Source organism: Columba livia, chromosome 27, assembly GCF_036013475.1.
Source record: "Columba livia isolate bColLiv1 breed racing homer chromosome 27, bColLiv1.pat.W.v2, whole genome shotgun sequence".
Taxonomy (NCBI): Eukaryota; Metazoa; Chordata; class Aves; order Columbiformes; family Columbidae; genus Columba; species Columba livia.
In genome coordinates this window covers 2,542,237-2,611,059 of record NC_088628.1, presented here as the reverse complement: position 1 = coordinate 2,611,059, position 68,823 = coordinate 2,542,237, and the positions used below count along the sequence as shown (strand labels likewise).

The 68,823-nt window shown below is 49.7% G+C and overlaps 3 protein-coding genes and 1 long non-coding RNA gene across 20 annotated transcripts; 3 read left to right on the top strand and 1 right to left on the bottom strand.

Moving 5' to 3' along the window:
* Window positions 1-1,759: 1,759 nt before the first annotated feature.
* LOC135576482 (uncharacterized) lies at window positions 1,760-5,905 on the top strand. The gene is made up of 2 exons (XR_010468253.1): window positions 1,760-2,124; window positions 4,490-5,905. It is a non-coding gene; the product is annotated as an uncharacterized LOC135576482 (long non-coding RNA).
* A 16,860-nt stretch (window positions 5,906-22,765) lies between these two features.
* TINCR (TINCR ubiquitin domain containing) lies at window positions 22,766-37,859 on the bottom strand. 14 transcript variants are annotated; one of them, XM_065042292.1, is made up of 6 exons: window positions 37,004-37,853; window positions 35,408-35,678; window positions 31,006-31,112; window positions 30,704-30,887; window positions 28,981-29,113; window positions 22,766-28,368 (listed from the first exon to the last, which is right to left on the bottom strand). In XM_065042292.1, the coding sequence occupies exons 1-2, from the start codon at window positions 37,408-37,410 to the stop codon at window positions 35,630-35,632; spliced, it is 456 nt and encodes a 151-aa protein (XP_064898364.1). In that variant the 5' UTR covers window positions 37,411-37,853; the 3' UTR covers window positions 22,766-28,368; window positions 28,981-29,113; window positions 30,704-30,887; window positions 31,006-31,112; window positions 35,408-35,629. The 14 variants fall into 14 exon arrangements, 11 of the variants coding, with proteins under 11 accessions (XP_064898364.1, XP_064898363.1, XP_064898367.1 ...); XR_010468250.1 differs by lacking the exons at window positions 35,408-35,678; window positions 37,004-37,853 and adding an exon at window positions 36,807-36,997 and having other exon boundaries at window positions 22,766-23,258; window positions 26,814-28,368; window positions 28,981-30,887; XR_010468251.1 differs by lacking the exons at window positions 35,408-35,678; window positions 37,004-37,853 and adding an exon at window positions 36,807-36,997 and having other exon boundaries at window positions 28,981-29,108.
* An 8,466-nt stretch (window positions 37,860-46,325) lies between these two features.
* TPM4 (tropomyosin 4) lies at window positions 46,326-55,510 on the top strand. 4 transcript variants are annotated; one of them, XM_065042286.1, is made up of 9 exons: window positions 46,326-46,647; window positions 48,914-49,039; window positions 52,264-52,397; window positions 52,681-52,798; window positions 53,135-53,205; window positions 53,446-53,521; window positions 53,874-53,936; window positions 54,015-54,084; window positions 54,608-54,811. In XM_065042286.1, exons 1-9 carry the CDS (start codon window positions 46,534-46,536, stop codon window positions 54,688-54,690), a joined length of 855 nt encoding a protein of 284 aa, XP_064898358.1. In that variant the 5' UTR covers window positions 46,326-46,533; the 3' UTR covers window positions 54,691-54,811. The 4 variants fall into 4 exon arrangements, with proteins under 4 accessions (XP_064898358.1, XP_064898357.1, XP_064898359.1 ...); XM_065042285.1 differs by lacking the exon at window positions 54,608-54,811 and adding an exon at window positions 55,189-55,510 and having other exon boundaries at window positions 46,328-46,647; XM_065042287.1 differs by lacking the exons at window positions 46,326-46,647; window positions 48,914-49,039; window positions 54,608-54,811 and adding exons at window positions 50,072-50,291; window positions 55,189-55,510.
* A 223-nt stretch (window positions 55,511-55,733) lies between these two features.
* RAB8A (RAB8A, member RAS oncogene family) lies at window positions 55,734-62,128 on the top strand. The gene is made up of 8 exons (XM_065042289.1): window positions 55,734-55,975; window positions 56,254-56,314; window positions 56,547-56,607; window positions 57,343-57,420; window positions 57,604-57,693; window positions 58,800-58,865; window positions 59,092-59,142; window positions 60,688-62,128. The coding sequence occupies exons 1-8, from the start codon at window positions 55,852-55,854 to the stop codon at window positions 60,778-60,780; spliced, it is 624 nt and encodes a 207-aa protein (XP_064898361.1). The 5' UTR covers window positions 55,734-55,851; the 3' UTR covers window positions 60,781-62,128.
* The last annotated feature ends 6,695 nt before the right edge of the window (window positions 62,129-68,823 follow it).

The window sequence follows — 68,823 nt, the reverse complement described above, 5'->3', positions numbered from 1 at the left end:
TGGGAGCATCAGCGGTGTGGGCAGTTTTTATTGTAACTTAAGCAGGAAATTGAAATATCAGCATCGGAGTGTGAAATACGCCATTGCGGAGAACTGTTCTTCATAAAGCAAGAGGAGGAATGTAAAGAAGATTACACACTATTAGTCCCACTAGAATTTTTGCTCTTAATCTGCCTTAAATTGAAAAACTGTTTGGAAGGGTTAGCAGGTTTCTCGTGCCATAAAACAGAGGGGATGTTGTGGGGATGTGACACCCAGCGGGGATCTCAAGGGTGTTGGGACCGCAGGGATATGGGCACAGAGCCCCGGGGGTCTCCTGCTCCCCTTCGCCATCACAGCCGAGCGATGTGACCGTCTGTGCCGTGTCACTGGGGCGAGAAGGCAAATCGTGAGCCCCATCGGGATGTTTGGCTCAATTTGAGGTGCTTGAATGCACATTTCAGTTGGATTCCTGATAATTTGGAGGGAAGGGGCTGTCCACCCACGAGAACAAAAGGATGACATTGGGTAAACACCGAGGGAGAGCAAATTCTGGGAAACGCATCCCTGGCTTTGGTGGATTGTATTGTTTCAGTTGCGCATAATCATCTCACCCGATAATGTTGAAAGATTTCATTTGGGCTTTTGATTGTATTAAAATATTAAACATGGAATATGAAATTATAATAAAACGTTAGCATCAATATTTTAATACAATCCAAAGGTTGAAACAAAACATTAAAACTGCAGAGGAAACGTAGGGTGGGGAAGGCAGCGTATAGACAAGGGGATTTCTGCACGAGCCGTGTCTGTCTTTGCATTGCAATTACCTTGACGTGCATCCGACACCCGTCTCTGAGCCGCGTGCCGCTCGCTGCCCTCCTAATCCGAGACGCTCCCCCTTTCTCCAGGCTCTGGAAGAGACTCAGGCAAGAAGAAAATGTGTCCTCACTATTTTTGTAAATGAACGAGTCTTGATATTTAAGTTCACACCAAAGAGACAGGCCCTGCGCTCCGGGCAGCGCGGAGAATGTCACTGAGCTTGGAACTCGCGGAAGATGGGATTTCCTTGCAGGGAGAGAGTTTATGTCTACAGTATGTCAAGAGGAAAGGGAAAGAGAAAGAAACGAATCTGAGGGGTAACTTTCATAGCGTGCGTTGAGAGAAGAGACAAACTTTGAAAGCTGGCAGTCTCTTATTGCTGGACAACTCCTGTTACCTTTCTGCTTGGGTGAATTCAGAACAAATGCAGGGATAATGTTATGTACCAGGCCTGGCCTTATTAGAGACGTTCATTCTCTTGCTTTTAAGCTGCCCTGTTGTTTTGAAGGGGGCTGGTACATGGTGCATGTGTGATACCTGCTCTGCCTCAGGTGCACTCAGCACACCCGGGATTTGGGGGTCGCACGTGAACAGGCCAGTGAGAAATCAGAGCTGCTTGCAGACCCTGTTTGTCACCCCAGGGAGTTTGATTTCAGTGGGAACTGGGGCTGTGGGAGAAGCCAGGGCTCAAATTAGGGGTTCGTTTTCTTCTAGGTGTGTCTTGTTTTTACCATCAGTAACTGGTTTTGTTGGGCTGTAAAGAAATATCCACTGAAGTTCAAAATTATTTGAACCAATAAGCCTTGAACCTTCTCGTTTAGGTGTTCGGTGCTAACAGCATTAAATCTCATATTACTGGGTTGGAGATTAATGGGTTGGAGAAGCCTAAAGACATTTCTCTTGGATGTTGCCCTTGGAGAATATGTGCTCATGGATTTTCTGATCTTCACACGCTCAGGTTTCCTGGTGCGGGGCAGTTCCTGGGGCTTTGTCCAAATCCTCCAGTCAAACCCTGGGAGTTTGGGCTCTGGTTTGCTCAGATGGGAGCTCCAGCGTGGAAATGGAGCCTCGGAGCGGCAGCGTGCTCGGCGCTGGAGTTCGATGCTGTATTTAACCCCTGCTGAGGAGAAGCCTTTGAACAGGGAACCTCTTTTGACCTTTGGTTGTGCCTCTAACGCTTTATTCTCCAGCCAGTGATGAATAAAAGTCCTGGAAAGTCCTCAAAGCCTCGAAGCAAGCAGCTTTCAACCAGCTCTCCCAGTGGGCTTGCAGTAAAGTGCTCAGGAGGGACACCTGAAATTCTGCCTGGAAAACCAACAGCAGGTAACACGGCGTCACCCCCACCCCGTGTGGCCGCTCTGCTCCGTCTGCACTGGTGCGGTGCCCCTGCTTCCCAGTCAGACCAGTGCAACTGGCCGCTGCGTTGTCCCTCCCTCCTCTTCCTCACCTCCATTGTTAGGGCCGTGATTCAGCACCGGCCTTACAGACACGTTTCAGCTCGCCCCTGTGCGCTTTGGCAGAGGCTCAGCGTGTGCCTCAGGATTTTCCCCGGTCGCAGTGGATTAAGGAGGGCTGGGGCAGGGCTCTGGTACCCCTGAGCTCATCCGCTGCGCTCTGAAAAATCCCATTTTCACTTTATCAGCAGCTGCAGGGCTGTCGTGGGCAGCGGAGAGGAAGGGAGGAGTCATGTTAGTTCTTGCTATTGGGAATCAAAAAGGCACAAGAGATGCAGAAAGCAGTGCTGATTAGGAGAGGAAGCCCAGGCCATGGCTTGGAATTGCTGGCCTCAATTTTATGCTCTTTCCTGGGCCATCTGCTGTGTCCCAGTGCTGGCCATAAGGCAGACCCCTTGGAGCTCTTCAACACACCACTTACCCTTGTTAGATCCTTAGGGACGGGGTGGCAGTTTGGAACACACAACCTTTGTGGCTTTCTGGGTTACTTTGGGGGTTGTGCCGTACCACGCAGGGCTGAGTCCACACCTAAATCACAAAATCCCGGAATGTCAGGGGTTGAAGGGCCCTGGAAAGCTCATGCAGTGCAATCCCCCCATGGAGCAGGAACACCCAGATGAGGTTACACAGGAAGGTGTCCAGGCGGGTTGGAATGTCTGCACAGAAGGAGACTCCACAACCCCCTGGGCAGCCTGGGCCAGGCTCTGCCACCCTCACCCCAAACAAGTTTCTTCTCATATTCAAGTGGAACCTTTTGTGTTCCAGTTTGCACCCATTGCCCCATGTCCTGTCACTGGTTGTCACCAGAAGAGCCTGGCTCCATCCTCCTGACACTCCCCCTTTCCATATTGATCCCCAGGAATGAGTCCCCCCTCAGTGTCCTCTTGTCCAGCTCCAGAGCCCCAGCTCCCTCAGCCTTTCCTCACACGGGAGATGCTCCACTCCCTTCAGCATCTTGGTGGCTGCGCTGGACTCTCTCCAGCAGTTCCCTGTCCTGCTGGAACTGAGGGGCCACAACTGGACACAATATTCCAGGTGTGGTCTCCCCAGGGCAGAGCAGAGGGGCAGGAGAACCTCTCTGACCTACTGACCACCCCCTTCTAACCCACCCCAGGTACCATTGGCTTCCTGGCCACAAGGGCACAGTGCATATTGCGTATTCGTGCAGCTGTCAGTGGTCCCAGTCTGTCCCTCTGTCCTGGTGCCCCAGGAACTCGGGGGAGCAGATCGGTTACAGATCACTGGGATCTCCAGCCCGCTTGTGCCACAGCGCTGGAGATCTGCCAACTTATAATTAGCCGTCATGAATAATTCATTGCAGATGCTGCGTCCATCAGATCTGACAGCCGTAATCGTTTTGCCAGCAAAATATGGGGTTTGTCTTATTTGTGAAAATGATTCAGGCAGCATTTTTTTAAATAGAAGAGGGAGGGGTACTTGTGTCTGTGCCTGTATATAAATATATATATTACAAATATATAAAACATATATATCTCCAGGCAGACACACGTATATGCTTTGCATCCTTGTTCTATAATAAAAACTGTGTTTGTATAGCATGGATCAGACCTATCAGTGATGTCACTGATTAAGCCAATTGGATTGCAGCAGGAATCAAGACATATTTATATCTGCTCTCTTTTACAGTCTAAAAATATCCTGTAATTCTGAATGGGATGTGTTTTTAGGCAGCTGCATTTAGAAACACCTCCAGAGCCACGTTTGGTGGTTGGTTTTGGAGATGAGAGTCTCAGGGTCCTGGCAGGAGCCCTCGATCTCCTGTCTCTTTAAGGCTCCGTCACACTCTCCTTCTCTGTGCTTTCATTCTTAAATACGGGATGTGTCCAGGCTTTATTAATTTATAACAATAGCTGATGGTGCTGGGGAATGAATGGGGCTATGAAATATCTGACATGGCAATTAGGGCTGCTAGCGCAGCGAGGCCTCGTTTTTGCTGGAAGGGAAGTTGCTGTGAACCAAGGCTAATTAATTGCTTTTGAAAAAAAAAAGAAAAAAAAGAAAAGAAAACACACACAGATGATCTGGGCCAACGTTCCCTTCCTGTCGTGGTGTAAATCTGGAGCAGATCCGCTCATTTTTGCATGGTTACGCGTTGCGTGTGCGGAGCCCTAGATAGCACGCTAAGGGTGATAGTGCAGGCAGAGGTGTGTGGTGCAGACCAGCCGTTTCCTCCAAAATCAGCCACTGCTTATTGCTGCACACTCTAATTCCAGAGGCACACGAAGCACCAGAATCAGAGAGATGATCTATGGTGGAAGGAGAGAGATGTCGATCCGCTCCCACGTGCTGCGACCTGGGTGGTTTTCAGTGTTCAGAAAGGGTCCTCAGATGTGCTGGCCCAGAGCAGGGTGGACACCGACTACATCCCGACTCACCCTCGCTTGCCGGCAGCTTGAAAACAAGGGTGACTCCAGTAATAAAATGCTGTGCAGTGACAACCAGCAGCGGGAGAGACGCCGGCAGGAGGTCACCTGTGTTCCCAGCTCCTTTCCCCAGCTCTGCTCAGTGATCCCAGGCAGAGTGTGACACCACCTGCTAACACAGCGCTCAAGATGACTGATCCGAGTAGAAGTGACAGCTCCTGGCAACACATCACAAGCCTGAAAATTCAAACCAGGCTCTCCAAAATGTTGAGCTGAGAGTCAGCGAGGTGGATTCTGGCTGCTGCCCCCTGTGACGGGCTCCTGAGGTACGTGTGGGACACGGAGAGGGGACATGAGTGATGGGACAGGTGGCTGGGAGTGTTGTGTCTGCACAAGGGCTTCCGATGGCCCCATTAGAAAGAACACGGAGCACTGGGACCCTGGTTGTTTTTTCTTTCTCAGCCAGCACTTAAATGCCAACACAATAAGAAACACAATGCATTATTTAAAAGCCACTGTGCTTGACCCTACAAGGAGCTTTTCAATCGCCTGAATGTCAAGGAGAAAGATGTTGCTGTTTCACTGGTGGCCAGTGGGTTAAACTCCTCCTCGTTGACAATGTGACCGGGGTGAGATGGTGCTGAGGTGAACGTGTGTGTGGGTGCACGAGGGGCTGCGTGTGAACCCCGTGGAGTCACCCCATGGAGCAACCCCTGGAGCTGTCGCTCTGGGCTGGGAAAGCCAAGGGAAAGGAAGGAAAACCAGTTTAAGAGCAGTAGCTCTTAGAAGAAGCCGTTCAGACCTATCAAGCTGCTCCTCAGCTGTATTTCACCTGCTGCCCCCGCAGCCTTTTCTTGGGGCAAAGCAGGTTTGGCCACGGGCTTTTTATTGCTTGTTTATCAAGCTGCAGACCCTTCTTGTGCACTAACTTCTGTTAGCAAATTGTTTCCAACCTCCTGTCCCGTTCTCTGCCTTCAGAAGAGACTTTTTCCTTCGCACAAACTTGCAGTGAAACCCCTTGCAAGGCTGCAAAGTCATTAGCTGCGAGTCACTGTTGGAATGAGGTTGTGAGCAGTAGCAGAAGTCAGAAACTGGGATCTCTCTGTAAGCAAAAATCCTCAATCACTGTATAACAATCAGTGGTGTATCTCTATATCTAGCAAATGTTGTTTTGGAGATGAGAAAAGGTCACCAGTCGCAGTGTGGCATTTCACCCTCTGACCTCATTAGAGGTTTTTCCTGAGTAAATCACTAGTTTTATTTGTTTAACAATGAGACTGACTGTTTTTTCCCCTGTCTGCACGAAATATGAGCCAAAGCATCCTTTGCAGGATGAGATGTACCGTGTTAAGAGGAGAGATACTTAGTGCTTTAGATGCTTTTCACATCCAAAGCACCTGAAAGGTGATTCAGAGTAAAAGTGAGAATTAAGCCCATGGGTGTGTTGATGTGAGAACATGTTTTACTGGGCAAGGCCATGAACTCAGGTGCTGGGTGCATCACGGGCTCTCTGTCCTGGGTAACCGGCGTGGAATCATTCAATATTCAATTGCTAAATAACTGGAGCCATCTTGGTCGCAAGCTGTGGTTTTTATTATTCTTTCCTCCATGGTTATTTTGCTGTATTCCTGAGTGAAGTCCCCCAGTAATCAGCAGCACATGATGGGGAGGGAACTGGGGGTTGTTTCCACTCATGGGCGGTTTGGAAATGCCTCGTAGGCAGCTTGATATTTTTTGGCACCTGCAAAGATTTGTGCTTCCCTCCTTTATTTATATTGTGGAAAGACCAAAAGGTCACAGCTATAGTTCTGTCTTTGTAAATGCCACAAATACCGTATGTCATCTCTCCTCCAGTGCTGATGATGCTGTTATCTCCGCTGCCGCTCCAGGCAAGGCTACCAGGTTATACGGGATGAAAAGTTGCCTAAATCGAGCTGGAATGAACTCAAACTCAGGGTGCAGTAGACAAATAGTGAATTTCCCAACATTTTGGACTCATATCTAGGCACATAACTCACAAAAACTGAAACTTAGAGCAAGGCTTGGTCTCCTCACAAGAGCCTTTTAAAACTTCTTCTCAGAATCCAATATGGATTATAAATCATTAGAACAGATGAGGAGGGATCCAGAATGGATGAGGCACGGGTAAAGTAGATTAGTTAGAATATAGAGCAGATCTAAAAGCATGAACAGCCAGAGAGATTATTAGTTCAAGAAGATGAGATTAGATAGAGCAGCTCTTCTGCTCCCCTGGCTTTCCTGTTCAATCTCCCGGCCAAAACCAGCTTGTGCAACAATGCCAAACCCCGCAATGTGCTTCTCCAGGCTTCAAAATCAGGCAGCAGTTGGATTTGTCCACAACTCTGCCCCCATCCCAGCCCACCTGTCTGTATGGAGATGAGGAAAGGCAAGGGAGGAAGGCAAGGACGCGCCAGCGGTTACAAAGGTCCCTGGAGCTGGGCTGCAATGGGCACTTGCTCACAGAGCTCATCAACCTTCGCTTTCTGGAGCTCGAAGAGAGCGGAAGAGCCAGACGGGCAAAATCAACCAGTGCCTGGTGTTATTTATATCTCTGGTCCACGCTGGTTGCTGGAGTTGACCCTTTGTGTATCTTGCTTATTGTTGCTGCAGGTTTTGAATGTTTGTTTTACCACAAGCCCTAATTCCAGCGGATGGAAATGCAGTTAAAGCTTCTTAAAGCAATTAACTCATTTGCTTTGGTCCACACTGCTGGGTATTATTGTTATCTGGAAAACGTCCTCCATTTGTTTGTATTAAAAGCGAGAGATTTGCAAAGAGGAGGTTGCAATGAGATGGTTCAGTCCTAATGTGCCATAAACTGCTCATCTAACAGGGGCGAGCACAGCACTCGCAGACTCCACATGCAGCCCGTGTAATCACCTTGTTAACACCTTTCCAGCCATAACTTCCCCAACTCCTGCCCGCTCCGGAATATTCATGTGCTCACGCATCATTTTAATGCACTTACCAACACATTCATAAGCTATTAATTCAACATTTATTAGTAATTATGCTTTGGGTTCGCCGGTGTTTAAGAACCCCTGTGCACGGTGCGAGTTTCCTGCCCTCCCTCCTTCCCCACGTTACCAAGGCAAATGTGCAGAGCCATGGCAGATCGGATCCTCGCTGCCAACGGCGCAGGGATTTCCAGATGAGAATTAATGGACTCTCCTTGGCTGGCGTAGGAGAAAATGTTCTATGTGCGGTTGTTTATAATTTCTCTTGCACTCACTGTACTTGCTTATTGCTTCCATCTGTTGGCATCCAGCTACCGGCTCTGGTCTTATCGCGGGGATGTAAACCCATGGCGGGGATGTAAACCCATGGCGGGGATGTAAACCCATGGCGGGGATGTAAACCCATCGCGGGGATGTAAACCCATCGCGGGGATGTAAACCCATCGCGGGGATGTAAACCCATGGCGGGGATGTAAACCCATGGCGGGGATGTAAACCCATGGCGGGGATGTAAACCCATGGCGGGGATGTAAACCCATGGCAGGGATGTAAACCCATGGCGGGGATGTAAACCCATCGCGGGGATGTAAACCCATCGCAGGGATGTAAACCCATGGCGGGGATGTAAACCCATGGCAGGGATGTAAACCCATCGCAGGGATGTAAACCCATGGCGGGGATGTAAACCCATGGCGGGGATGTAAACCCATGGCAGGGATGTAAACCCATGGCGGGGATGTAAACCCATCGCAGGGATGTAAACCCATCGCGGGGATGTAAACCCATGGCGGGGATGTAAACCCATCGCAGGGATGTAAACCCATGGCAGGGATGTAAACCCATGGCAGGGATGTAAACCCATGGCGGGGATGTAAACCCATCGCGGGGATGTAAACCCATGGCAGGGATGTAAACCCATGGCAGGGATGTAAACCCATCGCGGGGATGTAAACCCATGGCGGGGATGTAAACCCATGGCGGGGATGTAAACCCATGGCAGGGATGTAAACCCATGGCAGGGATGTAAACCCATCGCAGGGATGTAAACCCATCGCGGGGATGTAAACCCATGGCGGGGATGTAAACCCATGGCGGGGATGTAAACCCATGGCAGGGATGTAAACCCATGGCGGGGATGTAAACCCATGGCGGGGATGTAAACCCATGGCAGGGATGTAAACCCATGGCAGGGATGTAAACCCATCGCAGGGATGTAAACCCATGGCGGGGATGTAAACCCATGGCAGGGATGTAAACCCATGGCAGGGATGTAAACCCATCGTGGGGATGTAAACCCATGGCGGGGATGTAAACCCATGGCAGGGATGTAAACCCATCGTGGGGATGTAAACCCATGGCGGGGATGTAAACCCATGGCGGGGATGTAAACCCATGGCAGGGATGTAAACCCATGGCAGGGATGTAAACCCATCGCAGGGATGTAAACCCATGGCGGGGATGTAAACCCATGGCAGGGATGTAAACCCATCGCGGGGATGTAAACCCATGGCGGGGATGTAAACCCATCGCGGGGATGTAAACCCATGGCGGGGATGTAAACCCATGGCAGGGAGCTGCTTTGGTGAGAGGCACTACAAGAGGGGTGCTTAGAGACAGGGATACTTTGGAGTCACTTGGGGGTTTTTTGCTTCATTTTCTATTTGTTTACTTTGGGGTTTTTTTGCTCTGTACTTTTTGTTGGCTTTTTTCCCTGCTTTTTGGGTTGTTTGTTGGTTTTTTTGGTTCGGTTTGGTTGTGCTTCATGGGTTTATGTATTTTTCTTTTGCTGGTTTGGGATGGAGGGTGCAGCAGGGTGAGCGCATCCTTTCGGGTTCTGTCGGTGCATATTGAGCCTCCTGTTCCCTTTAGAACAGAAATCTTTGCGATTGCAACCCACCCCTTTTACTTAATTCTCAAAGGTTTCATTCAGGAAGAAATATGTTCGATGGCCTGAAATATTAAGTGCATAAATTGTTACTCCTTAAGTCTTGTGAAGTCGTTCGCTCCAGACTGTCATATCTCAGGTTGGTGCCTCCGGAGATCATTAGGTTTGTTGTATGTGCTTCTTGGGGAACCGATCGCCCCAGACAACGTCCAGCTTAAAGAATATTTAAACCCTTCCTTGGGTGTAAATTGTTCTGTTTCTTCTTCTGTGCTGCCATATTAGAGAGCACAGCATCAACTGGGCGATCCAGAATCGTCATTCAAAGTAAAGCTGCTCTCATCCCCGTTCTCCAGGCTGGATGCACCAGCTCATTAATGGAAGGAGTGTAGACTGATTTAGAGGGGCCATGGGACCCACTGGTGGGTCGGAGCCCCCACAAACGAACCTCTATCCAGAGCGCTGGCTCTCAGCTGCGACAAGGGACCCACTGAATAATCCCGTGCAGGTGGCCTCAGCTCTGCCGCTTGTATGTGGCAATTTGAGTGAATTGGCAGGACCGGGAGATGCTGCACTAGGTCGTGTGCTGTTTTATAAATTTTAATCCTCGCTTTGAATTTTCCAGCAGAATGGGTTTGCACTACCTCTGGGCTGGAAGGAAACTTCTTTTTGTTACCCTGGAAACGTGAAGACGACAGATCCATCATTCATCGGTGAGAGGATGAGAGAGAAGCAGGTGCCAAAAAACTGTCGGGGGTGGGAAGACCAAGGGAGTAAAGGGGCCTTTTGAAGGAGCCAGTTTCCCCTGCTGCATCCAGGCTGGGGCAGGGAGTGCTCAGCATTTCCCAGCACTTTGCTGGGTCTCCCGTAGCAGCAGAAGACTCACTGGAGCGATTTTGCTCAACTTTGACAACAAAGCAACGGTGATGGATTAATGTTAATATCTCCTTGTTCCTTTCCCAGCTCTGGCAGCCTGGAGTCAGCTCGCACTTTACATACTTAATCTTTTAGCTCATTTAAACCTGGGATGTTGTGTATGTGGAAGACATCCAAGGTGATGAGGAAGATGAGGATGAGGAGATGGCCAAGCTCCAGTGGCAAAGCTCCATCCACACTGCAAAGTTTAAACTTAGGGCAGGGATCTCTGCCCTCAACTCTTGAGTTGGTTGGTGTCACCGTGTGTCCTGGAGGGCACAGGGCAAGGAAATCCCCTGTGCCACAGAGTCCCCTTTGTTCCCTTGTGAACTTAGAGCTCTGGAGAAGATAAACCACTCTTTAGTGTCTTCGTGAGCTCTGAGCTTCAATTAAAGGGAAAAGAATGCAGATTTCTGCCCTTACCGCTGAATGTGCAGGAGTTGGACTCAGGAATTTCTGCGGGAAATTGGAGCCAAGAGCAGGTGAGCGAGGATACTGCAATGCAACACCCGGCTGCTTAAAGTCAGGATCTGCAGTTCCTGCCCCGCTAAGTTCCCTGTGTTCCCCTCCTGTTTCCATGCCTTGATGATATAAGGCCCCCTCCTGCACTTTGTCTCCCTGCTGCCCTCCAAAGCACCAGCTCAGATTAATCTTCTCTCTCCTTGCTGAGTTGTGAAATGCTTAAAGGCAAAGGCTCCGTTTTCCTGCTCTTATAAAGTCCCCCGTGCTCTCGTGGCACCGTGCAAATAAATACATGGTAATAAGCAGTAGGCACACTGCTCCCAGGGCCACAGAGAGCCCAGGATTTACCCCAGCGCTTGCAGCAATGCCGGGAAGGTGTGTTCCCCTTGCCCGGCGTCCTCCTCCATCTGCTCCCTCACTCCCTCCCTCTGCTCCCCCAGTTTTGCCTTCATGCCTCCAAGTTTCCTCTTGTCACACCCCCATGTCCCCTCCTTCCATTGCCACCCTGTACCTCCTGCGACTCTGGGGAAGGAATTATTCCCCTTGAAGCAAGAAGAGAACCAGCGTGAACCAGGTAAAAGTTGTTGGCTTTGTCAATATTCGAGGAGCTGTATCTGCTGAGGCTGCCGTGCGGCAGAGAGCTGAGCTGGCTGGATTTTAACCTGCCACTGCCATCACGGGGCTGCTGTTGGTAGCGGCGACGCCGGGCGCTCTCGGGAGGATGCTGCTCTGGGTTATGGTTATTACCCTCTTCCCCAGGGAAGTTTGCAGCCCCTTTTCCCTCCCCGGGCCTATGGCTGGAACGGTGTCAGTGTAGCTGCCAGGCAGAGTAGCGGCAGCGAGAGACAAGTGTAGCAAACGCCATCTGACAGTGTTTTGGGTGCATTTCAGGTGAAAACACAAAAAAAACCCAGGCGTGTTTGATCCTGGCTGTACCTGCCTTCCATATTCATGTTCGTGCGCCTCCATGTCATTATGGAATTAAAGCATCATTAAGCACACAGCGCAAGCCTTTGATAACACTCTCCCCCATGCTCCTCCTCGCCTTTTGTTTTGCATTTTCTACCCCATCCTCTTTTTTCAGATCTAGTCTCTTTCCACCTTCTTTCTTCTCCCCAGTCATTTCAGGGATGCTCAGGAGTAATAACTCGCCGAGAAATACAGTTGAAAGGGCTGTATTCTGACTGTCCTGTACACCAATGTGTGTATCGGTTTTAGGGTGACAAATGGGCACATGTGCAGCCCCACAGCAGCTCTGCCAGTTTGGGAAGCGCAGGACGTGTTGCTGCTGGGTTGGTGCAACGAGCTGATGCCCAGTGTTAAGCTACAATACAAATCCAGGAGTTTTTCTACTGCTATCAAAGAAGCTGCTTCAGATTTACACCAGGATAGCAGCGATCAGCATCTGCTGTTCAACATCCACTTGGCAACCTCGTTCCTGAGAGCCGCAGAATTTCAAGCCACCGCTGTAGAATGCGAGTGGTATTTTTAATAAGGGTGCTGAGACCAATCTACTCCTGTATGGCAAACGTGACAGCAATTTAGATTGAAAGCCTCTGTTTTCCAGACAGACACTCAGCCAGTTAGTGCAAACAAAAAGGCACTTGTAACTCCAGTCCTTTAATCTTACTCTTTGCTTCATGATAGATAAGGCGTCTTGACATCAAATTGCACTAATATGGTCCTCTGAAGATTAGCGCTGTGGACAGTGCTCGTCGTCTGGCTTTCCCTGATATGTGTTTGGAGCGTAGCAAGGTCTGGTGGGCAAAGCGGGGATGCTGGGCTGGAAAATGGGCCGTTCTCTCTGTGCTCTCTCTGCTTCTGACTCCTCAGCTGCCACTGGCTGACCTTGCCTCTTGGTTTTTGCAGTTGTAAAACGGGCATAATAGATAATAATTGCTGGGGGGGGGGTGCTCGTTGGGGTATGGCTAATGATTATTGGCTTGAAAATTACAGAGGGGAGAGGGGAAGAAACAGAAGGAAGATTTTTGCAATGAGTGCGGGATGCAGGAGCTGCTCCTCTAGAGATCTCCGAGCTTTTTCCTACAGATGGTCTCATTCCTCTCATTTGAACAAAGGGGCAAAATAACCGTGAGGTCAAGCGGTTTGCCCAAGGTCGTATGGGAAGTCTGGGAATGAACCCAAGTGCTGCAGGTGCTGCTGGCGTGTTGGAACCGGGGGTCGTGCCGCCTGTTCGGGTCCGGGCTGTGAGTGCTGTCAGTGCACAGACATTTGCATGGTGAGTTGGGGGTCACTTAGCAAAGCCAGAGCAGCGTTTGATGGGGAAGCGGCGGCTGCACAGCAGCTCATCCTGCACGTCTGGTGCAAAGCCAGGGAACGTAGAGCATGGGTTAAATTCTGCTCCCAGTTGCCTTCCATGGAAACCCAGAGCAACCTCTGGGAGAGGGGTGCAGACAGAAGAACCAGCGCCGGAGGATTTGGGAGGCGTGGGAGCAACATCAACCCAGCCGGCTGACTGTAGGAGACTGGGTAAAATGGACAGGGGAGCAGAAGAAAGAAGGAAGATGCCTCAAGCCAATTACACCAAGAAAAACTCTGCGTGAGGTGAAGGAACTTCCCAGCAGAGCCGAAGCAGAAGTCGAGGAGCAGATTAAAGGCCAGGAATAGCAACAGCCCTGCACGAGCGGCCGCCGAGGGAAGGGCCCAGCGGGTGATGCCGAGCGCCGGAGGAAGGTGGTGGGTTAAACACGCTGGCCCGGCAGAGGGTGTTAGATCCTGAGAGTTCCCTGCTGGGCACCCTGCGGAGAGGCCTCGCTCAGCCGACCCTCCGTGGATGCGAACAGCGGTGGATGGACACTGAGGGCTCAGCGCACTCACAGGTACCACCGCTCACCTGACAGCAAAGGCTGCCAGATAAAACACCTCTGAAGTGAGGGATCTGTCTGCACGCTGCCAACACAGCGAGCTCAGAGGTGTCTTTTGTGACTGACTTTGTCCTGAGAGTTTGCGGTGATTAATTCTTCGCCTGGGCAGTGCAGGCACGCCATGGGCTGGGGCAGTTGCGTTAATAGCTAAATCCCCACGGCACTGGCATCAATAGCTTTGTGTGTGAGTGAGGATGCTCTGGAGTTGAGCCCCGCTTGCTCCCTGGAGCAGGATGAGCCCCATTCCTGCCCGCAGGGACCCATCTGTGGGCACACAGCTACTGCCAGGCCTGTGCTAGCAAGAGCTTCTTGTTGTTTCAAAGGCTTTGAAATGCATGTTTCATTCTTCCTTGTTCTGACATGACAAAGGGCTGTTTTAATAGCTGTGTATTAAATCTATTCAGGGGGAGAAAATGAAGGACTGGTTTAGCCTGCGGTTCAGGGAGTTGGTCTGTTATCAATCGCCTGTTTCCACCAGCGTTCAGCAGGAGACGGTGTCAGCCTCGCCAGGGTCAGTGTTCCCCAGCTTGATTCCCTGTATGTCCATGTTCAGCCTCAAAGAGGGATATAGAACAATGCAAAGGCCTAATTCTTCTCTCCTGTCCCTCCCCTCCTGCTGAAAGCCCAGAGATCCCCGACTTAAGGCTCTTCTCTTTCAAGTATTTCCATGCCAATACAAAGAGCTGGTGGTTGTGGGTTCGAGTCCCAGCTGCGGTGACTCGTACACACTCCCACCAGGTGCTTGTGTTGCTCAAGCATGAGCAACCTGGATGGGAAATGCAGCAGCTCCAGGAGTAGGGGGCAGCACCTTCCTGCCTGGAAGAAGGAGGGTTCATTCCCAAATGGGACAGATCCTACCAAAACCGTAGGATGCCATGCAAGCAGAACCAAAATTGAGCAAGGTGGCAAGAGGTGATAAGGTCATTCTTCATCACAAAACTAGCTCCCACAAAGCAAAAAAAAAGCAAAACCAAGTAGGATGCATAAATATCTAAAATAGGAAAATTAATATATGAAAAATAAAATAATAAAATAAATAGAGGGAAATAAAAGGAATCTTGCACAAGGGAAGGTTTTAGACAGCAGGAAAAGGTTATTCCAGCACTGTTCTACACCAGCCCTGAAGAGAAGAGGTTGGACACAACACTGCACCAGCCACGCGCTGTGAACTGGTGGTGTTGTGGCACTTTTTGGCTGCAGCAAGGGGCTGCCCACAGGGGGACGTCGGAGAGGTCGGCGTCACCGGGACCGAGAGAGAGCGACTCAATGCGTGAAACTCAACAGCTCTGTGCCGGGGTCCGGCCGCCGCGCAGGGCGGTGGAGGGAGCGAGCCTCGTCAAATTGAGCCTGGGAAGCTTTCCAAAGCCTTGTCTTCGCGAGGCAACGGCGTGCGGGTTTGCATAAATATCTCTCAAATTCATCAAACGGCTCAAATGAAATACACCGAGGAAGGAACTACTTGTGCATTTCAATCCGCGCACGGTCGCTCCCCTGCCTTTGAAATCCAGCGATGCCGCCCCTCCATCAGCCCAGGAGCAAGGTACATTCCAGATGGTTCCCCCATCCTAAAAAACTGCACTGCACAGCCGATTAAATTCTGCTTGTTGTAATTAAGCCCGACACAATTAGCTGTCAAGCAGGGCACTCATCTGTTTTATGTTGCAATCTCTTCAACAGGCGAGGCTGCTAGACAAGATTGTCACTTTTCGAGAAGATTTTCATTAGTTACCCTGGGCTCTGTGTCAGACTATGAAATATAAAAATGTGCTCTGTAGCCAAGTCAGGGAAATTCTCATTTAATGTTCCACACAGTATTATGAAAGTAATGTACTCTGAAAATGAATGCATTTTGGAACATTTCGGAAGAAATGTAATTTGTCTGCTAAGTAATAACTGCATGTTCATGAATTTACTGATTTTTTTTTTTTCAATATGCCTTTCGTAAAGTTGGGAAGACTTTTTCTGACCTAAAATAAGAGGAAGAGAAACTGTTGATTTTCATGTTACTCCTTCCTCCCTCCTCCTCTCCCTCCCTCTTTCATTCTTTCCCATCACTTCCATGCACCCTCAGCACAAGAACCAGGCGCTGCCCCGTACAAGTGGAAGTTTGGCAGAGAAGAAACACACAACTCAAGCTGGAAAAGCCAGAAATAATTGCGGTTGGTGAGGAACAAGGGAGCTCCACCTTTCTGCGCCTTAAAGAACAGTGAGGAAGAAATCCCCCCATTGTGATGAACCGTGGGAAAAATGGCTTCAACCGGGCGGGAATCTGGACAATGAAAGACTGGTTTTATGGCAACAGGTTGGGAGAAAAAGAGGGGAAATAGGTGAGGGATTCCAGGGAGAATTAGGACTGTAGTCACAGCCGGAATGGGTGAACCAGCGGGCTTCTGCGTTTCCCTCGGGGGTGATTTTGGCAGCTGAGGGTGACACGAGCCAGCGGAGCCCAGACCGCGGTGTCACCGCGTCCCTCCAAGCCGCAGTCAGAAGCTGTTCTCTTCTGATCTCTTAATACCGCCACACTTGTGTATTTACAGCCCTGTGTGGCCTTGAACAGGGACAAGAGTGGCACATGTTACTGTCTGTACAGATTGGGGTTGTCACTTTATATGTTGAGATGAAATACAGTTTTCAGCTCATAAGAAGTTCCGTGCGGAAGCTTGAGCCCTGCTGTGACCGGCATTACCCGCCTTTGTTTGCTGCCTGTTACTGGCCATTAACTCCCCGGGCACACTCTCTTCTTCAGAATTCAAGTGGCTTTAATCAGACTTCGTTTACCCTCCTTGGGAAGGAATATAGTTCATTCAAATTAACGCCACTTTACGTCCAGAGAGAAGCACCCCCACGTGAGTTCAGTGTGCGTTTTAGAGATTGATCTTTCATGGCGCATCTCTTCCTCACTCCGACTTCCTTTGCAGTGGGGTCTTTTCTTGAAAAACGCTCTTTATTTTCCCAGGAGCGCTTCTGGAAGTTGTCTTGTTCCTGCCATGGGTGTCTGTTGAGTGGAGCCTGATCCATCAGCATCCAGTGCAGGAAAAACTCCTCAGGAGTGTGAGGCAGAGCAGGTGGGCAGGAAAACATTGTCTCCTAATTGAGCTGGGGGAGAAGGAGGAGTGGTGGTGATTCCAAGGCTTGCAGATCTTTGTGAGAGCTGCCACCCAGCAGCCAGAAGCATCCCAGCTGCCCCTGAGAGCGCTTCACGCCGGAGGAGCTGAACCAGCGCGCTGGATGCAAAGCCGGCGGGGTGCACCGCTGTGTACGCGCCGTTTCAGGGCTGTTCCCAAATGCTGCAAGCGCTTTTGGTCCAAAAAGCAGGGCGCCGGAGTTTCTCCACTCCAGCAGGTTCCCTTGGAGCAGTGCAGAGTAAAGCTGGGCTCGCTCTTGTATCCCAGATGCTGGTCATTACAACGGTCACACATGCCGTGGCTTGCACGGATGGGGCAGAACAATGCGGAGTCACAGTTCGTTTGCCACAACGACAACCTGCATAAACAGAGTAAATCTAACAGGTCTGAGATGGGAGAGACCCCGGGTGTCCGTGCTGGAGGGCTCAGCTGTTTGACCACGTCTCTGGACATCTCTCCATGCTGAGCTCCTGCTCCAGCCCAGCTGCCGGTGCTGTAACATCCCAGAGAAATGGCTCATGTCTCGTTTTACACCGCGATGAAATTTCTGGGCAGGAAGAGAGGGTCTGCGGAGGAAGCACAGATGGACGGCAGCTCCGCTCCCAGCTCCTCTGGCCATCACCTCCTGAGCAGCCAGCGCTCAATCCGGCAGACGCTGCCCCGAACACCCGGCGTTCCCCGCGAGCTGCCGGGCCGCCTGAGCCCTCGCCGGCCCTGGCACCGCGGGGACGGTGGCTCCGCCGCTGCAGGTGGCCGGCACATAGCGGGGATGCGCTCGCGAGGACGCTTGGCTTGCTGCGACTTGCTGCTCTGTTGCAAATGGCTTTGGCCGTAGCTGCCGTGATAACACTAAAAACCAAACTGCAAAAACAATCCCTTCCTGCTCCATCTTTTAGCTGGATCTGCTGGCCGAGGCTTTGCCAGCACCAGGTGCAAGGGGGTGCAATGAAACCCAGCTCTGCTTTTTTCTGTGTTTAACTCTTTCCTCTCTCCATTAATACATGTCAATGGGGCTGCTTCCCTTCCTGAAGGGGATTTTTCCCCTTTTGTGAGTGTTGTAATGCTGCTTGCCACAGCTGGGATACACAGGCAGCCCCTTTGGGTTCTGGTATGACTTCGGTTTGGAGCATCACTTGAGCATTTCCCCCGTGCTTGAGTTGAAGCCCACACTTAATGCGACTCTCATCCCTTTTGCTTCCTCCTCAGTATCTCTCTGGTGAGGGCCAGAGTCCCGCCAGTCCCAGCGGGTTTATCACACTGGACCATCAGCTGCTGCACATCTCAGCGCTGGTCACAACTCCCCGATGCGTTCAGAGCGAAACCCCACGTTGGCAAAGGTTTTACCGCAAGTATCACCCCAGCTCTCCAAACAGAACCTGCAGGGATGGGAGAGAAGCTCTCCGTTGTCTTTCAGGTAAGCAAATTTAAATACATAATTCTGTCTGACAGTTTCAATTATTATTCTTTTAACCACACTACAAGAGAGGCAAAAAAAAAGATTTATCACAAAAGATTGCCTTGAGGAGAGCGGGGGGAGGACAGAGGAACTCTAGAATGTTTTATTTATGGGAAAACTGCAAATTACCTTAATAAATTCCTTTACTAAGCTGTGTCAGCTACTAAAACATTGTTCTTTGTGGGTGAATAACTTTTAATTTGAGTGCTATAGTATTCAGCAGAGTGAGGTAATGGATTAGCAATTGCCTGTATTGTAAATGTCATCTTGGCATAATTAGGGTGATTATTGTTAACCAGTGGAGTTTAGTATTTATCTGTCACTGGGTGAGAGAATATAACAAAGCCCCAATTAGTTATAAATGGCGGTGGGTGGTGGGAATGGAACACAGCCTCTGAAACGCTCTTTTTGTTTTAAATTTGTTTATTTGGTTTGCGCATCCGCGTTAATGTGATCTCCCCTGACAAGCGGATCACGTGCGCACGGAGACGCGCGCGTGTCGGGAGTGACGGCAGAGGCGGCGGCACGAGCGGCGGCAGCGACGCTCCCGTTCACCGCGCACACCGCGACACAGGTACCTGTAAACCGGCCTCCCTGCACCCAGCTGCAAACACACGTGGTCCCGAGTCTGTCCAGTGTTACACACTCAAGAAAGCATAAAAAGGTGTAAAGAAATCACGTTTAACTGACTGCATCCTGATTTCTTGTCCATCTCAACGGGCAAACGGACCAAGTTCTTTCAAGATGAAAGTAATAGACGCCATTTATTGCTACAAGTGCATTTTTATACAATTCTACCAGTTCACGTGTCTTTTCACTATTGGTTACAAGTTACAGCACTAACATCTCATTGGTTAATTTTGCTATCATCCATGTTATTCTTCTATCCCCTTCTCTCTCACGGGTACATCTCTCCTCTCTCACGGGTACAACTCCATACCTCCGGATACTCCTTTACTCCCATATTTTCTGTCAAGGATTCCACAGACCCGCTACAGTTTCCCACAATTCCCCCTTTTTGTATTTGTGCTAAAAATGCTGCCCTCATTGTCCGCTGCAGGGCCCTTTGCAGCAGAGACATCATGCATGGCAACATTAGTAACACAACTACAACAGTCATCAAAACGATCAGTCCTGTTTTCACTACTGATAACAACCACCCTGAAAGCCCCCAGCTACTAAACAATTCCTGATCCGCTCACCTTTGCCCTCAGTTGTGTTTGCCCTTCAAATGGACCAAGGGGATGCTTAATTCCCATTTAGGCTCCTCGCTGCCCGTTCATTTCTAACAGCGCCCTGTTTCTGATGGTCAGATGGATGCTGTAAGTGCTCGGAGTTCAGGAAGGGATGCAAAAGCTTATTACAAGCAGCTATGGGTGGGTGTCCCCATTGGAAACATCTCCGTTCCCCCCAGGGCAGTCAGCAGCTCAAGGCACCGGGGTTAATGTCCTTTGCAAACACTTATCCGGCCTAATAGACCTGGCGTTATTGCTATCACTCACAGATATTTCAAATCCTTCCTCTTAATCCTGACAAGCTCTTGCCCTTAATAACTTCAGTGGGACTTTTGCCAGAGCAAAGACTGTCAAGTCAGATTCGCAAACGAAATGAAAAGCAAAGCAGGAGGGGAAGTTCAAGGTGAGGGTTTTTTTTCCCTCGGTGTTTTTTATGGATGTTCGTAGCTGGAAACTGAGGGTTTTTTTCCTTCTGATTATCTAAACGACGGATATGTCAAACATCCTGAGAAATGTTTCCAGATCCAGCTGCAAATGACAGAGGATGAACTGAGCAAAGCCATTGGGGTTGAGAAAAGACAGAGACTTAAGAGGGAAATAAAAGACTCAGTGGGAAGAAAGGAAGAGGTTCCAGAGGAAAGCAAGGATCATGTACTTATGAAGCTTACACATAAAAAGAGTTTATTCATTTTTAATTAGTGGATATTTAAGTACATTGTAATAATGGGTTGGTTTAGACTATCTCAGACAACAGGTTGCTTGGGACCACAGTGTATTAGGTGGTAGCTCTTTCAGTTCTACAGAAACCTTTTGCAGTGCTCAGTCTCTTGTGCTTCAGTTTATCTCAGCTTTCGTTGAAAATGAATATTTCTGTGCTCTCTCCTTGACAGAAAACCTAGAGAACACGAAGCTAAGAGCCACAAAGCAAATAAAGACCCAGCTCTTGTTTCAAGACGTTCTCCGGTTGCTGGAAATGCTACTCGAGGGAGGGAAGAGGCTTGATCGCTGGTTTGCAGGGTTTAGGGCAAGTGATGCTGATAAGCAATGAGCTCGTGTCAGGAGACAATGAGCAGCAAGAAGGGAAGATTTGAGCTGCTCTGAGGAAGAACCGGTGGTTTTTTGCACCTTTTGGAAGGAGGCACAAGATGCTGTGGGATCAGAAACAGGATGAATCTTCCTCTGCCCAGCGCAGCCCTGCAGGCCCGGCCTAACCCTGAACCATTGATTGTCGCCTAGTGTGCAGAGACTCACCTTTTCACCCTTGGGTATGTATGTATATGTATTTGTAAACTATATAAAGCTTGTAAATACCCAGTAAGTCTAATTTAGATCCCGATTTTACCTGAAACAAGCCCGTAAATCCAATGTATTTTTTTTGCAAATGCAGCCAAAGTTGTGCTATTATTTATTTAGATGCATCTGTAAGATTACAAATTTGCAGCCATTTGCCAGCACAAATATTTTGCAGAAACGCATTTCCCCCATTCTCTGTAAATATTCTTCCTCCGGCCTTTGTGGGAAAAAAGATGTTTTGGCCAAAGTCAGTAAAGATAGAAATCTCTAAGCATTTTATAGAACTCATCAAATACAATTTTAGTTTAGTTTCACAGAGAAGCGGGACTTTCTGTTCTCTTCAGCATCTATGGGAAGGTCAATATTACTTCTATAAAACCTTCAGCAGCATGGGTTTGTAAATGGGTGCGTCCACATGCCATGGAAATTCAGGGAGACACTCAGATAAATCCCCGAATAAAATAGGGGGGATGAGAAGGGAACTTCTGAGGGTTGAGCTCGCTTGTATGAACTGAGGCCGCGCCGTGGATTGCAGGAGAGAAGAGGAATTGTCACAGCAAACGGAGCGGGAGGCTTGGCTCAGTAGCACCATTTAATGCCTGATAATCCCTCATCCCAGTTTGCTTTCGTTTATTAGACATCTCTGGAAGCAGGCGTGATGGAAACACCATGGAAACGTGACAGCGAGTCATCAGCTGTCAGTTCGTGGTGGATTCTTCAGGGAAGGCGCCTCCATCTCCCTTTCCCTGCTTCACATCAGGAGGGTGAAGGCGTCCCCACGTCAGGTCTGCAGGGGAATCAAGGCAGCCGTGTCCACAGCTGCCAGTGCCAACAGCCCTCGCATAGCGACAGCAAAAACCCCAGTGTGGGCAGAAAGGCGCAGATTAAACTGGCTGAACTAAGCTGCTTGCATCTGGAGACAGCAGAGGGAAGTGTTCTTCCCCCTCCCCAGCCCTCATGCTGCAGCATCGCCACTTGGCTCGGATAATTTACTTTTAATAGTTTGGTTACAAATGAGATTGCAAAGGAAGCACGTGACTCGGGCCAGGGATTTCTGAGTCACATTCTCATTTCCCCCTCGTGCCTCCTAGGCCTCTAATAAACTACAAAGAGACATTAAGAAAACACTAAGAACTCTTTATCTGCTGAGATTAGGGAGCTGATACAGTCAGCGGGCGATAATGGATGCTGTGTATTTGTAATACAGCCCTGCGGCAGCAGCCGAACAAGGGAGACGGGAAGTTCGAGCGCTCGGGACTCCGCATCACCCCAAAACAAGCTTAAATCACAGCGTGAAGATGGGAAGGAAAAGGGGCCACATCCTCCCTCCTCTGCCCACCACGTCCCCGACTGTAACACCCGGTCAGTGGACAACTGCAGGTAATGGAGAAATCAGGGCTAGGGAATCAATGTGCGAATGCACCCCAAGGCAACGAAATCAATGCAAAAATCAAATAGAGGTTAAAAACACATACACAGAGCTAATTACAGAAGGAGAGCTGAGTCTAGAGTGAATGAGAGCCCTTGATGAAGGAAATGGCTCCACCAGGTAAACGGAGCAGTTGGCCTCAATGCCTTGGGTTCTTTCTTTCTTTGTGTAGTTCAGATGTCTTCCCAAAGGGTTTCTCTTAACCTCTCTCTTAGGATCTCAATTACACACTCAACATAGATTAATAACAACAACAGATAATAGAACAGTTAAAGCAAAAGAAACCTCAGAGGAAAACACAGTGCATTTAGACCAGAACAAATAGCAAAGGGTTCATGGGGAAGGAAAATCAATGTGGCTGATATTTATTACACTCTTTATGGAGGGAGATGGGACTCAACCAGAGTCCATTTAGAGTTCTGTTCTGCTTGGGTTTTGCCATAAACAAAAATAATGAGTCCAGTCCTTCATTACAGGTTTTGTGCCCAGCATATTTTAATTAGGATTAGGAAAATAGGGAGAAAGGAGGGGGAAAAAAAGGCAAGAAAAAATAAAGGGAAAGAAAAGAGGTGGGAAAAACCTTTTGATGCCGCACATGAAGAAAAAACAACCACCCATGAGCAGGAACGGGAAAGGGAAAAAACAAAGGCAAACAATGCAAACCAAATGGAATCTGACACCACACAGTGTCCCACGAGGGGCGGCAAACACCAGTGGTGGTGACAGCAATTCAGCGTGGGCGGGAGCGAGGTGGAAAAAGGGCAGAGGAAAAGCACGTTGTGAGGGACCCAGGAGCACGTGCTGGCTGGGGCAATCGGCGTCTGGCTCTGCCCCGCGCTGGCTTGCACACCCATAAAGTTAAACACGTGTGTGTGTGTTTGTGCGCAGGTGTCTGCGGTGACCCACGGAATGTTCTCCCTGCTCCATCCATCCCGTTACGTGACCGACTGCGCTGGGACCTGCGGGAGATGGAGAGCGTTGAGATCAGACTCCACTCAAGGAGTTTGGAGTCTGATTTAAGGTGAGTCCTGCGTCAAGTATAGCTCAAAATCAAATCATTTTAGTTGTTGGAAGGAAGGGGAAGAGAAACAGAGTAGGTGAAATAATAGCTCCTGTCTAGCTAAGATAAGCCAGGCAAGACAAAATATTAATTCTGGTTCTGTTAGCACACCAAACAGAGAGCGCCGTAATTCCATCCACCTGTCCAAATCAGAGAAAATTACTGTCACGGATGGTGTGTAATTCAGGGTGATACATCATTAAAACCAGGTAGAAATGGTAACGTCCTGCTGTTTGATGCCGTTGATGATAAGCCTGTCTGGGAGAGGGAGACCCTCTGCGTTAGTGGCGCACGTTCCTTGGCAAACGGAGGCGTGGGGAGGATCTGAAGCCAGGTTGTATTTGAGCCGTCTCCTCAAGCTCCATCCGCTCGCTCCGGAGGGCGAATGGGATCACTCCAGACCTGGAGAAGGCCTGAAGATAAAGCCCTGTGCTGTGCTCTGCTTGTTCACGGCTCTGCCAGTGATTTGCTGTGTCATCTTGAGCAATCGCTGTGGCCAGACACGTCCCCTTGCACATCAGCTGGCTCATACAGGTGTCCGCATTAACCTCATTAACTAATGAGCCAAACTGATCACACGTGTCCGCTGATGAGGCTCGCTTTGAGTCTCGGGAGTGCAAGTATTGCTCCATCAGCCCACAATAATCCACCCAACGTGATCAAAAGTCTCTTTCCAACATTTGCCGGCGCAGCAGGGGTGGAAGGAGATTGAATTGGAGTTAGTGCTTGGAAAACAGAGGTTGCAGGTGAAACACGAGGAGTTCAAATCAGGATTGCGATGAAACTATTCCATGCTCTATGAAATTAGTGCATTTTGGAAAGAGAACGCAGCCAGTTTATGGAGCATCCTCGGTTTCTCATTTTCCCTGCTGCTCCAGTCACTTTGGGCAGCCCCGGAGCAATGGGGCCGTAATCACCACCAGCCACAAAACAAAGACAGAAAAACTGTCCTGGTTCAGGGAAGAAGGGAAACCTGTGGCTCAAGCTGCGTCTCCACAGGAGCTGGAGAAAGCTGCAGCTTTCTGCAGCCACCTGGAGCTTAATTGCCACTTAAAGGAATTATCTTCAGCCTTTATCCCTGAGAAAAACAACTATTTCTATGGAGCAGACAGACAGATTGGGAAGCACGTGGGAAATTGCTTTGTAGACCCACTTCCCCTCCTTTACCTATGGTCAAAGTGGAAAAAATAGAAACAAAATCCAATCAACAGCAATAGGAAAGAGAAGAGGTGCTGGGGCGAGCAGGAGAGAACAGACACTTCTAATATCCCCAATATTCCAGTATCCCCAGTATTCCAATATCTCGTGTTCCTTCCTCACGCTCTTTGCAGCTGGTCGTGGATGGACTGGCCCTGCATCTCACCCTCCTCCTGTCAGCTCTCAGCGCAGCTTTTGCTGCTTTACGTGTTACCATAATTAACGTTTTTAGGGAGTTCTCCCAGCATTTGATAGCCCAATACCATCCCTGGGGTTCTGGCAGGAAGACTATTTCTTCTCTCCTTTTAAAGAAGAAAGGAAGCTCTTTTCTCTTTCATATAGCCCAGGAATAACTCCTTGCTACAATGAGCGCCTCGCTGCGGGAGAAAGCACCGCGCTGACAGGCTTGAAAACTGACAACTTACTATTAAACTACAAAAAGTCACCTCCCCAGTGCTGGTGGAGGCTTAGCAGCAGGAGACTCTTCTCTTCCAGCATCCTCTCGCTGTACTAAAAGCTTCCGAGGAAGCCGTAAGGAAGCAGAACTGGACAGGTCTAGGCTGACGTACCCAGAGCTTAAAGCCTGGGCTTAAACCCTGAAGGACAACACTGGGTCAGTAAGACATGTTCTAGATATTTATATCCCAAATAGATAAGATTGCCATTTTGAAATAAACCTTTTTTTAGGAAATAACATGTTTCCTGGAGTAACTACATCCCCAGTTTTTGCTCAAGTCTGTCCTCCCCTGAGCTCAGTCCCACTGCTCTGCGTTGTGAACACAGGGGAACAGGAGCAAGTTTAAGTGACTCCAAAACCAAGCTCAGTGCTTCATATTCATCATTTAGATTCTGCAGATGCTAGCAGGAGTAGGGCTCATTTGTTGGTGTCTGTTTGCAGGGGTTTATTTGTTTGAAAAGGCTAATCAGCTATCAGGATGCAAAGGCAATTGCTTAAATGTAAAGGAGAAGGAAGAAATTGTTCAAAGCTATTCAGATGAGGTAGCATGGTTTGTGTTTTGATGTCGATGTGCAGCCAACTGACAAATGCCGAGCCACAGTCTGGTGTAAATCCAGATGAATTCCATTAGAATCAGCAGACTCGCTTCCAATTTATTCTGATGTAACAGCGAGCACGGTATTTCCATTTAGATTTACATGAGATTTGATTCCTGTTTTCCATCATTCAGCCGGTTTCCATTGTGTATGGAAACAGCCTGGGCCAGATCTCAATCTCATTTGCATCGGACAAAAACAGTAGTTTCAAATGGAGCTACACTGGATTTATAATTGCACCCAGGAGAGCAGAATCTGGTGTATCCCAAGTGAGAATTCCCAGGGCATTGCCTTGTGAGAACAGCTTTGCTGTGGTCGTCAGGTGCTTTGCCATCGATTTCGATGGACAATTTTCATCTAAATCCTGGACTGGAGCTGCCGTTTCACACCCCCAAGGTACAGAAGCCGCTCTTTCCTTCAGGTGAGCTAACCCTCGTTCAGCTGTAATTGGAAACGTTAGGAGCAACACGAGGGCTCTCTGTCGGATAAGGCTGTTTTGGTGGCCACGCTGCTGGCAATAGACTGGGTTATTACTAATAGCTAATAAGAGGGTTATTCCCAGCAACATGCACAATCAAATGGATTTACTCCTCCCCATTGAAGCTGCTTATTTCACTGCTAGCGGGAAAATAAGGCCATTTAGAGTCATTTCTGGTAGTTGCAAAGGCTTTTCTGAGTAGCTATACCAGCTCTGTTGCCATAGAGTCTAGGAGGACTTTGAACTCAGCTCATCCATCTGGCGTCACCACCTCTCACTCCTGTTCCTCGCCGGGCTCTAGAAACCACCATTTCAGCGGGATGGGAACAGGCGCTGCCCTCGCTCTGGCTTTCACAGGTACAAGCTCAAACCCTTCAAACACCTGCCTGGCTTTGTAAGAGCGGATATTCCACCTCAGCTCTCAAAGATGAGTTTTGCTCAATTCTCTGCTACCCAGGGCCTTGGGGAAATGCAAAGCCGATATGCAGTAAAAGTGGCTGTATTGGCAGCGTATCGCTTTATTTTGCTAGGGTTTGTTGTTTTAAATGGAGACACACCTCTTCCATTTGCATTTGCAGGACTCCTGTGTGTTTAATTCCACAGGAAATTTAGATTTGTTTGACAAATTTAAATATTTATCTGCATTTACAACATTTAACACCACACGTGGGAAGACAACAACGACAATGACAACCACAGTGACACCGATGACAACAACACACTTACAAGACTATCGGTATTAGGAGCACATTATGTGGCAGATTGAAATTCCAGCGTCTCCGCGCTTCTCTCCCCACGTCATCTCAGCCCTGTGCACAGAGACTGGAAATTACCCCATGGGTTTGGCCTGCAGTATAAAACAGCCTTGGAAAAACAAGGCAATCATCAAATTTCCAGTGTAGGCGGCAATCTGTCTGTTCAGTTTGCACACATACACATTATCGGGGCCCGCGAGCGCCTCGAGGCAGTTTTAGACAGAGCAGCACGGCAGCTCGTGCCTATAAAACACAAAGGCACACCGGGTTCTGTGCCGGCTGATGCTTCGCAGCGATCAGTAGCTGAGCGGGACCCATTACGTGGTAACAAAGGCTGACATAAATACTTATTTGTGATTTTGTTCCCCGTGGTTTTTATTCCACCGTGCAATTTGCATTACAACTGGATCCTAATTGTCCGTTTTAGCAGGCAGAGAGCAATCTGATACAGATTATAATATGCAAGGTAAAGCACCAACATCACAAAATAGGTGCTGCCAGCCAAAACCGTGTCTCCTGGGGTTTGGACACCGGCTCGTTAAGGAAGCGCTGCCTGGAATTAACGTGACATCAAAAAACGGGACAGAGGGAGGCATGATGGCCTGGCCGGGAGAAAGGACCCGCTGCAAAGCACCGCTGGTCCTGCAATGCTGCTGGGAGCACCTGGGAGGTAACGAGGCACATTTGGCTTCCACAACCTGAGGTAGCGTCACGGAGTCCCAAAAAGCAGCCTGTGGGCCTGAAAATAAAGCCATGTGGCTGAAAACCAGGAGCAGCGGGAAGGAGAGCACGTCGGGAGGCCAGCGGGCCCTTGCGAGGAAATGCGGTGCAGCTGCTGCGAACTGGAGAGCGTCTGCAAGTGCTGCTGGGGAAGGGAGATCCATAATGAAGCAGCCTCAAAGGAGACGTGACACAACCTGCTGGAGACCCTGAGAGCGCAGCCTCTGCATTGAATTCTCCTATATACGGAAAAAAATATCTGTATTCCCAGGACCCCTAGTGCAGAGTCATTGATTAGAAGGCAGGGCAGCAAATTAAATGAGGCAGGTGAATTAAAGCCAGACTTCACAGGCTGCATCTGTTCCTGCGCTCCCCCTGGGTACAACACTGATGGAAGTTTAAAAAGTAAATTTAATGCTGAGGAAAGCTGCCAGGCTGATGGGCCTGAAAACTGAAGCGCTCGATGCATCCACGACTTGGGTACAGGAGAAGCACAGTGGCTGAAACATGTCTCGGCCTGAGCTGCCCCTGCAGAGATGAGCTGCCTGGGCTTGTGTTCTGCTCCTGCCGCTCGGGAAGAGCAGTTGCCGCGGCTCCCAGGTGGAGCTGAACGCAGCAGCGAACAGCGGTGCTTTGGTAATCCCGTCTGCGCTGCCCCGTCAATAGCAGGATCCCAAAGATAAACACTCCTGACAGGAAGAAATCCCATCCAAGCTGAAAACGTCTCCACCTCGTGATGCGCCCAGGCTGACACGCTGATGGGAGCTTGCACACCCTTCAGCTTTGGTCCTTAGTCTTGGCCACACCTGTGTTCACAGAGAAAGAGGGAAACATCCATTTCAGAACAGTTCTTACGATCAGCATCTTAACTGGTAATCGTATGTACAACAACAGCCTGAAACTGTGTGGTCTGAAGAGCGTGGCTGGTTTTTGATGGACCTAGACGGGGAGGAGAGACGGGACACGTCAAACAAGAGACCTGTTTGGCCACGTAAGCGTGAGTTCAGAAGGAGCACAGCGCTGCCCCTTTGGAGACCCGACCTTCTGCTTGGGCAGGCTCAGGTAAACCCCTGTCTAAATTCCACTGTAAAAAGTGGCTGTCAAATGGTCTCATCCCAGCATTTCGCAAGCGCCAAGGGTGCCTGAAAATAAGAGTAAGAGGCAGCGTGGTGAGGATGGGCCGTGGAAGAGGAAAGGTACAATGAGCGAGCAGGAGAGGGTTGCACAGTCCTGTCTGTAACACATTAAGAACCTCTTGAAGGAAAACAACAACATAATGAGCAGTTAAAGCAAGCAGTCAGTTCTTGTTTCGCAACGCAACAGCCTCTTGTACGCCTTGCGCTGGATTATGGCATAGAGGGGAATAAACAGAAACACTTCAAATAGATCCAGTTAGGTTTAGTCTTTTTATGCTTTACCTGTAGCCGTTTCCAGGTGGTTTGTTGGGTTTTGTTGTTTTTTCTTCTCCTTTTTCCCATGCGAAAAGATCCATCATTTGAAGGACGGCAACCAAACCAGCTCTTCCTGCTCTGAAGAAACGCAGCCACTGCACTTAGAATAGAAGATTGTCAGGCAGATTTGAAGTGTCAATCAGAGCCTATCTCTGAAAGAAACATTAGTCCAGGCAGCTCCCCACGCCACCACGCTTCATTTACTCTTTGCAGATATCCCCTGAGCTGCAAAAAGCCTTCCCGAGCTGCCCAGAGCTGCCAGCTACCGGCACGAGGTGTTAAGAGTAGATACCGGACCTCATTCAACTCAGGTCAGTTCGCTTTTTGCAGAGCGAGTCTGTGATTATCAGGTCTGGAACTGGTCTCTCAGGCTTTGTGGGGCAAGCCGAACCTTCTACTAGAAGCAGGACGTGGATTTAGGACCCTGGTGCTGAGTGTGGCACGCCTCCACTTTAATATTATTATCATCATTTACATTGTTATTTAGGGCTGTGTGAGGCACTTTCCAAGCATTCAGGACAAGTACTGGCTCTGCCCCAAAAAGCTCATTATTTTAGGACAGACAGACACGCAGAGGTGCGTGGACTGAAAGATCTTCAGCTGTGACTACATTAACGTCTTTGTCTTACAGTATCTCCCTGTGCAAAGTCCAAGGAAGCACTTGGGGAAATGGTTTTGTTCCTAAGAAAGGAAAAAATCGAGCAACTTCTTTTTCCGTGGCATTTCGTCAAATTGGTTTTTGTTGAAAAAAAGAATTGAAATGTTTTCTCATTGCCAAAAAAACCCTCCAGAAAGGCATGTTTTTCAGTTGGAAACCAGAAAATGCAGGTTGGGAGGGTTTGGCAAGACAGTTGCCAGTCATTGAAATTTTCTAGGGAAAGTGCTTAAAGAAACATCCATTTGGTCCTGAAAATAAGTTTAAACCTAAAAATCGAGTTGTTCCGCGAGCAGAGGAACTGGTGAAACCCGTTCTGATCCTCTTGATTTCTTCCTTTCCTGGTGCTCCCAGCTCACTGTAACACCCCAGGGCACCATTAATTATCCCCCCGGATCCCTAATAAACTCGTCAGCTCTTCAGCAGTTTCTCACTTTGCAGACGAGGGGCCGCAAGTGCTGCCGCTGGTCTGAGCCTGGCAGGGCTGGATTGCCAGCCGGTATCTAAATGCCAGCTCCAAATAGATAGGGAGCAAGAGGTGTAATTACCTTTCCTTCAGTAGGATATTAACTCAAATGTCTCTCTTCTATCCAGCTGCTGTTTTTTCATGAAAATTGAAAGGATCGTGGGTCTGTGAGACCTCTCTCTTCCCATCAAACTGGGGTGAATCAGGAGTTATTGGAGTGGGGGACTGAGGCACAGATGGAATAACAACACAAGGATGCTCGTTGCCTGATAAACCCTGGCTCAAAAATGAAGCAGTTTTGGTGTATCAGTGGGTCCCTCATGTCAGGTGAGATAGTTGCGGCGACAGTGACCGAACGGTTTCTCTCTTTTGGGTGTATAAAGGCTGTCAAGCTCCAGGGTGTCTATAGGGCACTTACAGCTTATTTGCTGTACAGAGACTTCAGCCTCAACATCAGGGAACTGCTCAGGAGCCCACACAGTCCCAGCTGGATGGACAAAGAGCGGGAGAAAGGGAAGAACAACTTATCTCAGACTTAAACACAGGATAGGGCAAGATCAGTGACTTACTGGGGGATCCTGTGAGTCAGGAGGCGTCTCACATGTCCCATGTCCCCATCTAGAGCCCTGAGCGACGTCCAGCTCGGCTCCTTCTCGCTCCATCACCAGGCAGAAATCACCTTTTCACGGACATTTCCCTTGGATTCACTGCCCTCCGGAGCCGAGGCCTCACCCACGCTTCTCCTTTGGCGCGCTGGTGAGGAAACGTTATTTGTTGGGTTTATTTTTTTTGCTTGGATTAGTTATTCATGGGCAGCGCTGGAAACACTCAGAGCTGCTTTCTGACCAGTCCTTGAGCTGGAGGGACTTACCGAGCGCTGGTGGCTGCTTCTCCACGGCCAAGCTCTCCATCTGCCTCCCTTCAGCCCTCGGCACGCTCCCCGTCTCCCATGGCTCCGGCTGCGCTCTTTGGCATTATCTGGATAAGAAAAGAGACAAATACTTGAAGCGCTGCAGACGTGCGATCGAAAATGGCATTTGACCAAAGAGACCCTGACCTCGGCGTGTGGAGAATATCAACCCGATCCTTTTCTCAGTCACGCTGTACAATTGAGGATAAGCCACTTGCAGGGTTTCAAACCTATTTATCCTTCTGCAAAAGATACCTTCACCTTCCAGATAACCTGCAACTGTCCGGAAGCTTTTTCCCGTAGGCAAGGCTCCCCCTCTTTGGTGTATGCTCCTGGAAATGCATTTCTCATCTTAGAACAAGGGCCGCCTGTATCTTTAGGAGCACTTTGAGGATGTTTACAGTAAGACAGAGCTTGAATTGCCTCCGTGCATTAGCAGTAAATGGTGGTTTTCTGGGGTTATGGTTCCATAAACATTTTCTGACAGGAGTACAGACCCTGCATAGAAAAGTTAAGCTTAGCAAAACTAGGATTAATTTCTCAGTTACTCTTCTGAAGACCCTTAGAAATCATCTAGGGCCATCGCCTGGGGTCTTCGGAACAGAGGCTGAAGCTTTCCAGGTTTCTAAGGGTACGTCTTCAGGGCTCCTGTTTGCTCACAGAGCTCGTTATGGTGCCTTGGACGGTGACCAAGATCCGTGCGGCCCGTGGGCAGCAGCTCTGCACAGCAGCCGCCGCACCCGGCCAGGCAGGCGGCGCAGGGTGAGTCTTCTGGCTCCTGTGAGCTGTTCTTTGCAATTATGCAGATGAGAAACTGAGCCTGTGCTGCAAACATTTCATCAGGACTTAAAGAAGTTCAGAGTTTAGAGGGTGGGGATTTGTGTTGGGTGCTGGTAAAGGACAAGCCTGCTTAGGCTTGGTTAGGTTCAATCACCGGTTAGGTTTTCTACAAAACCCAGAACAGGATTAATATTCCAGCGCTTGCTTCCTCGCTTCAAATTTCAGGGGATTGTAATAGCTGAGGATGTGTTGCGAGCCCAACCTGTTTCTCATTTACCGCATAAAACACCAGGATGCAGGAGAAGGCGTTTATTTCAACTGGGCAAAACCCTCAGCTGGTATAAATCAGCACAACTGCAGAGAAGTCCAGGAAGCTGTGCCATATCACACCAGAAAAAAAACCTGGTATAGAGTATACTTTCCATTCATTAATTCTTTGCCTAGAGCCAAGACAGACCCGCCGTGGGACACATTAGCTCAGTTTCATCTACTGCAATCCCGTGCAACTGCACAGGGAAGGAATTGAGATTCTATGGACCATGATCTCCACTGATGCAACCCTCTGCTTTCGTTAAATGAGCTTCTTGGGCTGAACAGTAAGTACCTAAGCTAAATACAGGTGTAATTTTCTGGCCTGTACGCTGCGAGAGGTCAGCAGAGGTAACTGCGCCGGTGCTGTCGGAACTTAAAAATCACTTAACTGATTTTGAGGAGTTTACAACAGCAGAGAGCTTGGCCTGTGAGTAATACACATAAATGCTACGTTCAGCCACAGAGATGGAGAAGTCAGTCCCCCACCTGGCTGTTGCCTGAGTAACGCGTCTCTAGGAGGATATTTTTTAAGCCAGTATTATTTATCTAGTAGATGGAAGCAGGCCCGTTAAGGCCATACCAGGTCAACATATGTCTAAGCATGTGCTGAAGAACTTAATTAGTTCTCCCCGAGAAGAGGGAGCCCCAGTGCTATTTAAAGGATCGTTATCCTGCTGCGAGATGCCTTGGAGCCTGCTGCTAGGCCTGAGCTTAACAGGGCAAGGCTGTAGTAGATGGATGGGAGCGAAAAGTTTCCCCTCCATGCTCAGGAGTAATTGCTGAGGTCAGTGGAAAGTGCAGGCATCCCAAAATCACATCAAAACCCAGCGTAAGGGGCTTAATTCATGTCTGGGCTGTAATGTTGGCTTTCTATACAGGGTCAAACTATGTTCATCACGTTGTTTCCTGGTTTCTCTTTCCTAGAGATCCAACATCATCTCGTGTGCTTGGTGACTGCTTCTCAGGCAATTCTGGTGAGAGTGACAAGAGGGGACAGGATAGTGGAGTCGTGTAAGCCTGGAGTGAACCATTACCGAGCGTTCATGTCAAACATCGATCCTTATGGCATCATAAGACTCAAAAGTAGGCAGCAGTTCCTTAGCATGAGCTAAACTGGACCTTGTCGTGGTTTTCATTTCTGAATCCAATAATCAGAGACTGTAACCTGAATGCCAATAAGGGAATTAGCCGGGTTCCCCAAAGATGAATGGTCTTGTTATTCTGCCAGGAGGTAGCTCCTTGAGTGGATGGACCTTTGAAAAATTAGGCTGAACAGCCTCTGCATGATAAAGCGGGGTCCTGAGCATATTAAAGCTTGTCTAAGCACCAGCGCTCGCCAGGGACACTGAGGCTGGATGGCAGAAGAGGGAGAATCCTGGACATGCTCATCTTGACCTAAGAGTGGCTTCTGCATCACGTGGGACCTTGGTCGGCTCTTGGAGCTGTCAGGAGTTGTTTCTGGATGAGTTGTTATGGTAACTGAGCTAATGCCCTGAGATAGATGTTTGCAGGTGGCTGCAGGCCAGAAAATCAACACCAAGAGATTCCAGATAATAGAATCTTCTGCTAAACCCGGTGCCAGCATCTACTTTATTTAACCTGTTCACCGATGACTTATTGAACTCCATTCTCCAGGCAAACCATGGATGATGGCAAGAGCTGCTTGGCCTGAGTGAACCTCAGCTCCTATAAGACTGAGGGGGTCCCATATGCTGTGGCTGAGTATGTAAATTCAATGTGCCTGGGACTTTGTTCTGCATAGAGAGCACAGCTGGCACAGAACCTTATCTTATCAACCTGTGTAGTCACCTCTAGACTAAGGGACAGTCCCTGGCCCATGAAATGCATCTGGACTGGGCCAAAACTGCACTGCGATACTCCAACATGAACAGAGAGCAGTCCGGGCACTGCTTAGTTTATTAGCACAGACCTCATGTGACTGATGCCAGAGGTGACTGCGCAAGAAAGGAGCCTGAAACCAAGTGCAAAGGCGCTGTGCTTGTGCTCATTGCACGTCCAGAGCCAGCTGGAGCTGTACGTGCTTGGGAAAGGTCGGTGACAGGCACACGGCACATCAAGGAATCACTCTGGATCACCCATTTCTTTCTTCTCTTTGAAATAGCTCCTGGATTAAGTGGTGGATTCACCAGTTGGAGACAATATCCCTCCGTCTAACATCAAACATCAAAATGCAGCCAACAAATTATCAACAGCTAATGCAAACGCGCGCTGTCCAGCCCTGCTGCTGAGCGCCCCGTGAGACCCCTCGTGAGACGAAATTTGAGAAGCGTCATGCTGGTTTCAGTAACTCCCACATCAGCCCCGAATCATCCACCAGCTGCCTGGCTCTGGGGCCCCGCGCTGTTCCCGAGCCGGCCAAACTGGTTGTGCCGCGGCGTGGGCTGTGGTGCCAGCACCGATCACACCCGGGCGCTGGGGACAACCCGCTGCGTCGTGTGGCTGCTCTTGTCACGTCGAGACTCGCTGGTGGTCTCCTTGCGTCGAGCGCCCATGGTTTGAACACCGCAGGCTGCTGAGCTGGGGAGTTTCTCTGCCGCTTCGTTCATATTTCAAGTCTTTACTTGTTTGACTCACTTGCAAACCGTGGTGTTGTAATATGTAGCTCTCTAGGGCAGAAGCTGTTTTTTCAGCATGTTCTTTGCTCGGCTTCTACCGCAACGGGATTGCAATCTCAATCAGCGCGGCAGTAACGTGATTAACAAGCTTTGCACAAGGGGGATGTGATATTCCCGGGTCTGACCTGCCCGTGTGTTTTCCCAGGGTGAGAGGTCGTGTTGACCGAACTCCAGAATGGCTTGTTTGAACTTCTCAACACTAAGGTCCAAATAAATTCTCAGCCTTTGCCGGTATGCTCATCGCTTTCCTTCCAAGCTGCAGACTTAAGTGAATTTTTATGACTAAGTTATAAACCCCAGAAAACATGAGCAAGAAGTGAAAATGCTGACTTGGCCTTTGCTAAATGCCAATTATCTACAAAGGCATTAAGGGCCGGGGGGGGGGAATGAAAAATAAGGTCATTTTCATGTTTTCTCCGGTTCAAAGTAAACTGTCCTGTGAGCCCCTTGTGGGAACACGTAGCATACAGAGTGACCATTAATATTTATAGGCACGACAGAGCTGCAGACCTTGGCAATCAGAGCAACTCCACTTTTGGAATTAATAGAGCTGTGCTTGGCTGGCGTCTCAGTACAAAAGAGTAAGTAGGAGACACCAGGGTTTTCAGGGAGAAGTTAAGAAGCACAATGCTGACCTTCGATGGAGAGGGTCCATCCTTCACCCGGGTGCTGGAGTACTAAAACCAGCTCTGAAATCCTCAGGGCTGCTGGCCAGACCCAGTACCGTGTTCCCTATTCCTCTCTTGTAGATATTCCCAACGGGCTGCTCTCCTCGTGTTCTCCAAGCCTACACACCGTCACCCAGCTGACACAAAATGCTTTGGAGGTGGCTGAGGTTGTCACAGCCCAATAATGCTTCATGTCCAGGAACCCGAGGAGGACACGACTTCAGGGAGAGACCCAGCGCTGGGAAAGGGAATCAGAGGTTGGACAAAGGTGCTTGTTTAGGAGCCAGGAAGGTTCTGATGAAATTCAAGGAGAAAACAATAGAAACCTCCCTCCCTTTTTCCCAAGAATTGAGCTGGGATTTGGAGCAACTCTAAGTGTTCAGAAATGGGGAGTGAATTGAGGAGGGCACCCTGAACTCCGCGCAGCAGCTACAGGATCTCCCGGTGGTTTTTGCATAGCCGCAGTTACACCTGCGTCTGCAGCGTGTGGGAAGGTGCAGAGCACGTTATGGAAATCAGGTGTCTCTCGAAAGAGCATCAGTATGTGCACTCCGTCAGTTGAGGCCCTCAGAATCCCTTTTTTACTCTCAAAAATTCAGGCTGTACGATTCAGGAAAACAAACACTGGAAACAACAACAAATAGAAATGCTCCTGCCATTAAAAACAAGGTGAAAAGGAGGAGCTGAGCCAAGTTAATCAGAGAGCTGAAATGAGATGTTGGAGAAAGGGGCCATGGGTGACTTGGGCTTTGCAGTTAGCTGAGCGATGTGAAATCTCTTGTGTCTGGCTGAGCTCTGAAAGGAAATGCTTTATTAAATCTTCTTTGTGAGAGATTTCAAGCTGCCTCTGGACTGGAAAATAGGACCATTCCAGGATGTGGCGCATAATCAGGAACTTTAGTGCAGGTTTTTCTGCAGGGGAAACTCTGATCAGCACAGACACATAACTCAGAGGGCTCAGGACTTAGCAAGCTGAATTAAACGCAGTGCACCCATGCTTTTCTACCCCATATCCCCAAAATGCTCACTGTTTTTTGCTGTGATCTGGCCACACTTTGGGAAGCTGCAGCCTCTGCCCAGCACTCTGTGCTTTGCTGTAAGCGGGGGGTTCGCAGCAACTCCTTGTCACAGCAGCACTGTGCCGCCCCCAAATACCTGCAGAAAGTATCTACTCATGAGAAGTGTGGGGAGCCAGGCAGGACAGGAGGGAATAAGAAGTGAGAGGCTCCCGGAGCGCTCCCCACATCGCACCAGCTCCTTCGCCCTTTTGCACGTCTTGTCTCTCCCTTTGTGCTCGGCCACAGGAAAGCGAGACCTGCTCAGGGACAGGACAGGTGGCATCCACCCGGTTCCCTCCTCCTCTTACCCCCTTATTTCGCACCACAGCGTGTCTGGAGCTGAAGAGCCATGAATCCCAATCTACCTGCTGGAAATTGCAGGGTTTGAGTTCCCGAGCTGCTTTCTGCGAAGCCCAACAGGAAAACATCCCAAAGGGCTGAGATCCACAGAGTGATTTCCCTTCTCGTGCACCGCCCCCGTTGCAGACGAGCTCCTTGTGCCTACCTTGTATTGCTGACGAGAAGCAGGACAGAGCCATTCTGGATATTGGCTTCTTTGAGGGTCTCATGCTCCTCGAGCTGCCTGGAGTTGTAATAAAACGACTTCTTCCAGGACGTGACGCCCTCCCGGACTAAGAGAGCCCGTAGGTCCATCACCGTGTCTCTGGGCTTGACCGTGAGGGGCATCATCAGGTCCTCATCAGCCAGGTGGACCTTGATGTGGTACCTCTTCCAACGAGAAAGGCTCCTCCGCAGCGTGTCCATCCTGTCCAGCTCACCAGGGCCAGTGTGAACATCCAGCCGCGAGGTGGGTAGGCAGGGATGTGGCTCTGAAGAGGCCGTCTGCCGCGAATCGCTTAAAACCTCCTGCCAAACCTGTTCCTCCCGGTTGCCGCGCTGCGTGCCTCGCATTCCAGGGAAGAGCTCACCTGGCTGCAGGAGCCTGCTGGCTGGGAAACGTCTGGGTGAATCATTTCCACACACCCCTGAGTCCTGTAGTAATTACAACGTCTTCACACAGCGCTCTTCATCCCGATGGCTTGAGAGCTGGATCTCCACTGCCCTTGGAAACGTGGGTGCGTGTGAGAAATGAATGGGTTTGGTAACCTTGTGTGTCTTGCTCGAAAAAGACGCCAGCTGTGGGGTAGATCAGTTCATAAAGTAGGCGTTGAGGAACCTCACAGCTATTTAACATGGCTGTTTTAATGAAGAAAAGTACTCTGCATAGTGAAAAGTTCCTCATGAGGGAGAGCCAGAGGAGACAGAACCTCATTAGTGCAGAGCAGTTTCCCCCTAGGAGATTTGTATAATTATTGTAGGCAAACAGGCTGGGACCCTCTGAGAGGGGCAGGACTCCTCGTCACGCCATCAGATATCTAATATTGACTCACACACGTGCTCCTCGCTGGTTCATCACCGTGATTTCCTCTTCCTTGCAGATCGCTGCCTGATTGAAGGGCCGGCCGTATTCCGCACCAGCACGTGAGCGGGCACGGCGTCGCGGGGCTGCCGGCACACGGCGCAAACAGGCGACAGCAGCAGCCTCCGGACACCGAGAGGGACGAGCGATACTGCAGTAAACACAACAATACCCCCAAAAGGAAGGAAGCGATGCCCGCCACGAGCGCCCGCTGTAATTGAATGATCCCGCAAGGCAGACTCTGGCAGTCACAAGATGATACTTTACAGCAAACATCATCAAGATAAGGAAGTCATTTTTTCTTTCTTTTGCTCAAAAAGATCGAGTCACCCTGTTATCTTGTAGGTAATTTCCTGTAGCCTATATTACAAGAATTAATTCCCTTGTCCATTCTTCGCACCACAGACCCGTATTTTCAGACCAATGTGCTGCAAGATAGTTGAGTTCAGAGTCTGCTCTTCACTACAAAGGGGCTGCTCTTGCCCATTAGATAACAACACAAACCGTCAGATTTTCAGACACGGCAGCACTCAGCTCCCATTGAGAATGAGAAAGGTGTCCCCTCTCCCACTGAAAAATAGGAAGGTTTCCACCCTTTCCTTACATCTCCCTTTTTCCCTCCCCAGCACATGATGTCTCTGCCAAGAACAGCAGCAAGTACCTTCAGTTACGCTACAGACAATGGAGATTTCCCCGCACGCTTGAGAAAAGCCGAAGCTTCTGCCAGTAAGATTTCCTTTCCAGATTTACTCACTGTACAGGTACGATTGCTTTGGTGGGGACTGGGATTCTTGGGCCCTCACTCTGCCACTGAGTTGCTGCAAAGGCTCGAGATGATTCACGTCATGTTTCTGTTTGCTCATCTTGTGATTGAGATCCTAACACGTGTGTACATTAAGCACCTTGTGAGAAACAGGAACAGCTTTTAGCACAGTCATGGTCTGGAAGCATTTAACATTTGGAACATTTAACGTTGGAATATTTGTCTGTCTCTATAGATAAGTCAGTTATCTCCTTGAAGACAGGACACCACCACTATTAGAGCAGGAGAAACTGAGGCACAGAGTGGTGCAAAGCTGTTAGGACAAAAAATGTCACAGATGACGCTCTGGTCCCCAGATCTCAGTGAGAAATCTCATGCACAGAAACTTCCAAGCCTGGGCCTGGTAAATCCTTCTCCATTGGGGTTTTATTCACTTGGGGAACCCAAATTCATCCCTGTTGTCAAACCAGAGTCTGGGGGGTGAAGCGAGGGACTGATCCCATTCCCAGCACCACCCGAGGGCAGCGTCTCATTGACGGCAGCCAGACCTGGACCAGGCCCAGGCACCCCATGGCCTGATGGCTCCGGCCAACAGAACGTGCCCAGCAAGTGCCAGGGGAGACTAAGGACATCCTCATTTCAGCAGCGCCCGTCTGGTGTCAGCGAGTCCGTCAGCACCGTCGTCCCAGCGTACGTGACAGCCCGACAGCTGCCAAATACTCCCTCAGCCACCTTCAGACGGCTCCTGGTTATTTTTAGGCCAGCTTTTTCCACTCAAGGCTCAGATGTGCATTGTTACAAAGAAAGGGGGGATGGCGGCAGAAGGAAAACACACAGCTATTGCTTTTATTGCGTTGCCTGTGATGTGCTTGCAGGCTTTGCCTATGTACCCCCATCTGCCTGTTTGGGACCCTTTGTTTTATGAAAAGAGGTGATATTGTAGCCTACAAAAGCCAGAATAAGGAGGAGCGTAGCAGCAAAGTCAGCTTATGAAATATTGAAGCAGTGAAACCCTCACTGGAACACGTGGATGTCTAATGCCAGTTTCAATTAATTTTGAATTTTTCATTAAACCATTATTAAAAGCAAGAGGACAGCAGAAATAAGGGAAATTGACTTGGGCAGTATATTAAGTACCTTAGTTTTGCTGGAGGATGTTTTATTATCTGTCCAAAGCAATTATTTCACCAGCTCCTGACGATTTGTGGGCTAAACAGAGGTACAGGGTGAAGTTCTAGGTGGTCTTTTCTCCAAGTTATTTGAATTTCAGCCCCTACCCTGAGCAGCCTGCTTGGGTGATGTCGGTGGCACGTCACACCATGGAGTCGGAGCTCTGCGAACCTGTAATAATGTGTCACTCTGGCATTATTTACAAATCAAATAAAAACGTATTGACTTAAGCATTTCCCTGTACTGAGGGCAAACAGAAGACATGCAAACATTCAGAGAAACGTATATTAGGAAAGCCTGAAAAGCAATTTAAAACCCAGGTTGGGGAAGAAATCAAGCAAGAACATTTATAAAATAACGTCTCTTGTTCTCAGAGCTTCCTTACTGCGTTGACTAGAGCAAAAGAGAGACACCTGCCTAAATTCGGTGCTTCATTAAGATGCCTCAAGCTGGCTGAGGTGATCCTGGGCTTTATAATGTCTTCTTATAATGACAGAACAAAGACACGTAGTTCTTAGGCTGGGTTTTTTGCCTTTCTTTGGCGGTGGCTGTGTTTCGCCGCTTGCTGTGCTGCTCTCCTTGCAGAGGACGATAGAGGAGAAATGGGATGATGCTCCATAAAGGTTTCTTTATTTCTTGATTGTAATCATAGGGAAATTGCAACATCTGGGGAAAATTTGACCCTCATTCCCCTGGCAGAGCCTGTAGATCTTTGAGGAAACCACTCCGACAGCGCTGCTCTTTCAGGCAAGGAAGATACTTTGCTGTTTCCTGAAGCCCCCCGATCCCAGGATTTGCGCTCCGTAGTGCTGAACAATAAGGATTTTCCTCGGGTGTTTGGTTGGGGTGAGTCTGTGATAACTAAAGGTTAGAAATCTCCAGCCTCTCACCTAATTTACCCAGTGCCCAGGTATCTCAGTGGATGGGGCAGTTTAAGGTGCTATTATTTCTATTCCTAAAGCACCCAGAGCTGTCCCACCGCGTGCCAAGTGCTTTCCAGATAAGCAGGTTGAGTAAAACCTTTCCTATCACCCAATGCTTTCCTCCTTGGTTATAAAACGACTGGGCTCGCTTTATATGCTGAGTTACATCTACAGCAAATTAACAAAGAGCTAATAAATGATTAATAAATGCTTTGAAAAATGGGTAGTTAAATGCAACAGCTTTTTAAAGTCCAATGGATAAGCACAAAAATATGTAAGCCCAAGCGATAACGCTTTCTCCTGATATAACTTATCTCCAGCATACCGCTCGCATTTGCCAGAATGCTTAGGAATACTGTTAACTTTTTGTGTGCCAGGAATAAAAAGAGCCTTTCTATGGCAGAAGAACACTTCTCCAGGGCTTTAGGGCCAAATACTCATCGTTTAGACCATTTGGAATCCAGAAAAGCTGGAAGGTGCTTATGTTAATGTGTACGGGAGGGGTGAGTGAGGTGACCCTGTCCTGTCATCTGCCTGTCAAGCTGTAGGGTCTGGTGTTCCCAGACCAAACGGCCTCTGTGCTCCCCTCAATTCCCAGCCACGATTCCCGTCCTCGCCTGGCGCAGGGCAGAGTGTCCCTGTCATCCTGCCCTGCGCGAGACCGCGGCCGGGAGCTTTCCATCTGCGCTGACAGCATCACAGGTTGCCTTTATTAATGCCTCACAAAGAGGGGTTGAGCCTCGTTTCATTCTTTTGGGTACAAGCGAGGATTTCTGCCACTAGCGCTGCTGAACTTAGCGCAGCAGGATCCATCTTGGTGTCAGAATCACACTCCAGACGACCCCACAACTTCCCAGGCCCAGTATCAATATTGCGTTAATGGGAGCTGGTGGACCCTGTTTGGCATGGGATTGAACTTCAAACGGGCTCCAGAAAAAAGCCCTATGTATCTTCAGCTTTGAAGGAGCAAACTTTGCCTGGTTGTGGAACACAAGTGAACCTAAAAGTTTTCTGAGCAAAAAGTTGGATGCAAGTTGGTGACATTTTCTGGTGGAAAAGGAAACGTGAAGGAAAAAACCCCGGGAACGCACATGTTAAATGAACCAGTCAAGTGCAGACAATGGAAAAGCTGAAAAATGGGTATAGGGGAAAGTATTTGGTGGTGGTAGTTATTTCTCATTGCACTTCTTTCTGACTTCCCAGCTGGGAGATTCATGGTCCTCGGAAGAAGTCGGTGTCCTCCGGGGTTTGGCCTGCGGCAGCCCATGACTCACTCGCTTACCAGATTTGGCAGTAAGCAAGACAGCAAAATGTCTTATGGAAACGGCAAAAACAAGAGACAAATGAGTTAATTGCTGGAAGAGCAAAAAATAAACCTCTGTGCACAAAGTAGGACCCTCCATGTAGAGAGAGCGAGCGCTCGGTGACTCAAGGAGCCGCCTCCATTCATTTGCAGGTGAAACAAACCCAGGATGCTTCAGCCTTAAAAGGTGAGGTAGGTGGAAATAAAACATTTGAGGCTCTACCAGCCATTCCACCAGCAGCAAAATGGTTTTCCAGAGGATTTGTGGATCTACATTGCCATCTAATGGCAAGGAAGAGCTTAAAGCTCGCACTGTGGCCCGGAAACGGGCTGTAATAGCAAAATCATTTAAGGAAATAGGTAAATTTTCCTGCCGTACCCTTTGTTCTAGCACATAGTGCTGCATGGAGAACTCGCAAAGAAAATAGTTCAGTGAGATGTGAGAGTTTATGGATTTTATCCTTTAAAAGGAAACGCTGGGAAGAGACGAGTTTGATGTTCATTATCGTGCTACATTTGCCACAGTGCACTGCTATTGATACACCATATTATATAGTTTCTGGAACAGAAAATATAGCAGAGTGGACTATTAGGAGATACTTATGTTAAGAAACAGAAGGAATTTGGTAAAGGATTGTCAACGGCTTCTTTCTTCTGCTTTGAAACGTTTCTAGCCTTGACACACACAGCTTTGTGTATGAGGAGGAGCTGGAGCTCAGTCAATGTGAGAGAGAGGAAAAAGACTTGGAGTTTAGAATGGGACAGGAGCTGGGGGGGGGAAATGGGGATATAAAGCATCTGCTTTTCGCAGATAGTGAAGTGGGCCATGGGGTGGGTCCCGTGTCACTTCTGGGCGATAGAAGTAGGGATTAAAAGCATAGAAAGTTTTGAGATCAGCCAAACGTGAGGCCGCGGGTCCGACCCCGCCCGGTGCGTTGGAACGCCTGCTGAGACACGCTCCCTGCAGCGTGCTGCCAGAGAAATGAGCGCACGCTCCAGCCATCCGGCTCCATCGCCGTCTGCTGTCCTCTCATATTGACACACCCAACCTTGCCAAGCCTCGCTAGGCCCAAAAACTCCCAAAAAGGAAAAAAAAAGGGTTTGGAAAGCTCTTCTTTCTATCTTGGTTGTTTCCTAAGCTGATGAAAGCCAGAGGTGGTGGGAGTGACGGGATTATCATGACTGAGCGACCAAAGTGAATTTTTCAGGTATTTCTCTCCCGTTCGTGAAGCAGGGGGAGGAAGAAGGCGATGTACCTGGTTGAAGTGCTACACAGGGTGACATGTTCCTTTCTAAGTGTGGCTCTGAGTCATGCTACAGAGTTGATTAGAAAAATTATCTTCCTGCAGTATGAATACAAAGGCAAAAGAGTCTTGTTCAGCGTTCACTTCCCCAACCCTGATTCTGAGCCTGCCCAAGCCTGCTGGTGAGATGGTTGGAACATCACCTCCGTGCCTCTCAATAATCAGAAATTATGAAGAGAACAGCCACAGAAACAGCTCGAAACATGCAGCTGTAGTCCCAGGGAGAGGCGTGCACGGTCTTGCTCCTGCCTCCATCACACGAGTTCCTACACGTGCCGGGTCAAACGGGGCTAACACAGTCCTTCCCCCACTTGATGTGTCTCCAAAGCTGCTCCCCAAAACCTGCCTCTTCTGGAAAAAGGCAGGAGAAAATTATTAAAGGTGAACTTAGTTCTGAAGGAAGCTAAGCAGAGATGGCCACAGCGGCGCCGCGCCCGAGGCAGCTGCAGCATGATGGTGGCTGCTGGGCCCCCCATGTCACCTCAGGCACCTCGGCACTGGTCTGTGGTCACCAGCAGTGACCCAAAATCCACACCCGGGGTTCCATCGTCAGCCCAAATCCCTTCAGCAACCCGCTGCCCTCGGCCGGGGCTGAGCCAGCAGACTCACAGCGGAGCAGGGCAAGGGGAAGCACAAGCTGCAATGGTAATCAATATGGTTTATTAGTTTTTAATGCCGTTTCTGCAGGTTCAGCAGCACTGTTAATTTAGTGCCTCACCTCGACTCTTTAAACCCGTTTCCAGGCTCAGAACCTGTGTGTGTTTATCTTTCACTGTTCAAACCATCAGAATCGGACAAAAAACCACCCGTGGGGCCACCTTGTTGCAGCAGTAGCTGCGGGCCAGGAAAGGGGAGGCAGATCTGCCCGTTTCTGTGGGAAAACACACGTTTAGTTGTGTGAGGTTTGCCATGGTTAGTTCTGTGAGGTGTTCTGGGAATGCAGTTGCACACTGGGTGGGGAAGAGCCAGCACTGATTTCCTGCTAAATATGCAACTTACAGCTGTTAAAACTTCACAGCATTGTTTTTAGATACGGGGGGGGGGAGGGGAGAAAAAAACAAAGAAGCTAAACCTGAGCTTAAATTGGATATATTAGGAACAGTTTCTTCCCCAAAGGGCTATGGGGCATTGGAACAGGCTGCCCAGGGCAGTGCTGGAGTCACCATCCCTGGAGGGTTGGACAGACGGACATGAGGTTCTCAGGACATGGGGCAGTGCCAGGGTGGGGGAGTCACAGAATCCCAGGATGTCAGGGGTTGAAGGGACCTGGAAAGCTCATCCAGTGCAATCCCCCCATGGAGCAGGAACACCCAGATGAGGTTACACAGGAAGGTGTCCAGGCGGGTTGGAATGTCTGCACAGAAGGAGACTCCACAACCCCCCTGGGCAGCCTGGGCCAGGCTCTGCCACCTTCACCCCAAACAAGTTTCTTCTCATATTTAAATGGAACCTCCTGTGTTCCAGTTTGCACCCATTGCCCCTTGTCCTGTCACTGGTTGTCACCAGAAGAGCCTGGCTCCATCCTCCTGACACTCCCCCTTTCCATATTGATCCCCAGGAATGAGTCCCCCCTCAGTGTCCTCTTGTCCAGCTCCAGAGCCCCAGCTCCCTCAGCCTTTCCTCACACGGGAGATGCTCCACTCCCTTCAGCATCTTGGTGGCTGCGCTGGACTCTCTCCAGCAGTTCCCTGTCCTGCTGGAACTGAGGGGCCACAACTGGACACAATATTCCAGGTGTGGTCTCCCCAGGGCAGAGCAGAGGGGCAGGAGAACCTCTCTGACCTACTGACCACCCCCTTCTAACCCACCCCAGGTACCATTGGCTTCCTGGCCACAAGGGCCCAGTGCTGGCTCATGGTCACCCTGCTGTCCCCAGGACCCCCAGGTCCCTTTTCACTGCTCTCTAATAGTTCGTTCCGTAAATTATACTGGAACGGTTGGACTCGATGATCTCGAGGGTCTTTTCCAACCAAAATGAGTCTATTTAATTGCCGCTAATGAAGGATGGAGGTGCCTGGCGGGCTGAGGCGGTCGCGCAGCCCTCTGGGAGCTGTAGTCCTGAGGGCGCCGCCATCTTGGCGCTCCCTGAGCGCGGCCCCGCGGGGCGCTGCCCGGCAGCCATCTTGGGGCGGGGGCGCCAAGCGCTCGGTACCGGGCGGCGCCAGGGGCTGCCGGGGTCCGGCTCGTGGGTTCAGTGGTAGTGTGAGCATTATTTGTATTTGGAATCAAAACAGTGGTAACTCTCTGACAAAAGGCGGCCTGAGCTGCCTAGAGAGTGCTCTGGCTGGCCGGGTGGTGCTCTGGGGATGGTTCTCCAGATGATCTCCCACACCTCCTCCTGCCTTCCTGACACACAGGAGGGTTTTCTGCTTCATACAGCAGAAAAACTAATTTACACTGCACATGTAGCTGCAGCTTCAGGTGTATTGTTCAGTTCACTTAGTGCAATTTCAAACACAAACTCGGTAGATGCACTTGAGCCTGAATTTGAGATCTAAATCTGACCTGTTATATATTATGCTATTACAGATTATAACTAGTTCTTTAACACCAGGGCTTATGTTCACAGAAAAAACAACCAAACAAAAAACCTTCTGTCTCATATCCTGCATCATTTTGTAGCATAGATGTAGCTACTTCCCAGGTGTAGACTTTTTACATTTTTATTTTGAAGTAATCCAAAAAGATCCTTCCCTTCATTAACCTGACAACGTTATAAGAAGCCAGGCCATCCCGTAGATCTGGGCTGTTTAATTGCTCTGCAGACACGGAGCGGTGCTAATAAGGTTTCTTTCAAGCATGTGTTCATGTGTCAACACTTTTGCTTCTGTCGGAAGCTTAAAAATGGAAACAGTTTTCTCTTTAGGAAAACAGGACCCAAATAAGGAGATGATGGAGCGGTGAAGATTCCACTGGTGAGTCTGTTCCAGCTCATTCCTTAGAAAGGCTCCGAACGGTGTTTGAACAAGCGGAGAAGAGGCCAAAGAGATCTGGGTTTTGTCCAGGGGGCTCAGGGTTTAAATCTCTCCACAACCCCTTGAGCTCATTTTCCCGGTGACCTGGCTGGGTACAACCGCTCGCCCTGCCTGTTACAAATCTAACACTTCGCTCTTGAGGATTCTTTCAGTTGCACAGCCTATCCTTTAGCAAGAATGGAGGCGATCAAGAAGAAGATGCAGATGCTGAAGTTAGACAAGGAGAATGCCATCGACAGGGCGGAGCAGGCTGAGACGGATAAGAAGGCGGCTGAGGACAAATGCAAACAGGTAAGTAGGACTAAAACCACTGCTTGTGGATGCCCTGTGGAAAGAAGTGTAACAAAATACTATGTTGCAACTTTCTGATTCAGAAGGTAAAATAATTTGAAGTCAGGTTTTGTGTTAATCTTCTAAGTCTCTTGCCTTTTACACTCATACAGCCAGGGTGGGGTATTAACTTCTCTTTTTAGCCATCTGACTCTTTGCAAAATTAGCATTATCCTGAGATTATTAAAAGTACTATTAAAAGTCTAAGTTTTCTTACATCTTACATAATTCTCTCCTGCTTGTGATTCCATGGAAAAGGCCTTAGACCCTCCAAATCAAAGCTGAGTATCTCAGACACCCCCTGAAGAGTCAGCTGTGCCTCAGCATTGATTGAGACTCTCCTTGAAGTGAATTGGTAAAGTTTATTGGCTGGTCCTTGCTATATGGAGTGCCCTTAGAGGTGCCAGCTGTGCCTCGACAGTAGATATATTGTGTGATTGTTTCGTTAAGAATTATTAGAAATAATTTGAAAGCTTTTCTTTTAACTGAATCGTAGTGATAACATTTTCATATTCTTTTCAGTGTTCTTTATTCTGGGTGTCTGCCTCATATTTGGGCTGTAGTATTTTCAGAATGATTTTGAAATATGACTGAAACTCAAGTTGCTTATAGCACTTGTAAAATTACCATGTCTTTACCTTTTACATCCTCTAAATGTTGCTGCTTCTACTACATCTCCCAAACTGCTATAATATATTACTAGCGTTAATTTAGTCAAATATATCTCGTGTTCAAGTTCAATTTGAGATCCTAAATGATATAACTAAACTTTCAACTGACCATCCATTTAGCTAAAGCAACAGGAAAAAGGTTTCCAAAAGGGTGAGTTGCTGCTCTCTGCCCCCTCCACCCCAACATAAGGAGAATTACTTTTCTTTGTCTTTACACTGAAGCTGCACACATCGATTTCACAGCCCCTGTTTCATTCCTAAACTTTCTGTTCTCAGGAACAGCCTCAGCAGATTGTTACACGACTGAACGCGTAGCCTTCCTTTACATTCAGTTATCAAAGGGGATTTCTTACAGAGACATGACACACTTGTGGGAGTTTTCAAGCATCTATACGGGGTTAATTCACAATTAAAAGCTAAAAGAGAAAAATAAACTTTGGATGTTGCTTCTCTTTTCTGAATTGTCTCCAGTTTTTCAGCTTTTTATTTTAATGTGAATTTAGTGTCATACACAAAATAAGCATCACCTCCTTCCTCCCGCTCGCGTCCCTCTGCTAAAGCCTCCCAGCGAGCTCCTTCCTCTCGCACTATCTGTCAACTCTGAGTAAAATGATAGCAATACAACAGCGTTCAAGAATAGTACGCTACGAAAATGTTGTTAAAGAAGGAAGTCGGTGCACTGAAACTATTTTGAGCAAACTATTTTGATAGACTCAGTTGATGCGGAGGCGGAGCTCAGTGGTTCAATTTCTCTACAGCCTGAACTGTTTTGTGTTGCAAATGACAGGAGGGAGCAGATGGGTTTGCAGGCGCACCCTTATCAGCCTCCTGATAATGGAAATTCTTTGGGGAGCATGAGACAGTTTGTCATTGAACAGTCTCCCAACAGGTTATAAATAGCGCCGTTCTAGCGTACAATATGGATTTATATGGTATGGAGGAGTCAGAACCGTACGACAGGCTGGAGCGTACCTGGTCGGGCCACAATTAGTCATGGAATAATTGGGGTTGGGAGGGACCTTTGGAGGTCACGAGTCCCTCCTGTTGCTGATGGGTGTGTTGGGCCAGACCTGTTCCCCATCTGATTGAGGTGTTATCAACAACATACCAAAGATGATTAGGGAACAACCACTCACTTTTTATTGGCTATACATAACCGAATAGTTTCCTAATAATTCCTATTCCTCAGGTAACAGTGTCAGAACAAACACATCCTTCTAAAACATTTATAATGATGCTGTAGAATTAACTGCCGCAGGGTGTTGCGGAATCCAAAAGATAAATGAGGTGAAAAAGGGTTTGTGTATTAAACCAGATGCCAGGGAACGCTGTTTGTTCCAAAGATGATCTGTTTTTAGTGATTTTTCCCTGCCCACTGCCACCAGTCCCGCTCACACCACTGGCCCCAGCACAACTTTGGTCTTTTGCTGCTCTTTGTGTGTTATATCAGGTTAAAAGGAATAGTCAAGAGAGGTTTTAACCGTGTTAAACTGTAACTGATAATACATCAAAACGCTCATTTTGGTTATTTTTGGTTTTGTTTTCTCTCTGGAAAGGTAGAGGATGAGCTGGTCGCTCTGCAGAAGAAGTTGAAGGGAACCGAAGATGAGCTGGATAAGTACTCGGAGGCTCTCAAAGACGCCCAGGAGAAGCTGGAGCAGGCTGAAAAGAAGGCCACCGATGTACGTACCTGCGGCTGATATTGTTGCTGCATTCTGTATGTTTTGCAGTACAGGTGACAAAATCGCTGCCAATGTTTGTGTTGCAGCACTTTGATCAGGGCTAGGAAGGGCAGTGCCATGTTTTGGGGGTTCCAAAAAAGGCGTTGAGACAAGGTTCTTAGGGAAATGGTTTAGTGCTAGAGTTGGGTTATAGTTGGACTTGATCCTGAGGGTCTCTTCCAACTGAAATGATCGCAGAACCCCAGAATGTCAGGGGTTGAAGGGCCCTGGAAAGCTCATGCAGTGCAATCCCCCCATGGAGCAGGAACACCCAGATGAGGTTACACAGGAAGGTGTCCAGGCGGGTTGGAATGTCTGCACAGAAGGAGACTCCACAACCCCCTGGGCAGCCTGGGCCAGGCTCTGCCACCCTCACCCCCAACAAGTTTCTTCTCAAATTTAAGTGGAATCTTTTGTGTTCCAGTTTGCACCCATTGCCCCTTGTCCTGTCACTGGTTGTCACCAGAAGAGCCTGGCTCCATCCTCCTGACACTCCCCCTTTCCATATTGATCCCCAGGAATGAGTCCCCCCTCAGTCTCCTCTTGTCCAGCTCCAGAGCCCCAGCTCCCTCAGCCTTTCCTCACACGGGAGATGCTCCACTCCCTTCAGCATCTTTGGCTCTATGATTCTATGACTCTATGGAACGGGAGGGAGCGTTTTATGGATGGGAAATCTTTAGGAAAGGCGAAATTTCCTTTAATCGAAGTAAACAAAGTGCTAATCTTCCAGGGCAGCTGGGCCACAGGATGCAGTTCCGTTCCAGTCCCAGCTCGGTCCGGTTTCGCTTTTCTCCGCCCCCATCCCGGGCTGTCCCGGGGGTGTCCGCGCAGCCCCGGTCCCGCGCGCTTTGCGGCGGGTTCCGCATCCCCGCGGGACGTGCGGGGGCGGGACGGGGACCCGAGGGGACCCCGGGGTGTGCGGGGGCGGGACCGGGCGGGGCGGCCCCCGCGCGGCTCGCGCCGACTCCTTCGTGCTACGTCACCACCTCCACCCTCCAGCCGCGTGACGTCATCGGCCCATTGAAAGGCGCGGGGCCGCGCGGCGCCACGTGCAGCCCCCCCCGGCCGTCCCGCCGCGCCCATGGCCGCGCCGAGCTCCCTGGAAGCCGTCAAGAGGAAGATCCAGTGTCTGCAGCAACAGGCGGATGAGGCGGAGGATCGAGCCCAGGTGCTCCAGCGGGAGCTGGACCTGGAACGGGACCTGCGGGAGAAAGTGAGACCGCCCGGGCTGCCCGTTCGCCTCTCTCGGTCGCTCTCTCCCGGGCTGCGCTGCTCCTTCCTTCCTCTTTCTGGCTCTCTCTCGCTGGCTGGTCCCTGCCCCGGGAGGGGCTCGGCCGCCTTCACCCCTCGGCTCTTCCCCGCTCCGCGAACTCCCCGCGGAGCCGCCGCCGCTTCGCCCGCACCATCCCCGGGGGCACCGGGCGGCGGCTCGGCCGGGGCGGCTGCCGCTTAACGCGCTTTGGGGCCATTTCCTTCGGAAAAAGGGTTGCGAGCAGCGCTCGCCATCGGGAGGCGGTTAGGAGTTTGGTAGGAAATGCCTGTTTAATTAGGAAAAAGCGCTGCATGCCAAGGAGCGGGGAGTTCCCGCCGCTGGGCGCCGCACCGCTGGCTCCGCCACAGCTGGGAAGCGTCCGAACTGCTGCAAAAGAACTTTCCCTCCTGCTTTGCACAGAGAAATGCGAACTCTCGGCTAGCGTGCGGCTCTCCCGGGGCCGGACAGCTGGTTTCACTTAGGTTGCTGTGTGATCAGCCTTCCCGGCATCTTCCTGCTATTTTATCACATGTCAGCGAGTGAGTTTTACCGTATAAGGACTGCGGGCAGCTGCTGGGAGAGGTGGGGCCAGCCCGGCTTCCCATGGCTTGGGAATCTTGCCTAATGAAAATATCACTTAAAAGCATCCCGTCTAGTGCAAGGAGTTTTGCAGACTGGCCCCTAACAGACGCCGGTTTTCTACATGGTCGATGCCTTGTGTATAAATCGAGAAAGCTGGGTAGAAAGCAAATGAAATGTTGGCTAATTTACGACGGTAGGAATCCTGGGTCTGCTTCCATTTGGATGGGTCAGTGAAATCCGTTCCAAGATGGTGCGGCCATGAATGGAAACCACTTCCTGCCGCTCAGGAGGAGCCTCAGAAACCAAAGCGGAGAAGCTGCTGCAAACAAATAGTTTTCCAAGTGTTTAACATGAAGCATAGAAGAGTTACTCTTCCAGGATCTATAGTCCAAAACAAAAATCTTATACATAGCAGTCATGCTCACATTTGGGGACAGTTAATCAATTAAGGCGCAAACGTGGCAGTTATTAAAGCGGGGCTTTATTTTCTTTAAAATAACAAGCAATTAAAGGAGCCATATCTTAATAGACACAATGGATTTACAGCCACCCATGTGTTGATATTGCCTGTATGGTATGCGAGCGTTTCCCCCAACCACCTCTCCATTTGTTATCTAGTCTGGTTTTTAAACATTAATAGTGTTCCCAATTACCGTGCAGTTTATTCAATGATACACAAACAGACCTTATTATTAAGAAATGCCTCCGCCTCATTCCTTAAGGCCCACAGGAAGCCATGAAAAAGGCAAGTGAGCTTCTTGCAAGAACATGTAATTTTGTGTTCAAAGCAGCTGAGGTTGGTGGGATCTGCCCTGCCGGCCACACAGAGATTACGCAGCGCAGAGATTACGCAGCGCAGAGATTACGCAGCGCAGAGATTACGCAGCGCAGAGATCACGCAGCACAGAGATCACACAGCACAGGACCCGGGTGGGTCGTGAAAGGGCTGAACTTCAGCAGGGGCTGTGACAGGAATTGCTGCACAACACACAAAGCAGCTGGGGAGTTTTTGGAAAAAGCCGTTATGGAAACGGTTGAGGTTTGAACTTGTGGCTCCTCTGGGTAGATCCGGCCCACTGGAGTGATCTGAAAATAGTTTTCCGTTGGCAACCGCTGTCCAATCCCTCATTGTGCGGCGGGAATGATAAGTGCCGTTAAAAACAAAGCACATACTCCATACCTTGGAATTCCTGAGATGCCAGAGTTTAAACAAACACCAGGCAGAGACGGAGGTTCCTGAGCCCCCCTGTGCGCACGGGAAGCCTTGGCAGTTCTTAGGAAACTTTTAGTCGGGAATATTTCTCAGCAATGGGCTCGTAGGTAACGTGGGCTCGGGCGGTTTGTTCCGCAGGCGGAAGGTGAGGTGGCGGCTCTGAACAGACGCATCCAGCTGGTGGAAGAGGAGCTGGATCGCGCCCAGGAGCGCCTGGCCACAGCCCTGCAGAAACTGGAGGAGGCTGAGAAAGCGGCTGATGAGAGCGAGAGGTACCGTCCCGCTTCTTTCTGTCTTGTTTTTTTATACAAATTTGAAAACACATCAATAAAATGTTCCTGTGTAATTTAGCATATGCTTGCGCTGGTGTGCGTTGCAGGTCAGAGCCCCAAAACTAAAGGTGTCATTTTATAAGCTTAAATGAGGAATTCTGGCAGCCTTGAATAGCACAGAGTGTGGTCAGAATGGGCCTCTTTTGGGTTACAAATACTGAATTCCACTGTGGGACTTTTGAGATAAAAGTGCTAAAATGCTTCTCCATTAAACGCTCTGCAGGGGAATGAAGGTTATCGAGAACAGAGCCATGAAAGACGAAGAGAAAATGGAAATTCAGGAAATGCAACTGAAGGAGGCGAAGCACATTGCAGAAGAAGCTGACCGCAAATACGAAGAGGTAAAAGCGATTAGGGAACGATTAAACACACGGGAGAACCGTGAGCAACTGAATTCCTCTGCAGTTTTAGTCATTCTTTGTACGCCTGTCACTGGGTGATGGTTCAACTTTGGAACATGCCCTAAAAGGTGTAATTTTACTAGTGACTTTAGCAGCACCTCAGGTATTTCACGCTATGAACACTGCAAACTCGAATGTATTTAGGGCAGAAGTCTGTTATGTCTGTGCTTACGGGGTTTGATGTCATTTTGTGGTTCAGAGGAGAGCACGAGCGCGGCGCTTTGGGCCGTGTACGAGGTGCCGGAGCAGCTCGGTACAGCCGTTTTCTCCTTACAGGTTGCTCGGAAACTGGTTATTTTGGAGGGTGAACTGGAAAGAGCTGAGGAGCGCGCAGAGGTGTCCGAAGTGTGAGTAATTGGAGATACACAGAGTAGTTCAGAATATACAATAAGGGTCAAAGCTTTATCTCATTAGAAAAATCTACTACTGGTGTAGGTAGTATCTGTAGACAAGCTTTTTTGTACCCTATACACCAAATTTTCTCCTTTCAGATTTAATACTATAATTCATCCCTTGTATTTTTAGGTGTCTTGAAAATTAAGTTGTAACAGCAACAGTAGTAATGTGTAATATTTTTCCCCCTATAGTAAATGTAGCGACCTGGAGGAGGAGTTAAAGAACGTCACCAACAACCTGAAGTCTCTGGAAGCTCAATCTGAAAAGGTCGGTTCTTTGGTCAACTAAGGGAGGGGGGTAAGGTCGGAAAGCATGTGAACGGGTTTGGGTTCCTGCCCGTGTAACAGACGCTGGTGACGTGGGTTCGGCTGGTTTGGTGCTGCGCAGGGTCAGCCCCGTCGTGGTCCGAGGTGACACGTGAAGGATCGTGGACATTCCCCGTCTTAAAACGATGGTTTACAAACCAGAATCCAAAATGTCTCGGTGAAGGGGGGAAAAGTACGGAAAGGGTGTTCGCAGCTGTTGGAAAAGGAAAAGTGTTTATAAATAGGTCAGAGTTTCATAAACATGTATTATTGTTGCTACAGCTTCCCTGAAAGAGTGTTTATTGTTTTTGCAGTACTCGGAAAAAGAAGATAAATACGAAGAAGAAATCAAGATTCTCTCTGACAAGCTTAAAGAAGTAAGTTGATCTGCCCCCACTCTGTATATTGGCATTGGTTTTTTGGCAGCGCCAACTACTCTGTTTAATTCCTTTTAGGCTGAAACTCGTGCTGAATTTGCGGAGAGAACAGTTGCCAAACTGGAAAAGTCTATCGATGACCTGGAAGGTATGAAATTACTTGATTTTCATGCAGAAGTGGTCGATTTCAAATCAGAAAGCGACGCTTTAGGAGCAGGTATTAGATTTTATTGGGAAAGGACAGATGCTGGGTGTGTTGGTAGATCGGCGCGATGCCTCCTCGGACACGTCTGTCCGGTGCGACACCTCCTGCCTGGGGGACACTTTCCTGCAAGAGGTTATTCTTCAGAAAGTTGGTGACAATAACCTGATTTTGGCCACCTCACAGATACTTGGAGTCAGGAGCTGGTTTTATTAATAACACGACGTAACTCTGCTTAATCCAATCACTGAAAAATCATTTTGAGGAATTAGGACGAGTGTAGATGAAGGCTCGACCTGGCAGCTGTGGGTGTTTCTCGCTTGGTACTGATACTCAGTTACGCATCTGTTTTCTTTTCTTTTCTTTTCCTCCCTTTGGCGCTGCCCTCTGCTTCTCTCTGCGTCTCCTCCTCTCTGGACCTTTTCTCTGCATTTCTTGCCCGTCCTGCCCTGTGCTCCGGTGCCAACAGACGAGCTGTACGCCCAGAAGCTCAAGTACAAAGCGATCAGCGAGGAGCTGGACCATGCGCTCAATGACATGACCTCCCTGTGACCGGGGCCGTCCCGCTCGCTCTGTCCCTCGCCTGCGATTCCTCTCACTCTGTGCAGCTTCCCCCGTGATCCTTCACTGTCCTCTGGAAGAACTGAGCTTAATAAAGACAAGACACCTCTTACCTTTCCGCTTTGGGGGTTTATTTCCTTATAACTCAGCTAAAATCGGTTCAGCTCCTTGCGCGGGGTCAGGCAGGTGTGGACAGCGAGAAGCTCTGAGTGCGTTTGGCTGCAGCCGTTGTGCTGCATCTGCCCGGCTCAAAACTCAGCGCAACAAACACTCCGAAAGATGCATCTTGTAAATCAGATGTTCTACCAAAACACGCCCGTCACGTCACACGTGTCCAAAAGCCTCACTGAGTTAGAGCAGTTACCTAAACAATCGTTTTGTGGCCGCGGTTGTGTCCAACGGGAAGGTAAGAAATCGTGGGGTTTATTTAAAATGAAAAGGCTGTAAAATATGTTTTAAGTCGTGGTTTTTTTTCTTCTTTCTCACCAGAAAAACTCGCTCAAGCCAAAGAAGAGAACCTGGGGCTGCACCAGACACTGGACCAGACGCTGAACGAACTGAACTGTATATGAGCAGCCGAGTCCCCGCGGCCGGGGGGAGCGGGAGCGGAACCCCCCCGATCCCCACCGCTGTGGCCGGGAAACGGCTCCTAAATTATGACCGGTCCGGTGCCGGGGCCGTGGGGTGAAGTCCCGCCGAGGGACCCGCCAGCCCCGTGTCCGGGGCCGCGTCCCCCGTTAATGTTTTTCTACAGCCCGCAGCTGCTCCCCCTGCGCTGCCACCGACGTTTCATATTAAACGGTTTCTCTCATCCCGGGTCTCCCCGTCTCTTGTGGCGCTTCTGCTCGCGTGACGTCATTGTGGCTCTGCTCGCGTGACGTCACGAACCGGCAGGCAAGGAGGTGACGTTGCTCTTTAACGCCGCAGAAGGAAGTGATGCAGCGGGGCGAGCTGCCAATCGCGCCGCCGCTCACACCCCGGGGGGACGCCGCCCGCCAATGAGGCGCCGGCTCCGCGCGCTTCCTGCCCTACCCCGCGGTGACGCGCGCATGGCTCAGCCAATCAGCGCGCGGTAAGCGGTGACGGACAGCGGGCGCGGCCTGTGGAACGGCGCGGGGGGCGGGCGCAAGGGGAGGGGCGGTGCCCGCGAACATGGCGAAGACGTACGATTATCTCTTCAAGCTGCTGCTGATCGGCGACTCGGGCGTGGGGAAAACCTGCGCGCTCTTCCGCTTCTCCGAGGACGCGTTCAACGCCACCTTCATCTCCACCATCGGTGAGGGGCCGCGCTCCGGGCCGGCCGGGGCCGGGGCCGCGGCCGCGGGGTCGGGGCTGCCCGGGCTCCGCCTGGACGAGGGTGTTCCCGCCTCACGCTCCGCGGTGGCTCCGGCCGCTCGCGGCCTCGCTGCGGGGCGGGAGCGGCGCCCGCGGGGCCGCCGGCGGTTCCCGCGCTGCGGATGCGCCGCGGGGGCCGCTCTGGGAACGGCGGAATCCGAGCGCTGGAATTAGAGGGGAAGCACAAACTCGGAGTGATCGCGTTGTTTCTCCTTGCAGGTATTGATTTTAAAATTAGGACCATAGAGCTGGATGGCAAGAGAATTAAACTGCAGATCTGGTGAGACTCTTCTTCTCGAGTTACCCGAGTTAATGTCCGATAACGGGGTGTCTGTGGTGCGGGGGGCTGATGGTAATGCTACATTTTACTCCAGTTGTGCTCTTCAGCACTTTACGGCGTCCTAGAAGCTAAAAGACAGTTCTAGCGCATCTACAGAGTGGTTTAAACGGAGTTATTTGCAGTTTGGGTGGTGAGCGGGCCGTCCGCTGAACCCCGCGCTCTCTCCTTGCAGGGACACGGCCGGGCAGGAGCGCTTTCGAACCATCACCACCGCCTACTACCGAGGAGCGATGGTAGGAGCCGCGCTCGGCTTAAACCGATCAGCCGGGTTTAACGAGACACACACGCAACGCTCCGCTTCCCAGTACAGAACCTGCCTCGCAAAGCGGTCCCGGCTGTGGTCCCGTGTGCCGCGGGGCAGCTCCCGGTGGCGCTGGGCACGTGAACGCGCCCCCCGCCGCTCACCTAGCGAGGCACTGCGGAGAGAAATCCCATCAGAGTTCCAGACCCGAGCGGACAGAGGAAGAAATGCAGCCGACTCAATATGAGTGATAAAGCATACTTCAACTTTATTGCCCGAGATAGCGTGCATTTATACCAAATACCATAATTATGCATACTTGTCTCTATCTAATAGGCTGAGCACTAAAAGGTTACATTTACTTACTCCACCTACTTGGGTTTAGCTAGCTATGCGCATCCCGCATTCTTCTGACTCTTATCTCTTCAAGGATATCCTCACCCTGCTTTAGTCAGTACTTTTCCGTTCCCCCCCTTTCCCACGGCCTAATAGACAAGCTAACTAAGGCCTACTTATGTCAACTACAATGGGCTCTGCTCGTACAGCTGCTTGGTGGACTCATGTCCGTGCTCCTTGAGCCAATCCCCGACAAGGCACAAACTGCAATTAAATGTTCTATAGAACCGTGAGCAGAGTGTTTTAAAAATAGTCTTTGTTAAGCCGCGCCTTTCAGCTCAGGACAAGGCTTTAACTGGTATTTGCTGAAACAATCTTTCTTCGTCTTCAGGGCATTATGTTAGTCTATGACATCACCAACGAGAAATCTTTTGAAAACATCCGGAACTGGGTCAGGAATATTGAAGAGGTAATTTCTCTATTTACTAAAGATGCTTTTTCTTCTTCCAAAAGTAGTTGAACCTTAAATGCTTCAGAATTCCTTTTGAAGGGAACTCAGCACCAGCATCTCCATGTTAGAACTTGTTCTGTGCCCCATCTTTTTGACATTGTTTGTCCAAAACGGTGTCCCTTTGGTCTGTTTCTATCCCAGCACGCCTCTCCGGACGTCGAAAAAATGATCCTGGGGAACAAATGTGACGCAAATGACAAAAGACAAGTTTCTAGAGAGCAAGGGGAGAAGGTAAGTGCTGTCGCTTTCATATATTTTAACTGTTCAGAGTATAGAAGTTGCATTTGTTACTGTTCACAAGCTGCTTTGGTACCTCAGTGGTATCTCTAAGCACAACTATGAAAAGGTGAATGTGGGTTAAGGATTCTTGTCGGTTATCTGGTCAGATGTCTTGGGTACAAATCAACGACCTGCATTTTTTCTTAGCAAAGGAAAGGAAAAGCGCGTTGGAGTTTGACAGTGAGGAAATGACTCTGCTTGGCCAAAAGTCACTGAGACGAGGCAGATGGGCTTGTCTGTTGTGGGTCAGGTGTCAGTCAAGGTAGAGAATCGCAGAATGGACTGGGCTGGAAAAGCCCTCAGGGATCATCCAGTCCAAGCCTTGGTCCAACTCCAGTCCATTGACTAGATCATGGCACTAAGTGCCATGGCCAGTCTCAGTTTCAAAACCTCCAGGGCCGGTGAGTCCAGCACCTCCCTGGGCAGCCATTCCAATCCTGACCACTCTCTCTGCAAAGAATTGCTTTCTCATCTCCAGCCTCAATTTCCCCTGGCAGAGTTGAAGCCCATGGCCCCTTGTCCTATTGCTGATGCCTGGGAGAAGAGCCCAATCCCCACCTGGCTAGAACTGCCCTTCAGGTAGTTCTGGAGAGTGCTGAGCTCAGCTCTAAGCCTCCTCTTCTCCAGACTAAACAAGCCCAGCTCCCTCAGCCTCTCCCCATGGGTCTTGTGTTCCAGTCCCTTCCCCAGTCTTGTTGCTCTTCTCTGGACCCGCTCCAGCACTTCAATCTCTTTCCTGAGCTGAGGGGCCCAGAACTGAACACAATACTCCAGGTGTGGCCTCCCCAATGCAGAGCACAGGGGAAGGATCACTGCCCTTGTCCTGCTGACCACACCATTTTTGATCCAGGACAGGATTAAAATGCGTACCAGGTATAACCCAGCAGCACAGTGCCCTGGACGAGCAGATGCTGACAGGAATGAGCTGGAGTTCTGGTTTCCAGCTGTTGCGCTCGGGTACATCCCGGGCTTGGTGTGTCAGGGCAGCTCGCGCACTCAGTTGTGTCTGTAGCTGCTCCCACAATGATCCAACTAACATGAAACCTCCTTTTATTCAGCTTGCTGCAAGTTTCGGAATTAAATTCATGGAGACCAGCGCAAAAGCGAATATAAACATAGAGAATGTAAGTACTGGAACCTCTTACATTTATTGTCTTATTTGTGCAAAGGAGCAGTGAGAGCACTTGCCCATCCTGGCTGGGTGCAAAACTCAGCTTTTAGTTACTTCAGATGGGTTGTCAAGGACGTACCCGCGTATTCCATAGAGATGTTGTCTGACCCGCGTTTTGCTACATCATTTAATTGGTGCTTCGAGCCCCGTGTAACACGTAACGCTTTTCTTTGTCACAGGCGTTTTTTACTCTTGCAAGAGATATCAAAGCGAAAATGGACAAGAAGTTGGTGAGTAACCGTGACGTGGTCCACGCGGTGTTTCAGTAGGAAAAACCAGCCAGCCAGAAGCCAAATAGCAAGTGGTTTCAGTGTATAAAAAATATATTGTGGTCTCTTTGTTGGGGGATGCACTGAAGGTTATAGGAACTGATTTTTAGTTTTGTCAAGCTGTGACTGTGGCTTATAAACAATTGTCTCTGCATTTCAGGAATTAGTTGTAATGGCTGAGGTTTTCTGAGTTAAATGATCTTTTATTCATTTTGTTGAAAGCCAAGTGAGCAGTAGAGCAGTTTAATGGTATTTCTTGTTCTTGCAGTCTGCAAAATGCAGCGTAGAAGAAAGGGACCTGGGGGTGCTGGGGACAGCAGGGTGACCATGAGCCAGCACTGGGCCCTTGTGGCCAGGAAGCCAATGGTACCTGGGGTGGGTTAGAAGGGGGTGGTCAGTAGGTCAGAGAGGTTCTCCTGCCCCTCTGCTCTGCCCTGGGGAGACCACACCTGGAATATTGTGTCCAGTTGTGGCCCCTCAGCTCCAGCAGGACAGGGAACTGCTGGAGAGAGTCCAGCGCAGCCACCAAGATGCTGAAGGGAGTGGAGCATCTCCCGTGTGAGGAAAGGCTGAGGGAGCTGGGGCTCTGGAGCTGGACAAGAGGAGACTGAGGGGGGACTCATTCCTGGGGATCAAGATGGAAAGGGGGAGTGCCAGGAGGATGGAGCCAGGCTCTTCTGGTGACAACCAGTGACAAGACAAGGGGCAATGGGTGCAAACTGGAACACAGGAGGTTCCATTTAAAGATGAGAAGAAACTTGTTGGGGTGAGGGTGGCAGAGCCTGGCCCAGGCTGCCCAGGGGGTTGTGGAGTCTCCTTCTGTGCAGACATTCCAACCCGCCTGGACACCTTCCTGTGTAACCTCATCTGGGTGTTCCTGCTCCATGGGGGGATTGCACTGGATGAGCTTTCCAGGGCCCTTCAACCCCTGACATCCTGGGATTCTGTGAAAATGCAGTCGTACCAATAGGAGGCCCAGGACTTCAGGCTTGTCTTCCAAGCAGTGTGTCAAGAACTAATTAGGTTTTTGATAGCTTTTGCAAAAGCATGCTGAGAAACAATTGGCTTTTCTCTTGCACAACAAATAAACATGTGTGATGTCAGTTTGTTCGTTAGGAGATGAAGCTCACAAAGATTCCGTGTACGTTCCACCAGATGGGACCGGTAGAGCTGGGATGTTGTGAGTCTTGCTGACGGTCGCTCAGTATTTCAGCAAGAGCCAAACGCGTCCTGTAATTCTTTCCCATCTCAGTGGTCTTTGAGTTCTAGAAGGAAGAGCAGGCTCAGCGTGTTGGTTGAAGCCGGGAGCAGCTGCAGCTCTCAAACTTCTCATAGGGGCTGATGGGAGGTTGAGATCAATGGCTGAAGGCTCCTGGTGATGTTAGTGGTGGTTTTTGTGAACAGCAGGTTTGATCCAGGAACGTGGGTGGATGAAGTGTGGATGCCGGATCTCGCAACAACGCTGTTAAGCGTAAATAAATAACTGAATGTTCTTTGCGTCTTCAGGAAGGCAATAGCCCGCAAGGCAGCAACCAGGGAGTCAAAATCACACCAGACCAGCAAAAGAAAAGCAGCTTTTTCCGATGTGTTCTTCTGTGAGGGACACGGCCTTAACCTGAGCGTCCGCTCAGCTGGACTGACTGTGCCTGTTGGAGCGGGAGTTCCTCTGTCTGTGGACTTAGCGTTCTCGACATACCTTGTCACTTTGTGACCACCTGAATAAGAAATTGTTTATTTTAGTAATTGTCTGACTCTTCCGTTTTGGAGATGAAACAAGTTTATTGTTGGCAGATGGCCACGCGTGTTGTCTGGCGGAGGGAGCGCGGCTCGGACGGGACCTGCGATATCGCACCTTTGCTGACCGGCTGCCATCTCTGTGCGCGTTTCTGTCACGTATCCACGCTAGAAAGATTAAGTTATGATCAAAAGAAGGACCTGAGACGCCCGTATGAATAAAGAACAGGTGTGTACGTGATGCACGTGCATATCCAGGGCTGTAGGTGCATCAAAACATCAGCTCAGTGCACTTAGGTGGGCAGAACAGGCTTTACCTTTTCGGAAGGTAGAAGGAAACTTCCTGCAGCTCCACCTCTTCGCTCCTACAGAGAAAATCCTTCATTTTGCTTATTCAGTTGTGTTATTCTAGACAATCCACTATTGAAGTTTAAATGAATCTCTATTTTTATAAAAAACCAAAGCGTGCTGTAAATAGAATGGATCCTTCCCATCAGAAATTACTTTATCCGTGGTAGACTTGACTGGGCTTAATTAAATACTGATGTTTAGAGACATTTAGCAGGAGGTGACAGCTACAAGGAGTCCCGTGTGAATGATGTGTTGTCTGTTCTTAGAGGAACAGACCCTGGTTCGGGTAGGGACGCAAAATTAGTAGCGTTACCATGGGCGGCTCCTCCTTGTCCCGCTGAGAGTGGCTCCCCATCTGTTGTGGTGGCGAGTTCGAAATTGGGACAAGGAAATGGATTGCACTGCTTCCCGTTGTGTGTCCTCGTGCACACTTGCTCACATATGCAAATAAATGTTGCACATATGAACACTTTCCGAAAACAAACTTCTTTTCCAACTGAGATTTGCCTCGCTGCTGCGGATCGGTCACTTTGGATTTCGAGCAGCAGCATGGTGATCGCGTGCATGAATGCGAACGGTGTTCGGTCCTCAGCGGAAATATTCCATGTATTTATTCCTATAAACATTCCGATGTGTAAAATGTCACGGCCGAGGAAAGCGCTGTGTTCTGAGGCTGCAAGCCTGGCTTAATTCCACTGACACAGGAGCCATCGGCTTCGGAGCCTCCTGGCAAAGGGTTTATGGTGGTTTATTGGATTCCGATGATCGGCTGTGTCCTGCGACTCACTGGAACTGGTAACATGGTTTGTTTACATTGACAACTGCACTTAAGGATCAAATTAAAGCTGATTTTTAAAGTTAATGAGTTTACTCACCCGTTTTGATTTCCTCACGTTTGTGGTGGTTGGCTCTGGCCTCAGAGTGGCACTCGTGTTCCTGAGTTAAAGATCTTTAGGAATCTGCAGCGTGCAATGGCTGAATGGGAATCTTGCCTGTTCTAAAATGGAAAAAGGACATTTTACTGTATAAGTTACTGGTTTATATAAATGCATTTTATATACTAATAATATATTTTTCTCTTAATAGCTAGCGGATTACGGTGAGCTCTCTTCGTGATAATAATCATACATAAAGCTTTCCTCTAACCAGAACTTTATGATGGGTTTTGTTTCCTTGTGGCTTTTTAGGGTGAGGACTCGGTGAACGTGCAGCATAGCGGGTTACACACAGGTGTATCTGTAGAGTAAAATTACACTAAGCTACTGAGGGGCCTTCTAGCCAGTATGTGCTTCAATATGTAGTTAATGCAGAGCTATAGACAGCAGGTGATGCTTCTATCTCCAGATAAGGATGTTTCACAAGAACACTTTGTGTGCACCTCAAACAATTCGTGAGGCAGAACTGGGGAGGTGATGAACACTGTTTTCCTGCATAACCAGACCTGGTTAGTGGCTGAGGAGTAAACGTGGGGTGTCTGTCCTCCGTCCTCCTGCTTCGATAGTCCAGATGTTGCAGCCAGGCTTGTATTTCAAAGAGACTGGAGAAATAAGTCGTTCTAAACTGAGATCACAGCCTGCCCAGCGTGATACGGGATGTGCCTGTGATGGTAACCAAACCCATAACTCGTCTTGAGAAAAACAATCATTACTTTGTAAAACTCGAAGGATGGGATCGTGCTTTTCACTCCTCATATTCTAAACCTTAAGCTACTTTTTTGCGTTCAGAGCTGACTCTGTACGTGAAAACCTTTTGCTTGAACTTCTGGTTGTTGCACATGTTCATATATGTGATTTATAGCATGATTTCTTTTGAGAAGATGAGCAACTCCATTATTGCCTGATCTCAGGAAGTTTCACTGTGACTACCATCACCACTGTATTTCTCGGGTATGCAGACCACACAGAAATTAATCAGCGTCAGCGATATGAAGCCTGAAATGCAGATGTAAGGGAGGTTAACGACACTACAGTTGCGTGTACGCTTGGCTACGCGTCACTAAATACGGACATCGGATCTTGGAGAGGTACAATGTGGAGTCGGTGTTTCCATCATGTAATTAAACTACTGTGCTTTAGAAGTACGAATGTTACGGAAAATTGAATCAGAAGAGGTACTGTGTAAATACGGTAATGTATATAGATAGATGAAAGCTTTTTAAGGAGGAAAAAATATGAAATTGGATACAAAATTTGTAAAACTGGGGAGTTTAAGTGGGTCTGAAAAGCAGCCAGTGTGCTTGCTACACATTCTGGGTGTCTAAATGCCACTAAAATGTCAGGTAATTGACGAACATTTGGTTTGTAGAGGAACAAACCCATCTTTGAGCATGTTCTCAAACTCCCTTACTTTAATATGGAGTTCAGTGGTTGACCTGACCTCCAGGCTGGTTGCAATAATTCGGGTGTAAATTCCGGACCTGCTGGTTGGAGACTTTGCCGTGTTCAGACCTGGGTTGTGTGTGTCCTGTGCTGAGCGGCACATCCAGCGTTCCTGGACATGGGAGCCGCCGTCAGACATCAGCCTCAGGTTTATAAATCCTATGGATTATTGTAAATCTCGTTACTGCTGCTGGAAATGATTTGATGTCTCCTTTGGCGTGAGGTGCTCACCATCTCGCTGACAGTCACTGAGGGGTGATGATCGTGCTCAAAAGCTGCAGTGAGCTCTGGTTTTCTTGGACTAGAAATGCCCGGGGTTTGTACTGGAGGGGAAATGCGGGAAAGCTCCATCCAGGACCGTCTCCATCTCTACTCGAAGTTCAGAGGGGTTGGGAAAGAACCACGGCTAACTTCTGTCTTCATTTATAGATTAAATAGAGGTTCTCCTGCCCCTCTGCTCTGCCCTGGGGAGACCACACCTGGAATATTGTGTCCAGCTGTGGCCCCTCAGTCCCAGCAGGACAGGGAACTGCTGCAGAGAGTCCAGCGCAGCCACCAAGATGCTGAAGGGAGTGGAGCATCTCCCGTGTGAGGAAAGGCTGAGGGAGCTGGGGCTCTGGAGCTGGACAAGAGGAGACTGCGGGGGGACTCATTCCTGGGGATCAATATGGAAAGGGGAGTGTCAGGAGGATGGAGCCAGGCTCTTCTGGTGACAACCAGGGACAGGACAAGGGGCAATGGGTGCAAACTGGAACACAGGAGGTTCCACTTGAATATGAGAAGAAACTTGTTGGGGTGAGGGTGGCAGAGCCTGGCCCAGGCTGCCCAGGGGGTTGTGGAGTCTCCTTCTGTGCAGACATTCCAACCCGCCTGGACACCTTCCTGTGTAACCTCATCTGGGTGTTCCTGCTCCATGGGGGGATTGCACTGCATGAGCTTTCCAGGGCCCTTCAACCCCTGACATTCGGGGATTCTGTGATTAATTAAAGATCTGTTTGATTGCACATTAATGGGAACGTGCAGTTTGATCACTTCAGGCTGCCGTATTCCCTGACCCGTCTCTTTCCATGGTCGTTGCAGTTTTGTTTCTGTGGGTAGGACCGGTTCGGGGCTGCTCCCCCTGCAGGAATCGTGTGCTCTGTGTTCAGCGTGGGCTGGGACACACGACTTCGTTTTGAAAGGAACTTAATGCATCCCGATATTTTTTAATAATAAATTGTGGTTTTAGAATGGCCACTTTTGGCTGCTGCCCATCCCACGTTACAACCGCTTTCTTAAACACTTCTCATTGATTTTCATGTTTGTATTAAAACTCTTGTTGGTGACGCTATGTATGTTTTTACTCTGTTGTACAGGACCCAGCGCTGCATAAATAAACTTCTTATGGAAAGAGATTTTTACAAACTGATTTTGTCAGTCTTATTTATCCTTTGTGCACATAGATTTTGGTGTGGAAAATAAGGTATTTCTAACAATAGGAAAGAGGGACAGGAACCTCTCTTGTCCTTTAAAGTATGTTGGCTTTTCCTTATACATTCAGAAATTGAAAGCTGCAGCATTTGTCAATACCGTTAAAGCCGAGCGGAGGAATTGCTTACGCAATTTTGATTAACCATCCTGTTTTTCGAACTATTTTTCAACAGGTTTTACTGGATAAATCATTTTCTTATGATTCTTTTAGAAGCTGAAGTTTGATACAAGTTCCTTTACTACCTGATGGCGCCCAAAATGTCAAGTATTTCCCAGCTCCCTGTCTGTGATGAGGTGGCTGCGTTGGGGTGAGCACTCTAGGGTGCCTCCCTCAGGGTGTCCCCAGGTGAACATGCTGGGGTGCCCATATTGGGGTGCCCCATGTCGCAGCCCCCATGCAGAGGTGCCCGTGGTGGGGTCCCCATCGCGGGGTCCCCACGCTGGGTGCCCACGGGGTGCCCGTTCCGGGGCGCTGCTGTCGCGGCGCCCGTGTCGCCCGCACAGCCCCCGCGCCGCCGCTGCCGCTCGCTGCCCGCCAGGTGGCGCTGGTGGCCCGGGAGAAACGGCGGGACCGCCGGGGGACCCGCCTGCGTGCCCGTGTCGGGGACAGGGGGGGACCCGCGTTTAAAGGTGATGGGTACCCCATATTTGGGCGATGCGCACCCCATATTTGGACGATGGACACCCCATATTTGGGTGATGGGCACCCCATATTTGGACGATGGACACCCCATATTTGGGTGATGGGCACCCCATATTTGGGTGATAGGTGCCTCGTATTTGGCTGGAGGTGATGGGCACCCCATGGTTGGGTGTGGGTGATGGGTGCCCTGTGCTTGGGTGATGGGTGCCCCATGTTTGGGCGATGGGTGCCCCACATTTGGGTGGGGGAGCTGGATGCCCCCATGTTTGAAGGTGATGGGTGCCCTGTGGATGGGTGAGGGGGATGGGTACTCATGTCTGGCTGATGGATGGGCCATGTTTGGGTGATGGGTACCCCATGCTCAGGTGGAGGTGATGGGTGCCCTATATGTGGGTGGGGAAGCTGGGAGCTCATGTTTGGGTGACAGATTTCTCATGTTTGTGTGATGGGTGCCCCGTGTTTAGGCAATGGGTGCCCCATGTTTAGGCAATGGGTGCTCCATGTTTGGGTCATGCCCAGGCGGGCAGGTGGGTGATGGGTGCCCTGTGACGGGTGAGCTGGGGGGCAGTCGTGTCCCCACGGGCCAGGCACGGAGTGGGGGACCCGGCCAGCCGGTGCTGCGGGAACAAGGAACCCATTCAGGCGGCTGCATGTGCTGCGGCTGCTCCCCCACCCTGCCGGACACTCGTGACCACAAAGGGCTTTATCCTGCCCAGAGCTTTGCCAGCACCAGCGCAGCATCTTGCCCACCCTGGCCCCTGGTGTTAACGTCACTTCTGCATCCCGAGAGGAAACTGTTGCATCATTTTGTTGTTGTGGCAATTGCAGGCAGAGATTTGGCCCAGGGAGCTGCTGGACAGATGGAAAGGACAGATGCTGCTCTGTCATGTGGAAGAGAACTCCCTGGCACGACGCAGGATTGACCCCGGGAAAATAAAATGGGGCTTGGAAAATGGCACTTGGGTCATTTTGCAAGGAGGGGAGGGAAAGCTCCATGTGCCAGGTCTGCGTTCGTGTTGTCGAACATCCTGCCTTATTTCATGGGCCAATTCCAGCAGAGGTTGAACAGCTTAACTGCTCCCTGAAAGCAGCTGTGCAACGGGAGCCACCCGCAGAGCCCAAGTTCCATTGGTCCTACCACCAAACAGCAAACGGAGCTTGGCTGATCTCCAGGCTTCGGGGAAGAGGAGGAAAAGCCACGTACCACGATGGGCACCAGTAACCTCATCCCACGGGAGCCCAAACCAGACATAAACAGAAACTTGTGGACACCCAGAACAAGGGGAGGTTTTTGTGGGCCGGGACGTAAGAGCAGGGAACTGGTGTTGGAGCGGAGAGCTGCCCCATGCCCGGGAACCACCACGATACAGGGAAAAATGCACAGGGCTCCAGCTGGAATGTTTAATCTGATGGGAACAGACTTGCCCGTATTAACCCATCTTGTGATATAACTTGTTATTGTCAGCTAAATTGGGTCAATACTCAAGATGAGATGTTGCTGAAAAGGTCTGGAGAAGCTGATGTGCAGCCTGAGCCCCCGCACCCGCCTCATCCCACCCCACGGCCAAGGAGGAGGTGCCTTTGCACGTGGTTGTGCCGGTGTGCTCAGAGCATCGCTTGTGCCAGATGTCCCCAGAGTCACCGAGTCAGGAGCGTTTAGATTGGAAAAGACCTTTCAGATCATGGAGTCCACCCATAACCCATCCCAGCACTGCCCCATGTCCTGAGAACCTCATGTCCGTCTGTCCAGCCCTCCAGGGATGGTGACTCCAGCACTGCCCTGGGCAGCCTGTTCCAATGCCCCACAGCCCTTTGGGGAAGAAATTGTTCCCACATCCAACCTCAACCTCCCCTGGCGCAACTTGAGGCCGTTTCCTCTGCTCCTGGCGCTTGTTCCTGGGGAGCAGAGCCCGACCCCCCTGGCTCCAAGCTCCTTTCAGGCAGTTCAGAGATCAGAAGGTCTCCCCTCAGCTCCTGTTCTCCAGCTGTTCTCCGTTCCCTTCTCTCAGCTCCCGTCCCGTGCAGCCCCGGCAGCGCCCGGCGGGTCCCGCTGCAGCGCGGCACTGAGCTGTGGGCGAGCTCAGGGACACGCTGCCAAAGACCACCCGAAAAAGCAACATTTCAGAGGACAGAGTGGTTCCCGCCACCCGTGCCAGCCCTGGGGCTGCTCCCACCTCCCTGGACCAGCTCAGCTCCCTGAAAACAAGCTGCTGCCCTTGCTTTCCTCTCTTTGCCTGGATGGAAAACTCAGAGAAACCAGTGACAAAAGGATCTTCTGGTTAGGGCAGGAGGTTCAGAAGTGACCTGCTCTCCGCTACCTGCCAGAAGACACTGGTGCTGAGCCCAGCACGGGCCGGGTCTGTCCGGGAAACCCTTGTAGCTTCGATAGCTCTTTATCAGCAGCCCAGGAGCCCGCTCGGGCCACACACGGACTTTGACGATGAACTGATTAAAGACCAACCTAACGAACTCAAAGAGAATTCTTTAAACGGAGCCTGCTGTGCCTCAGAGAACTCCTGCCATGTCTATTTATTTAAATTTAATGGAATTTTTGTGGTAAGCTAATTAAATATGAATTGATTATTTAAGAGGCAGTCAGAGCAGTTTAAGCACTGCTGACTTGATGATTTTAGTGTTTTCTTTAGAAAAGCATTCCTGGTTATGTAGCTTTCTGCACGTACGGGCATTTAAGGAGGAGAAAAGGGATACAAAGAGAAGAGCTGCTGAGTTTGTACCCGGCCTGGGAGGGGACATGGGGCAGTGCCAGGGGTGGGGAACAGTTGGGCTCAATGGTATTGAGGGACTTTTCTAACCCACACCCCAGGGCACCAAATGGGGGAAATCAGCACCAGAAAGGGCAGTTTTTATCACTCAGCTCCCAGCACCTATAGAGATGCAAACTGGTATCACTCTGCTCCTGGCCACTGCTGGGCACCTATAGAGATGCAAAGTGATGTCACTCGTCTCCCAGCCACCACAGGACACTATAGAGATGTGGGATGGTGTCACTCAGCTCCCAGCAGCACCAGCGGCTGGACAAGGGGCAGGGGACCAGAGGGGACAGCG

Coding starts and splice junctions, on each gene's coding strand:
- RAB8A (XM_065042289.1), top strand. CDS start 55,852: ATGGCGAAGACGTACGATTATCTCTTCAAGCTGCTGCTGATCGGCGAC. Junction 56,608..57,342: donor CCTACTACCGAGGAGCGATG/GTAGGAGCCGCG, acceptor CTTCGTCTTCAG/GGCATTATGTTAGTCTATGA. Junction 57,421..57,603: donor GGGTCAGGAATATTGAAGAG/GTAATTTCTCTA, acceptor TTTCTATCCCAG/CACGCCTCTCCGGACGTCGA.
- TINCR (XM_065042290.1), bottom strand. CDS start 37,410: ATGCGAGGCACGCAGCGCGGCAACCGGGAGGAACAGGTTTGGCAGGAG. Junction 35,036..37,003: donor CTTCTCGTCAGCAATACAAG/GTAGGCACAAGG, acceptor AATTCACTTAAG/TCTGCAGCTTGGAAGGAAAG.
- TPM4 (XM_065042285.1), top strand. CDS start 46,534: ATGGAGGCGATCAAGAAGAAGATGCAGATGCTGAAGTTAGACAAGGAG. Junction 46,648..48,913: donor CTGAGGACAAATGCAAACAG/GTAAGTAGGACT, acceptor CTCTCTGGAAAG/GTAGAGGATGAGCTGGTCGC. Junction 53,937..54,014: donor TCTCTGACAAGCTTAAAGAA/GTAAGTTGATCT, acceptor AATTCCTTTTAG/GCTGAAACTCGTGCTGAATT.